Source organism: Apodemus sylvaticus, chromosome 17 (genome assembly GCF_947179515.1).
Source record: "Apodemus sylvaticus chromosome 17, mApoSyl1.1, whole genome shotgun sequence".
NCBI classification, from domain to species: domain Eukaryota; kingdom Metazoa; phylum Chordata; class Mammalia; order Rodentia; family Muridae; genus Apodemus; species Apodemus sylvaticus.
Genome location: NC_067488.1, coordinates 6,765,250 through 6,837,338, shown reverse-complemented (window position 1 = coordinate 6,837,338; position 72,089 = coordinate 6,765,250). Strand labels below are relative to the sequence as shown.

General features: G+C 44.4%; 2 protein-coding genes and 2 pseudogenes across 5 annotated transcripts in view; 1 reads left to right on the top strand and 3 right to left on the bottom strand.

The window, feature by feature from the left end:
- Positions 1 to 3,598, bottom strand: part of Cthrc1 (collagen triple helix repeat containing 1) — a 9,453-nt gene extending 5,855 nt beyond the window's left edge. For all 3 annotated transcript variants that reach the window (XM_052161389.1, XM_052161390.1, XM_052161391.1), the window contains exon 1: positions 3,443 to 3,598. In XM_052161389.1, coding sequence (XP_052017349.1) covers positions 3,443 to 3,598 — 156 coding nt within the window. The remainder of the gene's footprint in view (positions 1 to 3,442) is intronic.
- Positions 3,599 to 3,697: 99 nt separating this feature from the next.
- LOC127668094 (60S ribosomal protein L13a-like) lies at positions 3,698 to 10,928 on the top strand (annotated as a pseudogene).
- A 24,920-nt stretch (positions 10,929 to 35,848) lies between these two features.
- LOC127668268 (uncharacterized) lies at positions 35,849 to 35,943 on the bottom strand (annotated as a pseudogene).
- Positions 35,944 to 38,809: 2,866 nt separating this feature from the next.
- Positions 38,810 to 68,958, bottom strand: Fzd6 (frizzled class receptor 6). 2 transcript variants are annotated; one of them, XM_052161431.1, is made up of 7 exons: positions 68,712 to 68,958; positions 67,678 to 68,006; positions 51,886 to 52,082; positions 45,040 to 46,057; positions 43,060 to 43,208; positions 41,840 to 42,277; positions 38,810 to 40,694 (listed from the first exon to the last, which is right to left on the bottom strand). In XM_052161431.1, the coding sequence occupies exons 2-7, from the start codon at positions 67,852 to 67,854 to the stop codon at positions 40,526 to 40,528; spliced, it is 2,148 nt and encodes a 715-aa protein (XP_052017391.1). In that variant the 5' UTR covers positions 67,855 to 68,006; positions 68,712 to 68,958; the 3' UTR covers positions 38,810 to 40,525. The 2 variants fall into 2 exon arrangements, with proteins under 2 accessions (XP_052017391.1, XP_052017392.1); XM_052161432.1 differs by having other exon boundaries at positions 68,770 to 68,958.
- Positions 68,959 to 72,089: the final 3,131 nt, after the last annotated feature.

Below are 72,089 nucleotides of genomic sequence, written 5' to 3'. Positions count from 1 at the left end.
TAGAAAACATTGTCATGTCTTCATATTTTTTTATCGCATAAACTTATACAAATCAAAGAGAAAAATATTTTCAATTTTCTTTTTCTTTCTATTTCTAATTATACATGTGTATGTGTGTGTGTGTGTGTGTGTGTGTGTGTGTGTGTGTGAGAGAGAGAGAGAGAGAGAGCTCTATTCCAAGGTACACCTCATTCGATCTTTTATTTTTTAATTTAAATTTGTTATTATTTTATGAGTATGGTAGCACGCCTGGCCTGTGGAGATCTAGGGATCAAATTCCTTGGAGCTGGAATGACAGACAGTTATGAGCTGTCATGTCAGGGCTGGCAATTGAATCCAGGTCTTGTAGAAGAACAGTCAGTGCTTTTCACCGATGAGCAATCTCTCCAGACCCTGACAGTCTATGTTAGTTCCTTATAATAATCCCTTTCTTTTTATTTGTTTATTTTTGGGTTTGTTGCTGTTGTTGTTCTTTTGGTTTCTTTTAGAGACAGGGTTTCTCCCTGTAGCCCCGGCTGTCCTGGAACTTGCTCTGCTTCTCAAGTGCTAGGATTAAAGGCATGCGCCACCACTGCCAGGCCCATAATCCCCTATTTTATTAAGGGACTTGGTTCCATAAATGCACTTTTACATTACTATACAAGATTTTTAATGCTCGCTTTTTAGTTGCTTATTTCTCTTTTTTGTTATAAATATTAATATAATGAAAATACTTGCCCATATTTTTCCATTTTGGGTGATTTCCTAAAGATTAATTGCTAGGGAAATAATCGTGAAATAAAACATTAGCAGGCAATAGCTATCTTGTATTGCAGCATCTCTAAGCTGTATGTGCACACCTCTGCTCTTCTCATTTTTATGCAGAGGAAAGTGCAGTGGGCAGAACATTGCCAGCCCATTCTGTGTCCCTAAGGAGGAGTTTCATGTGTCCGCCTGTCCTCAACGGCTGTGCAATAATCTAGCAAACCATCCGTAAGCGCTACTATTCTCTCTTCTGTTGTTTGTTTCTGTCTGTTGTAGAATTTAAAGGCATGGGTTCTAGAATCCTTTTTTTTTTTTTAAATCCTAGCCTCATCCCTTCTTAGATGTGTGAGACCAGGCCTTTTACTCATCATTTCAGTCCTTACGAATAAAATGAGGGTGGTAATAAACACTCTTGCCATGAAGTCAGCGGCTGGTAGCACACGCCTGTAATTCCGGCACTTGGAAAGCAGAGGCAGGAGGATCCAGAGTTCAGGACCTTCCCAACACAGCAAATTTGTGGCTAGCCTGGGATACATGAGACCACATCTCAACACGCGCACACACACAAACACACACACACACAGAGACATACACACACACACACACAGACACACACACAGACACACACGCGCACACACAGATACATACACAGACACACAAGCACACACAGATACACACACACACACACAGATACACACACAGACACCCACGCACGCGCGCGCGCGCGCACACACACACACACACACACACAGAGCACATGTCTACATTACATTAATTGGGCTTGAACTCAGAACCTCATGCGTATCAGGCAAGTGCTCTACTATTGAGCTACAGTGGTAATATTTTGAGCTTCGCTTGTCAATTCCTGCTCCTATCCTGTATTAGTTCACATGGAAACAGGGGTAACATTAATTAGACTTTTCAAAACACTCCAATAAATTCCAATTAAATTGTTTACTTTAACATTTCATTTAATGTTGCAAAATTCCTCTAGTATTATTTGATAATTTTTAAATTCCTCTCAGGAAAGGAGCTACATAGAGTAAGTTTGTCTTTTCTCAGCTTAAAATGCTAGTCCCAATAGGAATTTAGGATCATTAGTGAAAGTCAACAAAATAATACACATGAATGGAAGCTCAAATTCCCTCACCCAACGCCCCGTTTCCTGTATTGGCCACCAGGGGGCAGACTCTGTGGAAGCGTGAAAGGCACGCTTTGAAAGCGCCTATACAAAGTCGCTTTATAGAATCCGTGGAAACCTTCCTAATGACTGTGTGGACTTTTTCTGTCACCAAGACCAAATCCAATCTACAGGATGCACCTGAGCCTGGCTGCACAGTATGCTTTTCCAAGTTGGGTTAGAGTTGTGGGAAACCACAGATACTGTAAAATCTTTAGAGAGGGAAAATATTACCTTCATGGGGAAAGGGCTGTTTTATGTATCTTAACTACACATTCATAAAAGGCAAACTGCATATGAGCCACATTCATGTGGCACATTTTTTTTTAACAACTTAGGCACTTAAAATAGAACTGTAGCTCTAACACAGTATGCTTTTGTGGAGGAAAATTATATAGCAGAGCATAAAACAACAGAAACCCCACTACTGCTGTGTGAACAGCAAGGATTTTCCCCCAGTGCTTTCGAATCCAGTTTAGAACTAGCTTGGTTTAATAGCTCAGCTTAGAATGTCAGTGGAAGAAATTCAAATCTTAAAAAAATAAAATAAATCAGTAAATACCTCCTGACATTTATGTATCGCACTGTCTGACAACCATATGGATGGGTTTAAGGACAGAAGTTTATGGTGTGCCAAAGGCTACAACGCTGTCAATGCCTGCCTCTTGCATGGGACAGAAAAACTCTCTGCCCTTGTTGACTTTTAGAGGGAAAGGTTTTATGCAAACAGACTTTCCCACAGATGAGCCTCTCAGAAAGCTCTTGGGATATTTGCTTTCTTGGAAGCGTTTTCTTTCCCCTTAACTCAAGTACAGTGTTTCTGACTGGTAGTCACAGGTTAGGACCTGACTGTGCATCTGCTTTAAACACATCAGGCAAAATGGGTCCTTGGAAGGGCTCCTTGGAAGAGTTCACCCTCCAGCTTCAAACCCTCTGACCAGTCCTGGCTCAAGCTGTGGTCCTCCAAGGAGTAAATTGCAGCTCATAGTTCCCAGAAAGATGACCCAAAGTGAATCATAATCTTCAAGTTAGCTGGACAAATGCTTTGTGGGGGGTTGTTAGCCTCTCCTCCAGGCAGACGTGGCTACTGGTCCTCACAAAGGACACGTTGCACAGCCTTGGCCCAGGCCCAGGCGACCTAGGGTCTACCTCAGGCTTTATTTTGAAATCAACTGTATAGTTCAGTCTACTCCAGTTGCAGCCACAGCAGGCCCCACTTCTCCCAACGGTGACCTCCCCTGGGACCAGAAATTACTCGGATTACTCAGAAATTACACGGATTTGGGCATCCCACCTGACTCACGTCGCAGGGTACGATGACCTTCTCATTATGATCTCCCGTGGCGTTCCAGGCTTGCCTCAGATCACAAGATAGATACACAAGGCAGGACACTGAGGCACTCAAGATACCTACCACACTGTTCTACACTCACCCCTAGTTAGCACCACCAACAGCTGTATTGATGCCCTCCCCGTGCGATCATGGCTGAGTCCTCTCCTCCGGACTCTCAGACTTACCAGGTCTACCACCTCCCGCTGCCTTATCAGCGCCTTTTGCTTCACCTTGGGATTCTCAGAGGCGCTGGACGGTGCGGACAACTGCAGTAGCAGCAGCAGCACGAGGAAGAGGCCGAGCAGCAGCTGCGGGGAGGCGGCACGGCATTGGGGGTGCATTGTGTGCGGTGGCTGCGAAGCGCCGAGCAGGAGGTGAAGGGGTCTGCGGGAGCCCGACCCTGCTCGGCGTCTGGCCCAGCTCTGCAGCCCGCCGCATCAATGCGCCTTTCACTGAGCGCCGCCCTCCCTTCTTCCCTCCCACCCCTGGACACCCGGAGCTTGCTCGCTGTAATAGGCCTGGGTCCCCGCTCTAACCCGCCCCTCCTCCGCAGCTCCGCCTGCCCAGACCCCCGCGGGTGCTGCCGAGCCAGAGAGGAAAGCGCCTGCAGAGACCAGGCAGGGAGACAGTGGTCAGGAACCACAGGTGGGGGGAATGGAGAAGGCAACTCCTGAGTTTCGTAACTCACCTTCGGGTTCCTTCATTCCTAAAAATCTTCGGCTTATTATTATTATTATGTTTTTGTTTTTTTGGATTTGGTTTTTCGACACAGGGTTTCTCTGTATAGCCCTGGCTGTCCTGGAACTCACTCTGTAGACCAGGCTGGCCTCGAACTCAGAAATCCGCCTGCCTCTGCCTCCCAGAGTGCTGGGAATACAGGTGTGCGCCACCACCGCCCGGCCTCGGCTCATTATTTAAAAACAGAAAAACAGGGACTGGAGAGATGGCTCAGCGGTTAAGAGCACTGACTGCTCTTCCAGAGGTCCTGAGTTCAATTCCCAGCAACCACATGGTGGCTTGCAACCATCAGTAATGAGATCTGACGCCCTCTTCTGGTGTGTCTGAAGTCAACATACAATGTACTCGTATAAATAAATCTTAAAAAATTAAAATAAAAACAGAAAAACAAACAAACAAAAAAAAACAAGAGACGTTTGGGGTATTAAGTGGAGAGAGCCGTATATAACAGCCTATAAGAGTCCCATGACTCAATGATCGACAGTGTTTGAGTGCTACCCCCTTCTAAACTCCAGGATGCAAGCAAAGCTTTGTTTGCGTGGCCTCTTGGCGATCCTGTGGGGGTGATGCAGCCTGGAGTCTCCTCACAGGTAAACTGAGGCTCATGGAGAACAGCCAACATTCATTTCCATGTGCTTAGTCCACAATAGATTGCTAGATTTTTAAAAGTTCTATCCAACTCCAACCAGGAACGCAGCCTCCAACTCCATCAGGCATTCTCTGACAGGGAAGCAAATAGGCCATCGACCTACAGAGGAAGAGGCAACCAATAAAGAGAGAAGTGACCTCCACCTTTCCCTTCATTTCTCCAGGTCCAATCCCTAGTTTCATCCTGAGCTCTGCCCCAGAACACCCGCAGCGACCTCCAGCCAGGCACAGCCTCCTCATCGCTGGTGGTTCTTCCCCTCCTACGCTCCCTTCCCCTACTCATTGCCCTGTCCTACCCTCCACCCCCAGCTCCAGCAGGCACTCCCTGGGAACCCACAGGCCACACCTGGCAGAGACACAGATGGGCTAACTGCAGACCTCTCCCTCTGCTTCTCCGAGTGGAACCCCTCAGTCTCGTCCCTAGGCTACTTCTGCACCCAACTCCAGTGAATCATACAGATTTCCCCCTCCCCCAAGCTTTCCTCCCCCCACTCATTGCTTTGTCCAAGCCTCCAGTTCAGGCACACACTCATTGGGAACCCACAGGCTACTCCTGCACAACCAATAACAACCAGGACAATACGTCTCCTCTAGATCCCACCAATCCTATCACAGCCGGCCCTGGATATGCCAACCTAGCTAGAGCACAAATAAAGACCTTAAAACAGCCTATATGTGTATGATAGAGGTTCTTAAAAAGAAAACATTAAATCTTTTAAAGAAATCTATGAAAGCACAAACAGTAGAAGGAAAAGAATAAGGCCATTCAAGACCTGAAAGAGGAAATGGAATTGTTAAGGCCTAGGTAACTGTTACCTGTCTAACCTACCATTTTGTGCTGCTCCTAATGTCATAAGGAAACCTTCTCATATGCTGTTACTTCAGTTACTAGGATGTTCTGGGCTTTGGTGTTCTTGGAAACCAACACTTCCTGCGCCTGCGTATTAGCCTTTATGGTATTTGCCTTTGTCAGCTGCTCTTGGGATGGACCCCCAACATAAGAGGGACACCTACACCTATTTAGAATAAGACTTCCGTTTTGAGTAGACATAGAGTTACAAAGACCTCCCTGGAGGTCTGCTTGACAGAAAGAGACATGTGTGTGGAAAACTGATATCCTGCTGGGCAAGCTAAGACATGAATATAAGACAAGACAAGTCCTCTGCCTAGTTGAATACCCCAACCAATAGGAGCAAAATAAGTGCACAACAAAGACATGTTCCTACAGAAAACCCCTATCTCTCAATCCTGATTGGACAATAAGCAGAGATGATTATAGATATCAGGTTTCAGAAGCCCTGTAGGATCTTTTGTTTGTTTGTTTGTTTGTTTGTTTGGTTTTGGTTTTTTGGATTTGGTTTTTTCGAGGCAAAGTTTCTCTGTATAGCCCTGGCTGTCCTGGAACTCACTCTGTAGACCAGGCTGGCCTCAAACTCAGAAATCCACCTCCCAGAGTGCTGGGATTACAGGCGTGTGCCACCACCACCTAGCTATTTTCTTTTTTTAAGATTTATTTATTGTTATATGTAAGTACACTGTAGCTATCTTCAGATACATCAGAAGAGGGCGTCAGATCTCATCATGGATGTTTGTGAGCCACCATGTGGTTGCTGTGATTTGAACTCAGGACCTTCAGAAGAGCAGTCAGTACTCTTAACCGCTGAGTCATCTCTCCAGCCCCCAGCCCTGTAGGATCTTGACTCTACATCATAGTTCAGCTCCTGAGTCTGGATGGTGGTCCTGATCAATCAATCCTGGGGAATATGTGATTTGTGAGGTGACTCCCGCCCCCCCCCCCCAGCAGAATTAATGAAGAAAACCCAAACTGAGGAAAACCTGGAAATGAAAATATAGGAACTTGAACAGCACCACAGAGGCAAGCTTCACCAACAGAATTCAAGAGATGAAAAAGAGAATCTCAGACACTGAAGACATGGTAGAAGAAATGAATACATAGGTCAAAGAAAATGTTAAATCTAAAAATAACTCCTGGTTCAAAACATCCAGGAAACCTGCGACACTATGAGGAGACCAAACCTAAAATAAGAATTTAGGAAGGAGAAGAAATACAGGTCAAATGCACAGAAAATATTTTCAACAGAGTGACAGGAGAAAATTTTCTTAACCCAAAGAAGATGCCCATCTGGAGTGGAAATGTAAGGGTTCTTCCGAAAGTCAGTTGTGCCGGATGGTGTTCTGCTGGGGTAAGCGTGTGAAGGAGTGTTTACCTGAAGCAGACAACAGGTAAAAAGGATGGTTTGCTAAAGCAAGCACATGAAAGGACAGGTGCTGAAGGATTCTTCACTGGCGACATACATGAATTGGTCTGCCTTACACTGTGTAGTTGAGCTGCATTTGTCGGGACTCCATAGAGAGAAACGCACCGAGAAACTTGTGGTGGTGTGCTGCATCTTCAAGTGATGTCAGCTGATAGAGATTCACATGGAGTTTTGCTAAGACAGACTCACATGCTGAGGCGAGACCCGAGGAGGACATGTCAGGTTTGGAGGGAGGATAAATAGGACTCAGTGGACTGTGAGAGAGGACTGCTTGTAGGGCTAGCCGTGCAACACTCCTCGGTCTCGAGTCTTGGCCCATCTTTGATTCATCGAGAGAGGCACAGGCAAGAACTTCTCCTGGCATCCCTGTTGGTCTTGGTGCCTCCTGCCAGCTCCTGCTGATTTGGCTGAGGCCTGACTGATTCTGCTGCTTCATGTCACTGCTGCTGTTATCCCAACACTGCTGAGCTGGACTGCTGGGATATCTGTCAAGTGTTTGGGAGTGGATCAAGCTACTGCTGCTAACCTGTGAACTGAACTGCTGATTTCCTGACAACACAGATGGGATTTGCTCCAAAGAGTCAGTTCTAAACAGGTCCACTTCCCTGGTATCCTTTCTTTTCCACTACCTCTGATGGGTGGTGGGCTAGAAAGGAGGTTTATGGAACCTAAATCCTTTGATAAAAGATGGGTTTATGAGCTGGGTGGTGGTGGTGCCTCCCCAGCACTAGGAAGGCAAAGGCAGGCAGATCTCTGTGAGTTCATGGCCAACTTAGCATACAGAGCAAATTTCAAGACAGATCTCTGTGAGTTCATGGCCAACCTAGCATACAGAGCAAATTTCAAGACATCAAGGCTACACAGTGAATCCCTGTCTTGATAAAACAAAACACCCCCCCAAAAGCTGCATGGGAAAAGTACCAACATATATATCAATATCAATATTAATATCAATATCAATGTCAATAGAGACCCTAAAAGCCAGAAAGGACAGGACAGATGTGATTCAGACTCTAAGAGACCACAAATGCCAGCAAAAGCTACAAACTCCTCAAACCAAAGAGTCTCTCCTGTGTACAAAATGGTTCAAGACAGAAATTAAGAAAGAAATCAAAGACTTTCTAGAGTTGAATGGCAATCAATACATAGCATATCTAAACTCACAGGACACAAGGAAAGCAGTTCTAAGAACCAAGTTCTAAGTATTATGTGCCTACATAAAAAAACCAAAACGAAACAAAAACAGAGAGACCTCATCCTAGCAACTTAACAGCACACCTAACAGCTTTAGAACAGAAAGAAGAAATCACACCCAAAAAGAATAGACAACAAGAAATAATTAAACTCAGGGCTGAAATCAATAAATTAGAAACAAAAAGAACAATAGAAAAAAATCAATGAAACAGAGTTGGTTCTTTGAGCAAATCAATAAGATTGACAAATCCTCATTCAAATTAACAGGAGGAGAAAGAAGATCCAAATTAATAAATTTAGAAATTAAATGAGGAACATAATAACAGCTATCAAGAAAATCCTGAGAATCATGATAAGGACATACTTTAAAAATCCATACTCCACCAAACTGGAAAATCTAAAAGAAATAGATAATTTTCTTTTTTTTTTTTTATTTTTTTTTTCAGAAGGAAGCATCATTTTATTGCTTTCATTTCCTTTTAATCACCTCCCATCTTTTTTTTTAATTTTTTTATTCGATATAATTTATTTACATTTCAAATGATTTCCCCTTTTCTAGCCCCCCCACTCCCCGAAAGTCCCGTAAGCCCCCTTCTCTTCCCCTGTCCTCCCACCCACCCCTTCCCACTTCCCCGTTCTGGTTTTGCTGAATACTGTTTCACTGAGTCTTTCCAGAACCAGGGGCCACTCCTCCTTTCTTCTTGTACCTCATTTGATGTGTGGATTATGTTTTGGGTATTCCAGGTTTCTAGGTTAATATCCACTTATTAGTGAGTGCATACCATGATTCACCTTTTGAGTCTGGGTTACCTCACTGAGTATGATATTCTCTAGCTCCATCCATTTGCCTAAGAATTTCATGAATTCGTTGTTTCTAATGGCTGAATAGTACTCCATTGTGTAGATATACCACATTTTTTGCATCCACTCTTCTGTTGAGGGATACCTGGGTTCTTTCCAACATCTGGCAATTATAAATAGGGCTGCTATGAACATAGTAGAACATGTATCCTTATTACATGGTGGGGAGTCTTCTGGGTATATGCCCAGGAGTGGTATAGCAGGATCTTCTGGAAGTGAGGTGCCCAGTTTTCGGAGGAACCGCCAGACTGATTTCCAGAGTGGTTGTACCAATTTGCAACCCCACCAGCAGTGGAGGAGTGTTCCTCTTTCTCCACACCCTCTCCAACACCTGCTGTCTCCTGAATCCACTTACCAAAATTAAAGATCTGATAAACAATTTAAATAGACCAATAACCACTAGTGAAATAGAAGCAGTCATTAAGTATCCCCCCACAATAAAACAAGGAAAACAAAGAATAAACAAATAGAAAGTAGGGCCAGATGGTTTTAGTGCAAAATTCTGCCAGATTTTCAAAGAAGAGTTCACACCAATGCTCCCCAAATTATTCTATAAAATAGAAACAGAAGGGGCATTGTCTAATTCATTGTATAAGGCTGCAATTTACCCTTACATAAAGACACAGCAAAAAAGAATTACAGATCAATTTCCATTATGAACATCGATGCAAAAATACACAATAAAATACTTGCAAACTGAATCCAAGAACACAAAAAATTAGACAATATAATCAAGTAAGCTTCATCCTCAAAATGCAGGGATCATTCAATTTACATAAATTGACAAATATCATCCACCATATAAACAGACTGAAAGACAAAAACCATAAGATCATCTCGTTAGATGCAGAAGAGGACTTTGAAAAAAAATCCAAAACTCCTTCATGATGAAAGTCCTAAAGAGATTAGTGGTACAAGGGACCTACCTCAACAGAAGAAAGGCCATTTTACAGCAAGCCCATAGACAATATCAACTTAAATGGAGAGAAACTCTTAAGTAATTCCACTAAAATCAGGAACAAGACAAGGTTTCCTACTCTCTCCATAGCGATTCACTATGGTACGTGAAGTTTTTAGCTAGAGCAACAAGAGAGCTGACAGAGAGGGCACACAAGTTGGAAAGGAAGAAGTCAAAGTGTCTTTATTTGCAGATGTTATTACATGTGACCGAAAAATTCCATCAAGAAACTCCTACAGACGATAAACACTTCCAGCAAAGAAGTTGGGTACAAAATTCACTCACAGAAATAAGTAGCCCTCCTACATACAAATGACAAACAGTCTGAAAAAGAAATCAGGAAAACAACGCTTTTCACAATAGCATCAAATGATAAAATATCTTGTGGTAACTCTAACCAAACGAGTGAAAGACTTGTGTGAAAAAAACTTTAAGACTCCAGGCAGTTGCCGAAGACTGTGGAGGGGCAGGTTCTAGTATTGGATAGCTAAGGCCATCTATCTTATGGGCCGCCTGCCGGCCATTGTGGCCAAACAGGTACTGCTGGGCCGGAAGGTGGTGCTATACGCTGTGAGAGCATCAGCATTTCTAGAAATTTCTACAGAATCAAGCTAAAGTATCTGGCCTTTCTCCGAAAGCAGATGAATACCAACCCCTCCGAGGCCCCTACCACGTCCGAGAGCCCAGTCACATTTTTTGGCTTACTGTGCGAGGCATGCTGCCCCACAAGACCAAGAGAGGCCAGGCTGCCCTGGAACGCCTCAGGTGTTGGATGGGATCCCTTCACCCTATGACAAGAAAAAGCAGATGGTGGTCCCTGCTGCCCCCAAGGTTGTATGGTTGAAGCCTACCAGAAGGTTTGCTTACCTGGTGCATCTGGCAGTGGCAGCCACTCTAGGGGAGAAATGAAAGGAAATGGCCAAGATCCACTATTGGAAGAAGAAGCAGCTCTTGAGGCTACGGAAACAGGCAGAAAAGAATGTGGAGAATTAAATCTGCACGTTCAAGACCAACTGATGTGAACCCAATAAAGACTGTGAGTCATGTCTGCCTGGCCTGCCCTTCCTCCACTGCTGACCAGGGAAGTGGGGACCAAAGTTTCCTTAGGCACTGCTCCTGTGGGTAGAGGGTACATTTAGACAGCTGAGCGCTCACCACCTGCTTACGTTTTATTAAAGTAAAAGCATGGAATGACTTAAGCTTCAGTGTTGAATGAGCAGCAGGGCTGCCCCACCCACCTGACCCAATACCAAGTTCTGCAGCTGTGAGAACGGGGGCTACACACCTGGGCTGGGATTTAGAAGAGCACACTGAAGCTACTGACCAAGTACAAACCCTGCCTTTGCTCCTTCCCAATAGACCACAAAGCAATATTTTTCTGGAGGATTCTATGTGCTAATAAATTATTTGCCTTAAAGAAACAAACAAACCAAAACCTCTTTAAGACTGAAGAAAGAAATTGAACATGTTATCAGAAGATGGAAAGATCTTCTATGTTCATTGATCAGAAGAATTAATATAGTAAAAATTATCATTTTGAGAGGCCAAACCTACTCCATCTTGGGACTGGCCTCCATTAAAAAAAAAAAAAAAGAGTCTGAGAACTTGACCTGTAGCTGAACCCAACCTGCACCCAGGTTCCAGGACCCACATCTCTGGCACATACCCCAGAGCTACTCCCAAGCCACTCTCTAGCAACAGCCAATCAAGATTAGTCTGATAGTTGTCATGAAAGCTGGGAGTAACTTAACTCTGACTTGCTCTGTCAAATCTTTCTCTGATTCATCACTTTGTCTGCCCCTCACTTAGATGTCACTTTCAAACATGGCTTCTATAAACTAACCTTATTTCCATTCTGGGGGGATTAAAGGGGTGTACTAAGGACATGGCTGAATTCCAGCTAGATCATACTGTAATCCAGGACGTGTCTACATTCTAACTGGATCCAGAGCAGCCATGTTTTTGGATTAAAATTCCTTTACATAATTCTTCACAGGACTTGAAAAAACAGTTCTCAGCTTCATATGGAAACACACACACACACTCACTCACACATACATTCACACACACAAATAGTGTAGCCATAAGCTTATGTGGGTGTTTTAGGGGGACAGACATACAGACCCCGTACCCTACAACACATCTGTTGACTACTGAACCGTGGCTTCTCTTCTTCTGCAAAGGCACATAGAAAATATTTCAACAATAACCATACACACACACACACACACACACACTAGCTAAAACAATCCTGAATAATAAAAGAACTGCTGTAGGTATCACCATCTCCAATATCTACTTGTACCACAAAGCTACAATGATAATACAACACAATATTGCCACAAAAATAGACATATTAATCAATGAAATAAAACCGAATACCCAGAAACATAGCCCACACACCTATAAGAAACTAACAAAGAAGCCAGAAATACGTATACTAGGAAGAAGAGTGTTGAAGCCTGCCCCCAGCGCAGTTGTAGCCATTTTGTTCCATGCCTGCCAGCTATTTGATATTGTTGCTGTAATATGCCTGCTAATCATTGATACATAAAAATAAATTGATGCAGAGCAGGATCATGCTGACCACAAACCCTGTTATGTTCTGTACATTATGAGGTCGCTTCATCCTAAGAAATTCCACAACTATAAGCTTTGGGTAGGACAAATTAAAGATCAATATGAACCATTACGTCTAAAATTACTTGAATCAGGGCTGATATCTAGGCCGCACATCCAGCACATAAACCACTTGCTCATTGTGGTTTATGCGGTTTTAGCCTTTATAAGCTGACATAGAAAAATGCTCAAGGTCATAGCCCCAGCCCCCAAATTCTAAACTATGGTCCTGAATGATCATTCTTAAGGCATGCATTCAATAAACCATCCCTGTGTGACTGAGATAAGTGTTTGTGTGGTTTGTGAGGTGACTCCTGGGTCCCCCAAAAGACAATATCTTCAAAAAATGGTGCTGGCTAACCTGGATAGCTGCATGTAGAAGAATGCAAATAGATCGATACTTATCACCCTGCACAAAACTCAACTAAGAAATGTCTCTAAGACCTCAGTGTGAGGCCGGATAAAATGAATGTTGTAAATGACAAAGTGGGGAATAGTCTTGAACTCACTGGGACAGGAAAGAAACCTTTCAGAGGAGAACAGTAATAGCACAGGTATTGGGCTGATTTGAACAAGAATGCACCCCACAGGCACCTATATCTGGATGCTTACTCATTGGGGAGAAGCACTGTTTGTGGAATAGAAGGATGAAGATGTGCGGCCTTGTGTCTTAGGGTTTCTATTTCTGTAAAGAGACAACATGACTAAGGCAACTCTTATAAAGGACAACATTTAATTGAGACTAGCTTATAGGTTCAGTCCATTATCAGCATGGTGAGAGGCATGGCAGTGTCCAGGCAGGAATGGCGCTAGAGGAGCCAAGAGTTCTACATCTTGATTTGACTGCATCCAGAAGAAACTGACCCTTCTGCACTGGGCCACTCCCACCGTGATGCACTTCCTCCAACAAGGCCACAGCCATTCCCACAAGGCCACACTTCCTAGTAGTGCCATTTCCCACCCACCAAGCATGTTCAAACCATTCCAACTTGACAGAGGAAGTAAGGCCTTATTGGAAGAAGTGTATCACTGGAGTGGCCTTTGAGCTTTCAAAAGCCTAGACCATAGCAGGCGTCTTGCTCTTCCTTTCTTTCCCACAGATAAGGATCTAGCTCCAAGCTACTGCTCCAGCAGCTGCCTACACAACGCCATGATCCCCACCATGGAGACAATGGACTAGACCTCTGAAACTGCAAGCACACCAGCATTAAATACTGTCTTTTGTTAGACTGGCCTTGGTCATGGTGTCTCTTCACAGCAGTAGAACAGAGACAAAGACTAAAACAACAAATGGGATTTCATAAAACTGACAAAGGCATGCATATATAGCAAAGGGTACCACTATTCTGACAAAGCGGCAGGCTACCACAAAAAAAAAAAAAAGATTTTTACCAGCACATTAGATAGAGGGATAATAACCAAAATATATAAAGAACTCAGAAATGGAACATCAAGAAACCAACTTAATTAAGACATGGGGGGTACAGTTCTAAGTAGAGAATTTGCAAAAGAAAAGAAACTCAAATGGTTGAGGAACACTTAAAGAAATGTCCAGCCGAGCGGTGGTGGCGCACCGCTTTAAAGTGGCCTGTAATCCCAGCACTTGGGAGGCAGAGGCAGGTGAAGTTCTGAGTTCGAGGCCAGTGAATTCCAGGACAGCCAAGGCTAGACAGAGAAACCCTGTCTCGGAAAAAAAAAAAAAAAAAAAAAAAAAAAAAAAAAAAAAGAAAAGAAAAGAAAGAAAGAAAATGTTCAACATCCTTAACCACTGGAGAAATGTAAATCAAAACTATCCTGAAATTTCATTTTACACCAGTCATAATCAAAATTAATAAAATAAATGACAGTTCCTGCTAGCAAGGATGAGGAGCAAGGGAAATTTTTATCCATTGCTACTGGAACTGCAAACCCGTGTGGCTTTTATGGAAATCAGTGTGGTGGTTAAGAAGCTGTGAATGATATACCTCAAGACCCAGCTACACTCTTGCGTATGCATCTAAAGCACACTTCATCCTGTCAGAGATACTTGCTCAGCCATGTCCATTACTGTTCTGCTCATAATAGTCAGAATTGGAAACAACATGGCTGTCCTTCAACAGAAGAATGGATAAAGAAAACGCAGTATATGTATACGATGGAGTATTATTCATGTGTTTTTAAAAAAAAAAGACATTCTGAGTGATGTATCCCAGACTCAGAGAGATAAATATGGTATGTATTCACTTATTCGTGAATATTAGCTGTGAAATGAATAATAACCAAGCTACAAACCGTAGATCCATCGAGATTAGGTATAAAGTGAGGGAACAGAAGGAACAGAGAGTCTCATTTGGAAAGGGAAGTAGAATAGCTATGGATAGATACAGGGGGCTGGAATAGGAGGATCAAGTGGGGAGGTGGAGGAGGGGTTTGTGGGAGAGCGTACAGGGAAAGGCAATGAAAATCAAGGACCATTTGAGGAGTAATATGGAAACACAACACAGCAGAACCTTCCTATAACAGACACATATATGATCTAAATGAGATCACCAAATAATGGGGGAGACAGAGTCCCAACCGGCCATTTCTTGTCACTAAACAAAGCTTTCAGCAGTGGGATTGGTGTACATCTAAACCTCTGAAACTGCAAGAACAACCCCATTAAATGCCAAAGGGTTCTAGGCCCCATTGCTGAACACAACATCTGCAAAACTCACCCAACATGGACGTCGAGTCAGAGCCTACACAGAACTCCTTTGTTGGTTCCAGGGTCTTTGGCACAGTAACATACTCTGCATGCTCCCAAAGGAGAAATGTAAACACCAAGCCAATCACAAACCCTTTATCTACAGTATATAGGTATACTGCCTGCAATATTAGGGAAAAGGTGTCACAAAGCCTGAGGGAATAATAACCAATTTGACTTAAGTTCCACTCTGTGATACTGCTTAGGTGACCAAGAATCTCAGAGACTAGACAGCTCAGGGACCTAGGGTAAATCCAAATAGTCCTGGCTTGATAATGAAGTGGCGACTCCTAATGATATTGTGCTATGCTCTCAGATCAATGGCCTGCTCATTCGCCATCAGAGAAGCTTCCTCCCGCAGCAGATGGAGACAAACCCACAGTCAGGCTGAGACTGAGAGACCTTGGGACACACAGCCCTAAATGGGATGTTCCCATCCAACCTCTCCTCTCAGGGCTCAGAGAACCCCATAGAGGAGGCGTCCAAGAGGATGGAGGACAGCAGGAGCACAAGGCCCTCTAAGTCACCAGAGCTCATATGAACTCCCAGAGACGGAAGCGGCATGCTCAGGGCCTGCACAGGGCTGCAGCAGGTCCTCTGTATACACATTATGGGCTCCAGGTAGTGTGTTCATGGGATTCCTGAGTGTGTAAAACAGAGGCTCTCTGACTCTTGTGCCTTCTCTTGGGCTCTTTTTCTTTTGTTGGTTTATCTTGTTCATTTTTTTTTATCTTATACTTTTTTGTTTTTATCTCATTATACTATTTTGTTTTTTCTTGGCCAACTGTTTTATCTTATTATATTTTATTTTGTCATATTTAAAATATGAGTTGATGAATGAAAACCTAGCCTCGCGGGTGAAGGTTAACAACTGAACTGTCATTTATATCTGCTGGGACAGGGAAAATCAGATTTGTCCAGTATAGTGACACTGGGTCTATCAACAACCACTCCAGGACAGACCTCATGTTCAGCTGACCAACATATAATTGGACTACACAATTTTTATTTTTGTGTGCTTTTATTTGGTTATAGTTTGGTGGTGTTTTTGTTGTCGTTGCTTGTTTGGTTGGGTTTTTTATGTTGTTTTATTTTATTATTTTTCTTGGTTGCAGGGGTGGGTGGGTGTTGTTGTACTGGGTTTTATTTGTTTTGAGAAAGAACTTAAAGTTGGGTCATTAGGCATGGGAAGTGGGATCTGGAAGGACCTGGGGGTGAAGGGAAGAATGGGATCAAAATATTTAAATTTAAAAATTATTTTAAATAATAAAAATTACCTAATTAAAAAAACCCAAAAAACTCCATCCATCTGTCCATTGTTCATGCTGGAAAAGAAATTCTCCTCATAGACCAGGGAGCGGGACTCCTGTGGAACATCAGTGGTGGAAGGAAGGTCTTGACACGCCTGTAGCAACACTAGGGTGCTGTTGAAGGGCAACAGGAGTGAAGCCAGACTCAAGTCAGCAGGGTTCCTATTAGAGACACAGCCAGGCAGCCCTCCCCATTAGAGAGAACCACAGCTAAGGAGCAGAGGCAGAGTAGCAGCCTCCCCCCTCAACAAGCGAGACTTTCCCAGATCTAATTTTGAAATCTAGTGTTAGTAATGTCTTATAACAGTTATGATGTCATGATTTAGTTAATTCTGAGTATACGTCATGCTTGAGAAAATGTAACAGTGGATGATAATATTAATTCTAAATGAATAACCACATTTAGTCATCTTTGTAAAGGTTTCATATGTTAAATAAGACCTAGTCACTACATCTATAAGCCTGAAACTTTAGACTTTTTTCCCACTTTGAGTACAAGAAGTTGAGTACAGGGACTGATGACACCGCTACACCCTCTCTGTCTATATGCCACAACTTCAGCTCCTTGGTCTATTGAATTTATAAGAAGTCTTGGGGCAATTGAAATTAAAAAATTCTACATGCTATATTCTTAAGTTTTCCTTGTCAGGAATTTTGCAAATAAGGCAATACTTCAGTGCAATAATGTAAATTTAACTTAAAATGTATAAAATAATTTATTCAGCTTGGTTTCTAATTAGAGCTGACAATTAAATCTTGTAAATGTATAAGCTGATTGAACCTACAGCTTCTATGTTGAGCTTAAAAGCTTAAGAGAAACTTGATTTTTTTTCTGAGACAGGATTACTCTGTATAGCCTGGCTGTCCTGGAACTCACTCTGTATTCCAGGCTGGCCTCGAACTCAGAAATCCACCCACCTCTGCCTCCCAAGTGCTGGGATTACAGGTATTCACTGCCACTACCACTGCCACTGCCCTGCTGGAAACTTGATTTTTCAAGTGAGGCCCTGGGTTCAACCTTCAGCACTGTGGAGGGAAAATAAGAATATTAAAGTTGTTAAAAACTGAAAGTAACTGAAGATTGTATTTTTCCATTCCTTTATAGCACACAGTCTCAAACAAACAACAATCTCTACTGAAATACTAGAAGGGAAATGAGTGGGTTAGGATTATTTAGTACAGTTTATATGTGATTCAAGTTCTAATAAAGCCCCGCTAAACCAAAGAATTGCAATGTTGAATTTTAAAATCACCTAATTCAGTCCATATATCTTATAATCGAAATGCATAGTTGAGAGCAACTCATATCAGACAGTAGTAATTTTAATATATTTAACTTTCATCTACATTTCATAACAGTAGAACAGAATGATTATATTACATAGACATTGTGTATGGGATAGAAGGTAAAAGTTATGTAGACTGAATTCTAATCCAGCCACCTAATCAACAAGGTGCCTAAATGTATTTGAAGCTCAATTTTGCCAGATGAAGATCACGATAGTGTCATCTTCATCGGACCACACGAAGAGAATCTGCCTTAACAGAGTATCTGATTCTTAAAAGGAGTTCATAGCGCGTTTGTGGTGGTTTGAATGAAAATGACCCCCATAGGCAGGGCAGGCTCATGGAGAGGGCACTACTGGGAGGTGCTGCCTTGGAGTGGGCGTGGCATTACTGAAGTATAGAATCTAAATTATTGGTGAAAGATGGGTTTTTAGGTCTCAGGTGTTCAAGCCATGCCTATGGTGGCTTTTTCTCCTGCTGTCTGCTGCTCCACAAGGGGGAACATTCAACTACATCTCTAGCACCATATCTGCTACACTTCCTGCCATGATGACAATGGGCAAAACCTTCGAACCGTACATCCAACCCCCAATTAAATGTTTTCCTTTAGAGTAGTTGCTGTGGTCCTGATGTCTCTTTACAATAGAAACCCTAACTAAGACAATAGTCATTATTTTTATGGGTAAGTCAAAGGGCCATAAGAAAGGAGAGGAAGTCCAACTCTAGGATAGAGTACCTAACCTATACATCAGAAAGACAAGTCCGGCTGAAGCCTGGGAATCAGCCTGTGAAGGTCAGAACCAGCAGGAGAAACCTGAAAATGGTTCTGAGGGAACATAGCACCAACCAGTCTGGGATGAGGCACTAAATTCTGTCATCCACCACTGTGGTAGCTTTTCCTCTAGCCATAAATCCCAAGGTTACCAGCCAGTGTTGAGCAACTCACAGTCTCACCTCATAAATAAGCAAGCATCCTTACCAGTTCACAATGGTTAGCAATTTCAGAAAGTACAAAGTGATGGAAAATTATAGAATCTAAATTATTGGTGAAAGATGACCCAAACTCCCTGACCTGCAATTATGGTAAGTATATTGGACATCATCCCATTTTTATTTCTAGATGTTTGTAGAGCTGGGAGCTGGCATCCACTGCAGGGCTTCAGGAAAACACTGTGAGGCCTGGAGGACTCGGATTTCATTTACCTCCGTATGCTGCAGGCTTTCGACTTGGGCAGTCTTTCATTTCCTGTCAGATTTTCTTCCTTCTTATTAAATTACCCAAGGTTGTGCCCATTTTCCCCTCTCCATTATGCTTCTTATACAGGAGGAATTTTTTTTTTTTTAATCAGCATCCTCTGAACAGTCTGAACAGATGCCGCATTGTAAGAATTCCTCAGAAAATAATTCACTGTGGAGATCTGGGTTTGAAATTGTCAAGATTAAAGGCATTTCTGGGCAGTTCAGATGACTCTTTGCAGCCTGTGTGTCTCTCAGGGTACAAAGAGCTGCCTGTTTTGAGATCAAAAGGAAGCCAAAGATATCAGGATTTTTGGAATTATATCCCTAAACATTTAGTTTTACAAAATATGTCCAGTTCTCCCGTTATAAGATGATGGCTCTCTCTGGTGCCAGCCGAACTGTTTGTTGTGTTTTGTTTTTGTCTCTCTCCTGTCAGCTGAACTGTGTTTGTTTTGTTGTTGTCATTGTTTTTCCTTCAGGTCTCTGAGTTTGGTGGATGGACATTGTGGTGGAAATTGTAAAAACAAAACAAAAATCCCACAATATTAACTGCTACCACCTAGCAAGGTTTTTAGCAAGTGACAGAACAGACTGAATACAGATGCACCTCTTCAAAAAATGAATGCAGGATGCTAAGAAGTGCCAAAATGAGAATTGACTGGTGATGAGGAAAAAAAGAAAGATCAAGAGCTTTGGCTATAAAATAATAAATGTGTGACCATCTGAAGAAAAACAAGTGTAGCAAAGTTTCTTTCGGTCATGCGTGACACAGAAGTTTGTTATATGCCTTACTAACTACTACACAGAAAATCAAGTCTACATAAATTTCCTTCCTATGTTTATTGAAACAATTGGAAAATAATCTCAGCAATATCAGTAGATATTAAACTTGGTATTAGCAAATCATCAGAGAAACTTTACTGACTCTTCCTTCTAATTCTTGATTAAATTAATGATTCATATGTTTATGGACACTGTTGACCCCCTAATTTCTTTACTGATGTCACAGAAAGCATGGTTTGACATGTATAAATAGGCCAGAGCCAGAAGAAAGTTAATCCAGTGCCCAAGCTGCTTGCACCAAAACCAAGAAAAGATGAGGTCGGTCAATGCGTGGCGATGAGGTGATCTTTGGGCTTTGGAGGGAGTTGGCTTTCTCCAAACTCTGGTCTTAATCTATCCCCTCTGTGTCCTCACCTTTACCATTTGTCCACAGCATCGTCCTGATTGTCCCCAAGCATGAAATGACCCTGTTAAATACTCAAGGCTGATAAAATTCTTTCCAGAGTCCTCTTGGTAGATTTCCCTACCGTCTCATTGGTCAAGGCTGTCTCACGAATCTATTGCCAAATTAAGTCACTGAGCAAGAAATTTTCCAAGGACATAGCTACCTGGAACACAAGGAATGTTTAGGTTCTCCTAGCAAAAGAAGGCCCTTCTTTGGTTGGCAGCTGTTGGTGAGACAACTTGGAGTGTCTACCACAGAATGCAGTCTGACTGGGATGGATGACCGAGTATCTTATCAATTCCCTATTCCTGTAACTAGGAAGGTGTGTTGTTGTTTTTGTAATCTCCCCATTCATTTCCATCTAGGTACCTAGTGAAATGGAGACCTCTAGGGGGCAGGCTTAGGATAAACCAGGATAACTAAATCAAAGTTCAAAAGATGTGTCACAAAGTGCCATTCATCCGTGGCATCCAGTTCTATTCTGAAGGGAGTTTCTTAGTTTATTCCTGATTGCAATGGAGAGTTCCAGAGAAGATCTTTTTAGGTGATGTTTTATACAAAATCCCCAAAGCTTACACACACATCTTTGCTTCCTGGAGAGGTAAAATGCTTGTTCCCTAATGTCAATGGAATGTCTGCTTCTCCTTTGGGGATGACATTTGAGGTCCCCATTTACTGAAAAGTCTTGTAGTAAGGCAAGAACATGTCGCCTGCAAGCTGGAGTCTTTCCCCATAGCATCGTGTTCCCCAGATGGAACATGGTCTGACTCACAGCACTCATGCTCTCTGAACTTAGCATGCCTGCTAGAGAGTTAATTATTAGACATTTAATTTTCAAAGTGCTATTGCTGATTCTTCTCCTCTTATTACAGCAACCGTGAACACATTTCAGCTCCATGCGTTTGCCTCCATGCTGGTCCATTTGTATTTCTGCATCCAAAACAAAAACAAAAACAAAAACAAAAAAACCCAAGTCTGAGTCCTTTGCTAAATCTCTGCTAACACAATCTTCCTCTGGTTTTCCTGTTTGAAACAGTGTAAGATCAAGGTTCCAACACCTTCTCTATTCTGTCTGCTGCACACATAAGAGGGAAGTAGGCAAGCAGTTTGTAAGTTTATGTATTTCTCACGAACACCTTAGCATTTTGTCTAATTTTCACAAGATAACTTTCAAATTTATATGTACAGAAAATGTGGGTTTTGATTAGCAGAGAGTTTTGTGATACTTGGAAGGAATATCACAACATGTTTTTAATGCTTTTCAGTGCTGTCTCTTTTATGATTGCCATATCTATTATTCCCAAACACTGCCAAGATGATGACTATTATATCTTTCATGTTGCCTAAAATATTTAAAACAACGAGCTGGCACTTGGATGCTGAAGAATTAGCATCAAATTGGCCTCAATTTGTAGTCCTTGTCTTCATATATGCATCGGAGTATCTAAAACAGATGGGTAGAGTCAGGTTATAGGAAAGAGCCAATCTCTTCAAATCTGTCACTGAAATGAAATTAAATGCTTGACTCGTGCTGCAGCGGCTCCAGTAAACTCTGTAAGGCAAAGTCTTAGAGACTGAGGTAAGAAATGCCTCCTGGGGCTCTCTGGAACACCCCTATTCAGAAGCCGAAAATCTCACTAGGCAATTTTCTAAACTCCCCCCCTTCTTAGTAGCCAGGACTAAGAAAAACCAAGCAAATTAAGATGTAAAAGAATCCATCTTAAAGTAAGTCACTATCCAGAAAATTCTGCAACACTTTGCTCCAGTAGTTTACATAATTATATTTACCTCCCAACAGTGTATAAATGAAGTATGGCTCTGACACTATGGTATGAAAAGCATTAATAGCAGGTAGTAGAACTTTTCCAGGAACCCTAAAATTACAGGTTCCTTTTGTTATTCGACCCTCACACAAAGTCCTTGCAGGATGGGTGGGTTTGGGTCTGGCCTTAGACAGTAGGCTCAGATGAGAAGATATTTACATTTGAGGAACCTTGTCCTTGCCGAACAGGTGGGTGTTGGGCAAATTAGAAAGAATTTACATTTAAGTTGGTGCAGAGCTCAGAGCTGCCTCAATGGAAGCTTGTGAGGAACTGCTTTTGTCTTGCAGACCCCACCTAGGGGGTCTTTGGCCAAAACAACATTCTTAACTTATCCAGGCGTGGTTCAGGATGCAGTTCATACTTATTACTCACAGAGACTCATTTAGACTCAGGGAGTTTGACAAAATGTCCCTTAAAGTCTCTTTAATACCTTATATCAAGAAGATTGATACTGTCTGTGTTCGAGCTTCTAAATTTGTTACACGGGAAAATGTTTTACCTGGTTGATTTTATATTTCCTTGTGCCAAATGGTTATGCTAATTGTTCCTTGGGCCTGCTTTACTGGATACATCTTTTGATATGTAAATGTCAATCCCTCAAGCTCATGCCTCAAAACAAAAAATACACTCAGATCCAAAAACCCCCTTAGTGTCTGTGTGTCGTTTTGTGGAACCTGTGCCTTCCTGGACCAAAAGAATCCTGGTTATCCTGCGGCTGAGTTTGGTCTGTGGTAACTTGACAGCAGGAAAATAACCTAATTTTTAAAAATGGGGGAAAAGAAAGAAAAGAAAGAAAGAAAATACAAAAACCAACCAATCAACCAACCAACCTACCAACCAACCAAACAAACAAACCAAAAAACCCTGAAAAGTTACCTCACCAAAGAACATTGGCAGGCGACAAGGAAGCACATGAGACAGATGCCCAGTGCCATGTGCCATTTTGTGGTCAGAAGCGAGGAGAGCAATGTGATGGCACTGTGTGCCTCTTAGAAGAGCTAAACCCCCAAACATAGCCGCATCATGTTTTGGTGAGGATGAGGAACAGGATGAGCTCTCAGTCACTACCAGTGAAACTGACAAATGGCATAGCCGCATGGGAACAGTCTGGCAGTTGTTATAAAACTAAGCATACTCTTACCATGTGACCCAACAAGTCTACTCTTTGTATTAACTCAAAGGAGTTGAAAAGCTATGTCTACACAAAATTCTGCATGTGTATGCTTACAGAAGATTTATTCATAATCACAAAAACTTGGAAGCAATCATGAAGCATCAACAGGTGAATTATCCTGTGATACAATTAGAAAACAAAACATTACTTACCACTGAAAAAGGATTGAGAAATAAACCATAAAGAGATATAGGTATAAGTGCATGTCTCTAAGTGAAAACAAAGCCAATCTGATAAGGCTACATACAATACTAACCAGATGACCTGGAAAATGCATGTGTAGAGAAGTGTGGAGGAAAGCATCACCTTGGGGGATGCCTTAATGGTAGACACATGGTTGTGACATTTGTGTCTAAACCCTTAGAAGGTGCAATGCAAGGAGTGATCCCTGGTGTCAACTCCGGGTCTTAGATGAGTTATCAGTAGTAATTTCACCTGTGGCCACAAATGCATCACTCTGGTGGGAATTTGATAGCACAACAAGCTTCATGTGCTTGAAGGCAGGGGCACATGAGGAAGCTTTGTAGCTTCCACTGAATTGTTTTTCTATAAAGCTAAAATTGCTCTTATAAAACAAACAAAGAACAGCAACCAAAAACAAAAACAAAACAAATACAAATCCTGGGGCTGGAGAGATGGCTCAGTGGTTAAGAGCACTGATTGCTGTTCCACAGGTCCTGAGTTCAAATCCCAGCAACCACGTGTTGGCACACAACCATCTGTAATGGGATCCAATGTCCTCTTCTGGTGTGTTTGATGACAGCAACAATGTACTCATTAAATAAATAAATAAATAAATAAATAGATAGATAGATAGATAGATAGATAGATAGATAGATAATAAGTAAAGAAATCTTTTAAACAAGGAGGGAGGAAACAAACTCCTTAAAAAACTTATTTGTTTTTAATTTAAAAATAACTTATTTAAAAATAACTGATTTAAAAAATGGTTATGACGGGATAAATAGCTGAGTATTGACCCCATTCATGGCTCTGGGCCATGCTCTGAGGCAGGCCTGAGGATGAATCCCAGAGTTTTATGAATATCAGGAAGCATTTGACTACTAAGCTGACTCCTCAGACCTAGGTCATGTTTCAATAACTCTCCCTAGAATTTCCATTGTTTCATTGCAAAAGTGTCTCCACTTGGAGCGGCCCTTCTCTAAATACCAAAAAGAATGGGAGCTCCAGACACAGGGAACACAAAACAAAACAAGAAAACAAAACAAAACGCCAAAATCCTTTCAGTCCTGTGTTCATCAGCTCAGGACGTTTGGTTGGTCCTCTTGCCAGATATTACACTGAGGAGAGCTGCCAGCTCACCTCCGACTCCATCCTGCCAGTGCTCCCTTATGCTGACAGCAGTGGTCCCATGGTTAAGGCTGATGTCCCTGTATATGTGAAGTACGTTTCCCCAGCCAGATAGTAACTGTTACTTCTCTCCTGCTCCTGCCACCAGTGATTCCCAGGTGACCTTGCCCTACAGAAATCCTGATTCCTCCCTATAATCTTAATTTGTGTGTGTGTGTGTGTGTGTGTGTGTGTGTGTGTTTGCGCATGTGCACATGACACAATGTGTTCACGGAGTTAGTAATCTTCTTGTCCCAGGTGAGTTCAAGGAATCAAACTCAGATTGTTCGGGTGGCAAGTGCTTTGACTGACCCAGAGATCACACCTGTTCTCTAACTTTGGTACTCTGCTTGAAGAATAGAAAAGCTGACATTCAGGCTCACCTAGATGATGCTCCTCTAGATGAACTCTCAGAAGGTTTGATATGTAGTCTTAGAATATTTCAGTAGACATTGCTTGTTTTTCATGTGACCTACCCTTTGTATTGGAGTATTAGAATCACTTCCAAGGAGGTAATTATTAAATTGATAAATATGATTCTAGCAAGAGTAACAGAAACTCAGGGCTGGGGGCAGGGAATGGTTTGGTTGGAATAATGCCATGAAGTCCATGAGGATCTGAGTTCAGATTCCCAGAACCATTGAAAGGCAGGCACGAGCCTGTAACTGCAGAACTGGGGGTGTAGGGAGGTGAGGACTGAGTGCAGATAGATCCTTGGAATTCACTGGCCAGCCAGTGAGAAGAAGTACCAGCTAGCAGAACTGGTGAGCTACAGGTTTAGTAAGAGACCTGTCTTAAAGAAAGAAGGCAATGGAGTGAGATACCCAATATCTACCTCTGGTTTCTACATGCACATGCATACACACAAGCACACATATTTGATGTACACACAAAGAAAATGAACCTAATACAACATATAATGCAATTTACTTTCTCTTAAAAGGGAGTTCAGAAGAAGGGTAAATCTGGAGTTGGGTAAGTAATTCAACAACTCAAACAATTGCTCAGGACCTGGGGCTTTTGTTTTCTCTTGCTCTGTCATTCTTGGGTTCCAGGATGGTCGGTCTTCACACTGTCATCTTCCCTTGGTCACATTTGGTCCAGATGTCTCTGCTGGGTACAACAACAGCTACAACAGCAGCTTTCAACCCATGGGTTGTCGTCTCTTTGGGGTTTGAACCCCTTCCTGGGGGTCTCCTAGAAACATTAGAAAACACAGATGTTTATATTACAATTCATAACAGTAGCAAAATTACAATTATGAGGTAGCACCAAAAATAATTTTAAGGTTGGAGTCACCACAACATGAGGAACTATATTAAAGGGTCGCAGTGTTAGGAAGGATGAACCACTGAGTTAGAGGAAGATTAGTACTTCTGAAGTCACCTGCTTCCCAGATGCTACTTAGCCTTCCTCTCAGTGGCCAGGAATGGGTCACACATCCTACCAACTATACAACTGTAATAGACTAAGGCAAATCAAGAAGCAGCTTGTCGGACCTGTAGTGGTTTGAATAGGCTTGGACCTTATAGACTCATGTGTTTGAATGCTTGGTCCAAAGGGAGTGACACTATTAGAAGGTGTGTCTTTTTTGGAATAGGTGTGGCCTTGTTGGCAGAAGTGTCCTGTTGTGGGGGTGGGCTTTGAGGCCCTATATTCCAGCTCTGCCCAGTGTGGAAAAGGCAGTCTCTCCTGCTTGCCTTTGGATCAAGATGCCAGAACTCTCAGCTCCTTCTCCAGCACCATGTCTGCCTGTGTGCTGCCGTGCTTCCTGCTATCATGATAATGGACTAACCCTCTGAACCTGTAAGCCAGCCCCAATTAAATGTTGACCTTTATAAGAGTTGCATTGGCCATGGTGCCTTTTCATAGCAATGGAAACCCTAACTAAGGCAGGACCATTTCCCCACTCCACAGGATAGAACTGCTCAAGACCAGAGCTCTTCAACAAAGGAATGGTGGGATGGAGGCTGAGTTGTCAACAAAAGCTTTGCTTGAGGACACAGATGTGTTAATATAACTGTTGCTTTTGTCAGAACTTTGGATAGGGCTCAAATAGAAGACATCTACCCAGACATTTGACAGAAGGGTGCTAGACATGCCTATACAATCTTTCGACCCTATCCATCACCCACCTCATTCTATGCCACATACGCTTTGTATATACTGTTGTATCTGGTTTCTTTTATTTGGCATAATGTTTCTGAGGTCAATCAATCATCATATGAGCACTAACCTCTGAATAAAATTCTGTAATCTAATCTGCCATTTATCTGAGATCACATCCTGTGAACATTTACATTTTAGGTGAATATGTGTATCAACTCCTTTCCAGAGGAATTGGTTTGGCCATATGTATAAAAGTCTCTTTTGTTCACCAGATGTAATTGTTGTCTTGGAGGCTTATTCCTGAATAAGCTCACTCTTTTTAGCTCTTTCTGAACTCTGGATGGCCAGTTCAACTCAGTTGTTCTGGCTCAATCTCCTCTCTAAGCTGACTGATTCAACCTGGCTTCTCTTGGCCTCTTACTGAATTGCCCTTTTTGGTTTCAATCTAACTTTGGTAATCTCTTCTAATCTTCTGGCTCCTTCTTATTCTCTGGCTTCAGCTGTCTCTGCTGGCCTGAACTGAACTGCACAAACTGAACAGAATTTACTAATAAACTCAACTGAACTCAACGGCACTGTAGGAACTATACTGGCTGAACTACTGATTCAACTCTCTGTTCTCTCTCTATGCTGCTCATAAGTAGCCTCTTTTCTGTCCTCATGAGAGTTGGGCATGTCCGATCTCTGGCTCATTCTGTCAAAACTTTGTCTCATTTGTCACTTTTTTAAATGTCACTTTCAAACATGGCTGCTTCCTTCTACAAACTAACTTTATCTGCATTGTTTGGGATTAAAGATGTGTACTAGGGGCATGTGTATATTCCAGCCAGAAGGATTAAAGGCATGGGGCATGTCTTCATTCCAGCCAGATCACACAGACCTAGAAGGTCTTTGGATGTGATCCATTGCCAGAACAGCTCTGTTGCTGGATTATAATTCCTGTAGGAATAGTAGCCCAGAAAACCCTAACGTCAGAGCGCCATGGCTCTGTGATGCCCAAGGACAAGAATATACTAAAACAAGCTGATGGTGTACCCAAGACCAGTTCTCTTGCTTTCTGGCTGATGGAGGGAATCCACACATGGTGGAGCTCCCAGGGAGATCCCAAAAGGTTTCTCTTCTTTTACAGATCATCATTAGAACTCCTTTTGTTCTGAGATTGTTAGACATTTCACTAGAAGTAAGTAAGTCACACCCTGGGCTGCCTCAAAAATTTTCTGTCCTCTGTCTGACAGAGACTTGGAACAAAAGCAGCCCAAGAGAGGGAAACAGGGAGGCCCCTGTCATGTCTGAGCCTAGCAGGGTGCATTATTAGCGAATTCTTGTCCTTGAGGTTAGAAATCAGGTCCAGTATAGCTAATCCAATCTCATTTTTTAAAAGGGTTATAATAATTTTAGATCCCGGCACATCCAGAACTATGAGCTAAACACTTAATTCTTCAGTATATTTAACTCATGTGGCCATGAGTCACTGTTAATATGTTCAACAGATATTCTGGTTTCTAAGCTGCTTATCCAAAGTAAGAATTTTAATTATTTTTCTTAGTGATTTTCTCATGTCTGCATACCAAAAGTCAGGCTTGGCTGACCAAAGGCATCTTGAAATATTTAACTTAGAATTCAGTATAGGTGAGACATGCCAAGTATTTCTAAGCTTTCTATCCAAAAGTCTAAAACTTGTCAAAGTTAAGTTTTAAACCAAGCTACAGCAGAAGGAATAATCAAATATGTCAGTTATATATTTCATATATTAGTGTTTATATGCAGAATGAATAGATACAATTTTGTGTGCCATGTCCCAGAAAGAAATATGCAGTTTCTGAAAAATGAGGAATGAAGGGAAAAAAAGAAACTTTTACTAGTAAATACTGAAGATTCTAAGATGACAGTAAAATATTGAAAATCATTAAGTTGATTATCTTCATATACATCTGGATATACACATACAAAAATATATACAAATATATACACTATGCCTTATTTTAATAGCAATGTCAACTCAAATACATAATAGAACCTTACTAAACTTACATATATGTAGAGATAGTGTAGACATATGTAGACCTAATGTATCATTCCCTGGGTGGGGGTGTTCGCACAGCACTGTTATTTACAAGTATAATTTAGCTCCTGGATTTTTTGGGGTTTTGTTTGTTTGTTTGTCCTTGCAGGTTCTCATACAGATACACTTAAACTTCTGTTTATTCCTTGCAACTGCCTTTCTTTATGTATTCTTATCTCTTGCACACTCAAATTCAGTTTTCTCCTCACTGTGTACTTGTGAAGATCAGATGTGTTCTATCTGTCCTTAAAAACCCAGGAGCTCTCTTGTCCCACGCAAAACACATTTGGGGAGCCAGGTTTATACATAGAAAGAGAAATTGTCTAGCATACCTAAAGCACAAGTTCCATCTCTAGTGCCTCAACTACAACAAAAACAAAATATCTTTGGACCATATGATGTTTGGAAAGCCTGCACATGAGCGGGAGGAAGGGCCTATCTCTCTCTAGGGGTATTAGGCTAGGAAACTGGTCCTGTAAAATAGTGTTGAGAGTGTTAATGGTTAAGCACACCTTGAATCCCAGCACTAGAAAGGTAGAAGCAGGCAGATCTCTGTGAGTTGAAGGCCAGCTTGGGGTAGATGGTGAGTTGCTGGTCCACTAAGACTACATCACAAGAAATGGTTTCAAAATAAGAAAATGGTGATGTTTAATACAACACATGTTCATTATCATTTGTCAGTTGATGGGCATCTAGATGGTTCCCACTTCCTAGTTGTTGTGAATAGGGAGGCAGTAAACCCAGATACACAGAAATCTGTGAGCACACTGAAGAGACAGGTAATCATCACTCTGACCCAGCTGTGAACTTTGCAAGTTATAATGACAGCCATGGCAAGACATGACCATGGGTGAAATGGTAACACAAACATCACTTTCTGCTGGATTACATCCCACTCTAAGATGAAACCCATACCTGACACCACCGCCAGGCCAAGAATCTGCTACTATATGTCCTAGGCTCTAGGGGAGAACCTATTACCATTATCCAGCTAATGGACATAGTACTGACTCCTAATGACTTGTGGTTACTCTCATAGATTAATGCATCTATGGCCTTCATTAAAGAAGGTTCTATTCACAGCAGTTGGTGATTAACTGTGAGACCCATATGGTGAGATAAATATATATTACATCCTTTATCCCAAAGCTCAGGAATCCTTGTGTGTGTGTGTGTGTGTGTGTGTGTGTGTGTATGTGAGAAGAGAGACAGACAGACAGACAAAGACAGAGACAGACAGAGACACAGAAACACAGAGATAGACAGAGACACAGAGACAGAGACAGGAAGAGAAAGACAGAGAACAGAAAGATTATAAGAGACAGGGGCAGTAGATTACTGCAAAGAGCAAAGATGTCTTCTGAATGCCACAGGGCAGCTTCACACATGAACTCACAGTGACAGCATGCACAGGATCTGCACAACCTCAAGCCTGCCCAAACTCCAGCATGGAGATGGGTTAGAAGTCCCACCCTTAGCCAAGGAACTATTGGAAACTGTTAGCTGATGGAGAGGAAGAGTCAGTTTTTCTTTGAGAGTGTTGTACTTGGTAAGGCAACCACATTCCAGTGGAAGACCACACAATACAAGAATGTATAGGCAGCACAAATTTGACTTGATGAGTGTGGTGGTTTGAATATGCTTGGCCCAGGGAGTGGCACTATTAGGGGGTGTGGCTTTGTTGGAGGAAGTGTGTCAATGTAAGGATGGGCTTTGAGCCCTTCCGCCTAGCTGCCTGGAAGCCAGTCTTTCTCCTGTTTGCCTTCAGAACAATTGGTAGAACGCTCAGCTCCATCTCCAGCACCATGTCCACCTGGATACTGCAATTATTCCTGCCATGATGATAATGGACTGAACTTCTGAACCTGTTGTCCTTTATAAGAGTTGTCTTGGTCACGGTGTCCCTTCACAGCAATGGAAACCTTAGCTAAGTCAGTGAGTGTCTAAAGAAAAAAGACAGCAAGTTGGGAGGAGTCAGATCAAAATAAATACAATAAAAATATTGCCTGAATCCTCAAAGAAGTAATAACAGTTTTTGAGGAAAAAGAATTCTACTATTACCGATAGGTCCAGGAGAACGAGGACCTAGCAGCTGGTGTAGTGTTTGTCTTGCGTGTGTAAATCACTAGACTGAGTCCCCAGCATGACATACACAGCAAACTGGTCACCTCAGCACTGGGGAGAAGGAAGATGGAGGATCAGAAACTCAAAGTCAGCCTCAGCTACATAACAAATTAGAGGCAAGTCTGGGCTGTATGAGACTCCGTTTCAAGTGATATTACCTATATTATAAGCACATCAATATTTGCTTTTTCTTCAAATAAGTAAACTAAGCTGTTGGAGACCCTGGCAATCGGACTTTTGGATTAATATATCTGACCATTCTCCTGGACCTGATGTTCTACTGTCTTGAGTAGGGAGATGGCACCCAAGAAGTCCCTCTATTGGCCTCTGACTGGCCTGTCAACATGACATCCCTACTGCCTCAATAATTTCAAGGATGAAACCTTCACTGCAGCTGCAAGGAATACTGAAGCTATAGCTGTTGCTAAAACAACAGCAAACTTCTGCTTCAGGAAGATTTACTCTAGCTAGAAGCTTTAGGGACAGAAAACTTCATCTCAGTCATGACCTCGCAATGGCCCAGCCTACAGAATACCCTACTCTTGACTGCTCTAGAACTTGTAATAGCAGTCCTCAACAGTGTCTGACACAAAGAAGGGGCTACTCTAGCACACAGCCTTTGACCGGTGGAACTGGATATGGGCCTGCGGCAGGCTGGGACTCGTAGATCTATTATGGAAGCACAGTGTGCCACACCCTTCTTCTGGCAATACAAACAACCTCTTTGTCCCTTCCTAGAGTTAGTCTGGGAGGCTTCTTTCCTGTGCACTAATGCCTGTCTGCCCCCTCACATCTTGTCAAGTATTTTAACATTAGGCCTTATACAGTCTTCTGTGCCTATTTGCAGTCTTTATTGTGAAGAAGGCAGAGATCACTGCAGGAAGAGAAGACAAAAAACATGGCCTGTCATCCTTAGTGTGGAAGGAGCAACGAGGAAAGAGCTAAGGCCTGCCAGAGAGCCAGGAGGCAGTGGTTCTCAACCTTCCTAACACTGTAACCCTTTGATACGGTTCCTCAAGTCGTGGTGACCCCCAACCATAAAATTATTTCTTTGCTACTTCATAACTACAATTTTGCTACTCTTATGAATTGTAAATATGTAGATATGTGACTCCACCAAAAGGGTTGAGATCCCCTCCTGCCCCCCAGGTTGAGAACCACAGCACTAGAACCCACATAGTTCCAACTCAAGGTTGAAACACTCAAGGGGAGGCTAACAGCCTTGGTCCCAGACTCAGAGCTGTAACTCAGTCACTGAGTGAAGGCGGCAGCTTTGAGCACCCACGGCAGAAACCCCTGGCTTTGAAGGTTTGCAGTCTTAGTTCCCAGGGCTTGAAGCTAAAACCGATGCATTTGGAAGACAAGCTTTGTGAGTGGCTGGCACTGTCAGTGCTGAGCCTGTGCATCTGTGATTTCTGTCCAGATAGAACACAAATTCTCAGCCAGAATCTGTAACCAGGAGTCTGAGGGCCAGGGACCAGGTAGTGACGACTGTCCGATGAGGAGACACAGGCCTGCCAGCTCATCTGTTTTTACTTCACTTTCTATTTGCCCAGAGCCTCCAGGGTGGGGGAGGGGGGAGGTGGCAGTTTTAGGAACAGCATTGTTGTTATTTCCCCAGAGAGCCTGTCCTAACTGTGGGAGTGAGTAAGAGATGTAAAAATGCCAACCAGGGTTTGCCATGAGCAGCTTTGTTTAACAGACCATGGACATTTTCATGCATGAACCTTGAAGGGCAGAAACAACCGGAGGCCGGAGATACCCAGCTGGAGCGCAGTGTCTACTCAGACTTGGGCATTTTGTGAGTCGGAAACAAATTAACCTGTGATCCCAATACTGAAGAGGCAAAGACAGGAGGATTACCCCAAGTTCAAGGCCAGCCAAGTCCACTAGTGAGACTTTATCTCAAAAAACAACAAAATTTAAATAAATACATTATATATAATAGTATAATAATATACTTAGATAAGATGTGTATGCATGGAGTTTAATAGAATCTTCACATAGTTATTTTAAAATTCAGTGTAAGTAAAAAATAAGTAGGGAATACGTAAGTCATGTGCACATCAGTAGTGTATATTTGCAAAATAATTTACTTGGAAAACCTTTAAAAGGACATTTTAATCAAAACTTTAAGTAGGTTTACCATTACCTTCTTTTGTGGTAGAAAATTAGAAATTTTTTCTTTGAAGTATTTTCCAGTCTACTTTTCTTCTGGGGATGGAAAATAAAAACCTCAGATTTGGCTCCAGACTTTAGCCCTCGGAGCAATCTCTTTCCATTCTCACTGAGCGTTTACCAGCACATACCGCAATGCCTTTGCAGTTCCCCCAGCGGGTCTCCCTCCTGCAGCAGTGATTCCCACGAACTTCACTGTGTGCCTCCCACGGCCAACCAGCTCTGGGCCCGCAGTCCAGTCATTTCAATTAGCCTTTAGACCTTTCCTCTTTCGCTTTATGGACACACTGCTATTGAAAGTTGAAAGCAGTTGGATTTCTCTGCACATGAAAGATCACAGTGGCTGTTTGCTAAGGCCTTTGCCATCTGGAATCACAAGTCTTTGACTTCGACTGTGGACCGCGAGCTATTAAAGATTATGCTTTCCAAGCAGAAAGGAAGCACCAGGACTCCGTGTGGTCATCACAAATTACATCCTTCATTTCCTGGTGGGTGTGTCCTCCAACTGTTGCCATGGCGACGCGGAGCTCTCAGGAGGCAGCTAGCGGACACTCCCGCCAGCTGAACTAAGGCACCAGGGAAATCGACTTTGATGATGGCTGGAAATTCCAAACTGGCGTGGTCTGCTTTTACCTGGAAAGTTTAGGCAAGATTTCCTCAGAGCCTTGAGCAGCGTGACAGTCATGGGTTCCCATGGGTGCACTGTCCTTGAGACGTCATTATATTCTGTATAATTCTGTTGAGGATTTCAGAGACGACTTCATCACATATTGGGTGCTTTTGAGTACAGTTGCACATTGTTCATGCAAACTTTATTGCTGCAAATATAAATCCAATGGCCGTATTATTTTAAATCAAATTTCTTTAATTAAAATAACCTTTTTTTTTTTTTTTGGTTTTTTTTTTTCGAGACAGGGTTTCTCTGTGTAGCCCTGGCTATCCTGGAACTCACTCTGTAGACCAGGCTGGCCTCGAATTCAGAAATCCGCCTGCCTCTGCCTCCCGAGTGCTGGGATTAAAGGCGTGCGCCTCTGCGCCTGTTCGCCTGTGCGCCGCCGCCGCCGCCGCCGCCGCCGCCGCCGCTGCCACCACCACCACCCAGCTTGTAATAACCTTTTGATTTAATTTGTTTATGTATTTATTTGTTGCTTATGGGTATTTTGTCTGCATGAATCTCTGTGTATCATTCATATCATCCCTGGTGCCTGTGGAGGCCTAAAGGGTGCCACATTTCCCCTGGGATGGTTGTAAGCCATCATGCGGGTTCTGGGAATCAAGCCTGGGTCCTCTGGAAGACCAGCCAGAACGCTTATGCTATGTAAGTCCTGTAAAAATTAATGTCACTTCTTTCTAAGTTACTGGACTGTTTTTGAGTTAGAATGACTTCAAAAAACACACACCTGTTTTTCTTTCCTTCAAAGTATTCAAAATGAGTATCTTTAAAATTTAAGGTTTCTGAGTACTAAGCCAGGAATAAGGAAAAGTGCATGTAGATATTTTTTTACTTTAAATAAATCGATGATGTTGAAATTCAGTCATATATTAAGTGATATATTGTGATAAAGGGAGGCTATTGAAGAATTGATGGATGTCATCATAGTAATAAGCTTTTTCAAAATTTTTACTGGTTCTTTGTGAATTTCACATCATATACCCCAATCCTAGTTATTTCTCCCTCCCCTCCACCCTTGCAACCTCCCCCAATAGAGAAAAAACATCTCCTGTGGAAGCTGTAGTGTGTTATAGTGTGTCCCACAGTACACCCTTTTGACCACACTTCTTTGCTTGCAAATGTTCATTGCAGTGACTCGTTCTGGTACAAGGCCTCTGGTGATTGCTATTCTGTCAGTGCTGGAACCTTACAGGGACTCCTCTCAGATATTCCGTTATTGCCCTGTGTCATGGAGATGCTGGGCCTTTGGATCTGTAGGACCAGCCCTTCATGCGGTCCAGCAGTCCATCAATGGGGTAGATGCTGGGTTGGGCCAATTCAAAGCCCTCTCTGTACTGGCCAGCTTCCATTCTTCCCCCCCCTCTTTCCTCTCACATCCACGGAGCTGGCTCATCAGCAACTTCACCCCCAACCCCCAATCAGGGCCAGCTCTCCTCAGGATAGGCGTGGGGTCCGTTCTCCTGAGCGTTGCAGCCAATCCGTGAGGGACATGGCCACTTCTCTCACCCTCACGTCCCCAGGGCCAGCTCTCCCACAATGCCTGGGCGAGGAGTGGGGCCAGTTCTGCACAGCCCTCAGATATCGACACGTCTCTGAGCAGCAGCAGCCCGGATCAGAGATGTCTGCTTGGCCTTGGGTGGTAACAGATCTCATCTGCTGCAGACGCACAGACCCAGACCTGGCACTGGGACAGTGCAGGCCAGGGCTCCACCATGGTTCCAGGTGACATCACGGGCTCACATCAAACTGTTCCTCCCTGCCCTTCAGCCCCCATTCCTGTCTCCCTCTGTGTGCCCACATCCTCCTGTTTCTCGTTCTCTTCCATTTCTCCACCGCTTGCTCCTCTTTGTGGCACTGGGGGTCTCCTAATGCCTGGGGTCATCTCAGGAGCACTATGCCCCTCTCTTGCATTATGGACCTGCATGGCCGGGCTGGTGGCTGTCTCAGGTTAGCTCTTGTCTGGGCCCCTGGATACTGGACTGGTGGTCATCTTAGGCTTGTTTTTTGGAGGGCGTGTTAGGCTATTCATCATTCAGACATACACAGGTCAGAGCACTAAGTGCTCTCCTTCTCTCTGCCCCCACACTGGCAATGCCTCTGGGGCAGAACATTAGATTTATCAATCACGTCAGAGGCACATGGAATGCTTGCTGGTGGCTCACCAAACCTGGTACTTCTCCCTGACAAGCATGCATCTTGAACGCATCTCTCAGCCCCTCCTGTGGCGAGGTATGGATTTGTACCCACATTACGGCAAATGGGAGAGTGGTGGTAACGTGTATTGCTTTTGCCTGTGTGGCCTTCCTGCAGGAGAAAGATGATGCAGCCATGACTGGAGCAGTAGAAACCAGAATAATCTCAAGACCACCTATACCTGTCAGGTGAATACATTTGTAATACTTCTAAGATTTGGAGGGTCATTAGCCAGGGCAGGTAGTTTAATGTTCCCTAATATTTATGGAAAACTACATTTAGTAACACTTTATACTCATCACTCGATTTTGGAAAAAAGCCTGTAAGACAGATCATGGTTTTTTGTTTTTGTTTTTAATGGATTAGTTTGGTCAATCATGACTGATTTATTATAGAATATGTTAAGTCCTGGGTAACTGCTGCCTGCCTAGCCAGCCATTTTATGCTGTTACTGCTGTTACTAGGAAACTTTCTCATGTCCGAGTTGATTGCATATTCCATTATGTTTTGTGCTTTGGTGGTGTTCTTGGAATCCAGTCACACTAGAGCTCACTTAGAGCGGCTTTGAATAGCTAGCCACAAGAAGCTTGGACCAGAACCAGCTGTCCGGCAGCTCTTCCTGCACCTGTGCGTGAGCTTTTACGGTGGTTGCTTTCTAAGCTGCCCCTGGGATGGACCCAACATAGGAGAGACACCTGTTCCATAAGGGTCGAGCAAAGTTTTAAGTTCCCAAGACTTCCGGGAACTGACATCCTGCTTGGAAGGAAGAGATGTGTACATAGGTAACTGACTCCTGGTTGGTAAGTTAGGGCACGGAAGCTGAGCAAGGCAAGTCCCCCACCACAGATGAATACCTCAGCCAATAGGAACAGGATAGGTGTACAACAAAGACATGCTCCTAAGGAAGTCCCCTATGCCTAAATTCTGATTGGTGGAATAATGTGGCACAGATGTTTGTGGACTTCAGGTTTAAAAGCTCTGTAGGATCCAGGCTCAGGGTCTGCAGGTCTGCAGCCCTGGTTGATCACTTCTCTCAGGTAAATGCTCAATAAATCTTAGTCCCTGACTAAGATCAGTGTTTGTGTGGTTTGTGGGGGTGGACCCCTGGACCCCACTGACAGACCCTTTTCCCCCCTTTTGAGACAGAGTCTGTGTACATAGCCTTGGCTGTCCTGGAACTCACTATGGTGACTAGACTAGACATAAACTCTCAGAGATCTGCTTACCTCTGCTTCTGACTGTTGTGATAAAAGGCATGTGCTTCCTTCATGCCTGTCCGGATACACTATTTTTTAAAAATTATACATGTATGTATTTTATGTGTATGACTGTTTTGCTTGTATGTATGTCTGTGCACTGCCTGCATATCTGGTGCCCACAGAGGACAGAAGATAGCATCAGACCCCCCTGCGACCGGAGTCAGGGATGATTGTGGATGCTAGGAATTGAACCCAGGTCCCTCTAACAGGTACTCTTAACTACTGAACTATCTCTCCAGCCTCTAGGATCTGTGACAGGCCAAGCATGGTCGTGCGGTCCTGTAATCCCAGAACTCAGGAGGTGTAGGAAGGACAATGATCCAGAGGTTGGCCTGGAGTATGCAGTAAAGGTAGCCATCTTAGGGCATAAACAATAACCCCTTTTCCTCCAGAAGACTTTCGTTTGCTTCCCACTGTGAGGGAGGCTCCTGACCCAGAACTGTTCTAAGCCGGAGCCAGAGTCTGGGCTTTCTCTCTCCCACATGGACAGCATGAAGCACGGTGGTTTTCAGGCAGTTGAGGTCGCGGTTCTAAGTTTATGGCAGGTCCTGGTCCATCTCTCCTACTTACCTAGCGCCACTCTGAGACTCCTTCCATAACACTGTTGACTTCTTTGCCACACTTTGTAGCAAATGGTTGCAGACAAGACAAGCTGCAAACTCTGGGCTTGGTGGCAGGGAATTATTCTGCTTCCGGATCTTATCTGACAGGTCCTCACTTTATTAGCTGTTTAGTATGTGGAAAGCAGTATTGCTCCACTGAGGAGGTTTGTTCAAATGATCTAATCCACTGTTGGGAGCAGACACAGGGTCTGGCTTGCTTCTCCTTACCCAGCAGGCTTCGCATGGGTTCTAACTCATTGTAGATAATATGGCTACAAAACTTACACTTTGGGAAGAAACTGTGACTATATGCAAGTGTCTTCATCGTCTTCATTCACCTAGGCTAAAAGGAAGCTTCTGACTTATGCCTTTACTAATCTAAAAATAATCATAGTATTTCTTGGGTCAGTACTATATAGCTAGCACACAAAACAATCTTTTATACAAAGAAAATTTTATTGATGAAAAGATCACACAAAAAGGTTCTTGTGTCCAAAGTTTACATAGGTGGAAAAGTTAGTATTTACATTTTCCATACAGTACGTGATAATTTTCATTTTAAACTTTAACAGAGGTCCAACAGGCTCAAAGTATCCAAGAAAACCTTGCTTGAGAGATAATACTTAAGGAGGAACAACATTAAGACGATGTCTTAGCACCTTAAGTGTCCTTTCATACTGCATTTGCTACACTGCACTCTCCCTGCCTGACTCTGACTCTCTGTCCGTAGCACATTTTCTTCTGCAGGCTTAGCTGCAGACAGGAATTTTGCATAGCTTCTAAGAAAGCTACAACACAATGTGTTTATAGTATTCTAAAAAATGGTTTTTAAGTTCAAATTTAAAAAAAAAAGATAAAAGCTGAGTGCCCAAGCCTTTAACAGCAGCATGTGGGAAGCTGAGTGAGCTGGGAGGGGAGGGTCTCTGTGCCCTGCCTGGCACACACTGCAGAGGGGAGGGTCTCTGTGCCCTGCCTGGCACACACTGCAGAGGGGAGGGTCTCTGTGCCCTGCCTGGCACACACTGCAGAGGGGAGGATCTCTGTGCCCTGCCTGGCACACACTGCAGAGGGGAGGATCTCTGCGCCCTGCCTGGCACACACTGCAGAGGGGAGGGTCTCTGCGCCCTGCCTGGCACACACTGCAGAGGGGAGGGTCTCTGCGCCCTGCCTGGCACACACTGCAGAGGGGAGGGTCTCTGCGCCCTGCCTGGCACACACTGCAGAGGGGAGGGTCTCTGTGCCCTGCCTGGCACACACTGCAGAGGGGAGGGTCTCTGTGCCCTGCCTGACACACACTGCAGAGGGGAGGATCTCTGTGCCCTGCCTGGCACACACTGCAGAGGGGAGGGTCTCTGTGCCCTGCCTGACACACACTGCAGAGGGGAGGGTCTCTGTGCCCTGCCTGACACACACTGCAGAGGGGAGGGTCTCTGTGCCCTGCCTGGCACACACTGCAGAGGGGAGGGTCTCTGTGCCCTGCCTGGCACACACTGAGCACCAGACGGCTGGGGAGGCTTACACAGTGAGACCCTGTCTCAGAAAATAAAATAATGAAATAAAGACAGGCATGAGCAATTACAAATGGCCACGATTCCATCGCAAACGGGCTGAAACACATAAGAAGGAATCGATAGCTTGGCCTAACTTGTAAAGAGTCACCATCTCACCTGCTGATTTATAAATGTGCCAAAGGAAAGGGAAAGTCTGATCAGGGAGGGAGACTGTCAGCAAGTTCCTCTTTTCAGGGAAGGTAGGAGAGGCTGTGGACGCTCCTTACAAACCTTTCAGTGTGACACCTACTCTTTTTACTGTAAAGAGGCTGCTGTACAAGTTTCATAAAAATCCAGTGTAACACTATCACAGTTGCAAAGTAGCTAAAATATTAGAAAAACATCATAAAAAATTTAATTCAATTTTCTAGGATATTCAAAAAGTTCAACTATATATAAGCATATTTTCAAATATATCTATATATAAAGGTACAATGATAAGTTTTAAATACTTCAGCAAAGAAAAATCTTGGATTTATATCAAAAGAGTGAAAGAGCATATCTTAAAATACTTTAATGAAAGGACCTTCATAAATAGAAGGAGGATTCCTCTAATGCCCTTCTCACCCCCACATTTAAAAAATATTATTAACCTGGACATTCCTGTTTTTTAGGCATAAATGCATTATATTATTTTTGAAATCTGGGCTATTGTTTCTTTCCAGTTTAACAATAGACAACAGGCTGGGCAGTGATGGCCACATTATTATTCCCAGCACTTGGGAGGCAGAAGCAGGCGGATCTCTGTGAGTTTGAGGCCAGCCTGGTCTACAGAGGGAATTTCAGGACAGCCAAGGCAAAGAAACCTTGTCTCAAACAAACAAACAAACAACAACAAAAATGACAGCAACAAAAATACAAGCCAAACCAAAAAATCAGTAGACAAAGCTGGTTTAAGTGCAAGGAAGACTGTAACAGTGACTTCTTTTTGCAGTGCTGGGAGATGAACCCAGGTCCTCAAGTATTCCAGGCGAGCGCTCTACCACCGGGCCGCTTTCCTAGCTCGACAGTGGTCTTCTATAAGACGGGTGCATTGGTCATCTCCAGTGTAGTATACACTTGCTTGCAGGGTGATGCGACAGTTTTCAAGCGTCCGAATGGCCACCAGCACCCGGCTCTTCCCTGGCCCCTGAAGCCGAGAGCATGAGCAGAGGTGTGGAACCTTTGAGGCTGTTTGCTTCTGGAGACCTGGGGACCTGTGCACTGCTGCAGTCCATCAGACCAGTCTCCGGAACGCCGCTCTTTGGACTGACCCTAGAAAACAGGAGTGTTTATGTGCACAGCAGAAGACAGGGTGCTAGTCATCCTTCTAACACTGTGCACTTAACCCCAAGCAGCTCTAGCAGGAGATAGCCCACTACAGCTCCTGGGCTGCACTTCAAAGCTCACCCTTGCTGACTTGACACACTTTATTACCACGTGCTCTTCCTGGATGGCTGAGCACTGTCTCACAGGGAATTACTAAGGCAGGTTCCTGCTCCCAGGTTCCTGAGTCTCATGAGGGGTAAGTGCCAGTAAGAGTTTAGGAATACATTGCTGGGTGTGGTGGCACATGCCTTTAATGCCAGCATTGGGGAGGCAGAGGCAAGTGGATTTCTGAATTTGAGATCAACCTGGTTGGTCTACAGAGCTAGTTCCAGGACAGCCAGGACCAGGGACACAAAGATGACCAAGACCTCGGCTCAAATACAGTGAGGATAAAAGCATCTGGCTAGTTACAACTGGGTGTGTGGAGGCATCGTGGGAACACAGTATATTCAGCCCAGTCTGAAAGGGCTAGGTAAGAAAACCTTGGGAGCTTGCTATAGTTAGCTGTCAACAAACAAACAAACAAACCCCAAGCTTTGGATATGTTTTTGGCCATTGGGAAAAAATTCACCATATTCTTTCATGTTCAGAAACATTTACTTATCCTTGTATAAAATATCACATTTAGACAGACTGATGTAACATACTGTTTCTTTTCCTTGAGTTGTTTCTTTTCTTGCAATTTTTAGAGTCCAGGCTGGCCTTGAACTTGCCTCAAATTCATGAGCCTCATAACTCCAGCGCCCCGGTGCTGGGATTACAGGCATGTACCACCACACTCAGCTAGGTTACGTGACGACAGTTTGTCCTGTATTCCAGACACATTTTAAATACTTACCCAAATGTCAAAGATCATTAACAATTATCATTAAGAAACAAACATCACTTTGCAACTTGTATGTCATATATTAAGATTCTTCTCAAAATTAAGAATTAAACTATTAAGCAGCAAATTATTAGTTGAAACCAAACTTCCTTAGATTAAAGGTATAGGTATCTCATCATAGCACCCTTTTGTTCCAGATAAGGTATGTGCCAGAAAGACGACTAACCTCTACTTCAGACCACGCCCCTCACCAGGCTGCTCTCACCTGCCTTCCCCTGCGGCCCCTTCCGACACACTGCTCTTTGCCTTCACGCTGCTGCCGCTGCCTGCTCGACTTTTCCTGTCGCTCTGTTCCCCAGAGAACTTGGAGTCCGACCCTGCTGCGGAAGCAGGTTCCCCACAGTCCCGGTCTTTGGCTCTGGGCATGTTCGCTTGGTCTGCTCTTCCCTCTTTCACAGATGCTTCCGGGGAGGTCTGGACTTCCGTTGAAGTTTCTTGCCCTAGGTAATCATGGTCGGCGATTGCTACGGCAGAGGTGCCATGGCTTGTGGTGGCTCCTGTGCTGGTTCCCATGGACTTGGAAATGACCTTCAGCTTGTGCGAGGCAGGCGTGCAGTGCTTCTTCTTGTGCTTCACCCTGGAGTTGTGCTTCAGGAAGAACTCACAGGACTCCTGCAGCACTCTTCTGCTTTCGCTGATGGGGCTGCGGGAGACAGGCCAGGGGGACAATTCGCTTAGCACACCTTACGTGTTACAGACAGAGCCTTTGCCACAAATCCTCTTTGATTAGTGAGAAGTTCTGTCTGGTTTGATTATCTATGAGATCTGGGATTCCTCTACAGTGACGTCTTTTGTGCAAGCACCCACTTTGCCTTCCCTAACAGAAGCAGCACACTTGTAAGAAATTAAAAGCCCAAAAATCAAAGCTTTGAAGGCAATGAAGCGCACACCAGCATACTGGGACTGACTACATCTGTATCACAGAAATTGCTAACTATATGGTAAACCAGCTATATGGTAAGCTGTGACCTCTGTTTGTTTTCTTTCTAACATTCAAGTGGACAAGTTATGGTAAAGCTATATGGGAACACAAATATGAGCTACATACAGAGTAAGTGAGGAGTCTAGTTCTGAATTAAAGTATTTTGGAGGCAGGGCCTTGCTATCCAAGTGAGCCTCACATTTGGCATCTTCCTGCCTTGCCCTCTGGTCACCAAATGCGGGGCTAAAAGTAGGCTCTGCTGTCCACGTACAGCTATGAAATTTGTGTTCAGTAATCAGATCAATTGAAAATTAATATGTATGAACATATATACACCGCACATTATACACACAATATATAAATAACCAAAACGAACTATTTACTCATAAATGTGAATTGATACTACAGAACATTTCATTGGTCTGAACTGTTACATTCTACGTAAAGCACCAGCATTTGGTCAGTGCGTTAAGACAATCGTAAGATAAGCAGCCAGTTCTTACTCTCGCTTGCGGCTCCGCTTAAAGAACCCGGCCCACTCTGTGCACGTCTTTCTGCTTCCAACCCAGAAGACCGCAGAGATACCAACAATTAATGTCATCAGATATTTTATCATAAATAAAGCCAATTCTGGTCGAGCTTTTGGGTTTGCCTACAAAAACAAAACAAATACTAATATACTTAAAATATAAAGAGAATCTGCATTGTCAAAGCAAAGCTTGAAGAAACGATAAATTTTCAGTCTGTCTTATTGCAAAAGGTTTGAAATAAGTAACATGAACAAAGATTTTAAGTCCAATACAGTTTTATGAAGTTCTGAACATGAAACTTTCATGTGCATTAAAATACGGCTCTGAACAGAAGAAAATGCTTCCGAGTGATTTTCAGAATCTGAGCGCGCATTGTTGGTCTTTCCTCTCCTATTGGTAGACTGGCCTCTCAGAATTGCTAAAATATTTGTCTCTAAGTATCTGTTTTTCTTCACTATAGTCTATGTTTAAACATGTTTAGGGGCTGCAAAGATGGCTCAGCAGTTAGGAGTAGTTGCTGCTCTTGCAGAGACCCCAGGTCAGTTCCTAGAACCTACACGGTGGATCACGACTGTCTGCCCTCAGTGGCACAAAGCACACACATGATGCATGTACACACATGCTGCAAACACCCACATGCATGAAAAGTAAAAATTAAAACATAAAACAGTTGAACTCATATTTTATAATCTTTCTGCATTAATGCACATGATATTAAATTTTGTTTGGCTACCACAAAATAAGCATTAGTAAGATGTGAAAGTTTACAAATTTTACAAAAAGTAAAATTATACTTTTGTTTAAAGCATACTAGTCTTAAAATATTTATTAAATAACTATTTTCAAACATTATTGCAAGTGCTCAAGTGTAAAAGTATCACACACATTGCACAGTATCTTGCTTTTGCTAACTGCTCCTCCTGGGAGCCCCCCCCCCTCCCCTTCAGCACAGTGCGAGCTTTGCCTGAAGGCTTGCTTCTCTGTGAGTTCTGACTACTCAACCAGCCCCCATAGAAACATGTTTACGTTAGTTCCCACCTAGTGCCAACTGCTAATAATGTTCAGTGTTCATCTTTATATCACTTAAAATGATTCTTCAGGAGGAGCTAAAAAGAAGAAATAGAGGGGAGGGGGGAGCCAAGAGGTAGGGGGAGAGGGCGAGGGAGAGGTAGGGAAAGAGGGAGGGGGAGCCAAGAGGGAAGCTGTCAGGTACATGCCTCACAACTGTCCTGCCTCTCAGCTGCATCTCCAGCCAGATAAAATCTGTTTCACTTTAATTAATTAACTTACTTGAGACAGAGACTTGCTACATTCCCAGGCTGACTTTAAACTCACCCTCCTCCCCTGGCCTCCTAAGTATATAGGCACAATGCGTACTGCTAAAATGTATTTTTTTTAATTCCCCAATTTTTATTTAAATATTCAACTGAAATTCTGTAAGAAATTATATATTTTCAGGAATTTATAATTTTTAATTTAAAGAACAGAACCTTATACTAATCCTAAGCATCAGACACATGAAATGTATTTTCTATTGTGTGTTCTTTCTCAGTTAAGAATGGCAGGATGGGCTGGGCAAAAGTCAAATTCTATTTTTAGATGCATACACTGCACAAAAGGTTAAGCCCAAACAGGGTTTTCCTACTAATCAAAGAGGTGGGGGGAAAAAAACCAATTTAGTAGATCAACTTTTTCTTTGCTCCTTATAACCTGACTTAATTGTTGCTTTCAATTTAATGTTTGGAATAATTACAGGAGACTTGTTGCGCTGTAACAGAGCTCCTGCTTGAAGAATGACCTCCTGGGACAGTCTCCCAGCCTGGCTACTACACAGGGGATTACTCCCTATGTCTGATAGCTCTCCTCAAACTCAAGACTAACTTTATGACCGTGACAAGGGCACTCCCAGGAGCATCAAAGGTAAGAGCGGAACATTCCAAGGCCAGCACCTACCTGATAAGGACACGGGATGCGGTACTGGTGACAATGATCAGAGAACCACGTCATCTCCCAGGTGATCCTGTTCACTAGCTCATAGACATAGCAACCAAGAAGTGTCACTAAGGGCACAAGATACAGGCCACTGAAGACTCCAATTCGAATCATGAATTTCTTTAGCTTCTCTTGGTTCCGGCCATCATGCTGTATAACTTGACGAACATGATTTAAGGAGATGATGCCAGCTAGGAGGAGAGACAGCCCAACAAATACGCAGAGGCACAGAGGCAGAAGGACGAAGTAGCGAGAGGCGTCCAGGTCATAGAGGCCGACGAAGCAGACACCGCTAATGTTGTCTCCCTCCACCTTGTTCATCGCCAGCAGCAAGACGGTCAGGAGCCCGGGCATTCCCCAGGCAACGGCGTGGAACCACACAGCTTTCTGTTCAATAGCTTCGCAACTCCATTTCCTCCCAGCAGCCAGGAACCATGTGATGGTGAGAATCACCCACCACACCGTGCCAGCCATTGTGAAGAAATACAGAAACATAAACACCACGCTGCAAGCCTTATTCTTTGACCCTAGAACGACTGTGTCCCCGAGCTCCAGCTTCTCGTCTGCCTTACTACAAGCCGTGCTGTTGCCCAGCAAAAACCCAATGAAGTACATGAGAGAGACAATGCTGTAGCAGACAGAGTAATAGATAATCGGTCTCTCTGGGTATCGGAATCTTCTAACGTCAATTAAAAACGTAAGGAACGTGAATAGAGTTGCACAAAGACAAAATATTGAAACTATTCCTATGAAACTTTTGGCAAAGTCTAGTTCATCACTTTTAAAATACATATTGGGGCACGGAGGGGCACACTGGTCAATTCCCAGAAACCTATAGCCTTGGTCCCCGGAAGTCCTAAGGTGCTTTGGACACCAAAATCCAATGTCTCTTGGGACTTGATCTGATTTCTTCTGTGGGCCAAAAGGTTCTGTGTGTGGATCAGAAGTTACAGGAACAGTGTCATCACAGTATGGCAATCTGTAAAGTTTACAAAAATTCAATATGTGAAGTCATCATGTTTTAAATTTTTAAAAAATATATTCATTAATTCTTCAAGGATCTTACACATGCATACAATGCATTTTGACAACATCCCCTTCCCCTCACTCCTCTCAGATCCACTCCCCACTTTATTTTATCCTGTGTTTCCAAGTATAAACCATGACCTTGCTGGTTTACATTCACAGCTGATGGGAGACACATGCGAGGCTGAGTAGACCTCTCTGGGCTGGGTGGGCATCAGGGACTGACTGAAACCTGTGCTGCTCATGACGCCTCAGCTCATGGGAGGGAGAGACAGGGAGGGAAGGGGGGAAGAGAGGAAGGGAGGGAAGGGGAGGGAGTGGGGAGGGAGAGAGGAAGGGAGGAAAGAATGGAGGGGGGAGGGAGGGGAAGGGACAGTGAGAGGGAGACTGAGTAAGAGCTGACTATAGTACCACATACCTTGATCCCAGCACAGGCAGACTGATCTCTGTGAGATAGAGACCAGCCTTGTCTACATAGTGAGTTCAAGGTTAGCCAGAGCCAAATAGAAAGATCCTGTCTCCAAAGACAGAGAAATAGAAATCTATTCCTGTAAAATGAAAACTCAGGATCTCTTAGCTTTGGTTAAATCTTTAACATCCATTTCCGCTTCGAACCTTTAAATACAGCCGTGCAGCAGTAAGGCGGCCAGGGCTCTGTCCTCTCTTCTCAGAAGCAGTAATTGCCAGAAATGTGGTTTTTATTCTCCTCAGGCATTGAAAGGTATTTTACTATATTATTTACTAGTCATAACCATATGTAGTAGTTTCACAGGTTCTTAACTTTATATAAATGACATCATGCCGTCATTTCTTTCTCCATGTAACACTAGCTTTTCAGTTTGCTATTGACAGGGGTCAGTCAGCTGCATGTGTGGTAGCAGCTCAGTGTATAGGTGCATCACAGCTTGCTAGCAGTTCTTCTGAGAAGGATGTTCACATATTTTCCTACTTTAGAACACAAGGGGCCAGTGATGGTTCAGCAGTAAAGGTGCTTGCTGCAAACCTAAGGTCTGCGTTTGCTCTCTAGGACCTGCATGGTGGAAGGCCGAGCTGATGCCCACAGCTGTCCCCTGACCTCCACACACGCGCTGTAGCATGCACACACTACCTGCCATAAATGCATTTTTAAAAAGGAATAACTAGTAATCTTGTTGATGGCTCAGGATCTATTAGGAGTTCCTATAGATTTCCCAGATTTAGGAGAGGGGTATTTTCAATTTTCCACACAGTATTACATTGTTTTGGAAGATAGTTATACATCTACTGGAATGTGTGAATTCCACAGAGAATACTTTCTTCAGCCTAGAAATAAAATACAAAAAACAAAACCAAAGAACTAGTCTTCCCCAAGTTACTGTGTGAGGTTTCACTATATAAGAAAAATACTTAAAATTCTAAATCCCTAATGTCTAGAGAATAGGAAACAAAATAATTAATCAACATTAAAGTGCAAAGCTCAATGAATTGATGAAGGCCATTTATAAGTTTACTGTGCTTAAGACCCTCTCTGGTGTGTCAGTAATGTAGACCAGGCTGGCCTAAACCTGATGCATACCTCAGGCAGTCCTCCAACTTGGGATCCTCCCACCTTAGCATCCTTAGTGCTAAGATTACACGTGTGCACCACATGTCTGCTTTCACAGTCCTATTTTCTTACTATGAACTATAGCTACAATTGTTCAAACCTACAAAATATTAATAATATGTGAATATTAATTAATTGCATTTATTCACGGTCATAGAAAGGGCCAGACAGAATAACTGAGGTGAAACAACCTGTGAAACTACTATATACAGTTATGACTAGTAAATAATATAGTAATAATATAGTAACTGAGATTCTTATATCTAATAAGCACAATTTTACCCTGCCCAAATATTACAGTAATACTGGTGTGGATTACAGGCAGTTGTGAGCCACCCGATGCGGGTGCTGGGAACCAAATCCCAGTCCTCTGTAAGAGTAATACACGCTCTTAACCACCGAGCCATCACTCCAGCCCCAAAGTGTGTTTTCTTGAAAACAGCAGGCACACAGAGAGAAAGAGTGGCTACGAAAATAAGAGAACGAAAGAGCAAGTCAGATCCCAGGACTCCTGCACTGTGGTGGGTAGGCTGTGCTGGGGAAGGGCAGGCTGTGGTGTAGGCTGTGCTGAGGAAGGGCAGGCTATGGTGTAGGCTGTGCTGGGGGAAGGGCAGGCTGTGGTATAGGCTGTGCTGGGGAAGGGCAGGCTATGGTGTAGGCTGTGCTGTAGGGAAGGGCAGGTTGTGGTGTAGGCTGTGCTGTGGGGAAGGGCAGGCTGTGGTGTAGGATGTGCTGGGGAATGGCAGGCTATGGTGTAGGCTGTGCTGGGGAAGGGCAGGCTATGGTGTAGGCTGTGCTGTGGGGAAGGGCAGGCTGTGGTGTAGGCTGTGCTGTGGGGAAAGGCAGGCTGTGGTGTAGGCTGTGCTGTGGGGAAAGGCAGGCTGTGGTGTAGGCTGTGCTATGGTGTAGGCTGTGCTGTGGGGAAGGGGAGGCTGTGCTGGGGAAGGGCAGGCTGCAGTGGGTAAGCTGTGCTGTGGGGGAAGGGCAGGCTATGGTGTAGGCTGTGCTGTGGGGAAGGGCAGGCTATGGTGTAGGCTGTGCTGTGGGGAAGGGCAGGCTATGGTGTAGGCTGTGCTGTGGGGAAGGGCAGGCTGTGGTGTAGGCTGTGCTGGGGGAAGGGCAGGAGAGAACGAAAGGACAGGGAGAGAGCTATGGAGTGAGAAGACGCACTGCCCTCAAACTCTCAAGAGAACGCCTGGAGCTACATCTTTGCTGTACAGTCCTGGCATAAAATTTGTGCTTCCACCCAGAATTGGGTTGCTTTTCTGCCTGTTCCAAAGCAAAGGCACTTGGAAGGGCAGAGGCCCGTCCTGGGAACTAAGAACCCAGGTGTGCCATTGTCCCAGAGCCCCAGAGTCACACAGAAGCTGCCTGTGTAGCCATCAAACCCTTCAGCAGGCCAGAGTTTCTCTTGCTTTTGTATTCACAAAATAAGATGCCATCAAACACTGAAGACTGTTTTTACATCTAGGAAGAAGTTATAATATCTCTAGTAATCAAAGTTTAAAAAGAGGTGTTTGTCTGCATTACAGAAATGAGATATGGTTTGATATTGGGTTTACACCATTTCTTTAAAATGGAGATCCCACTCCTATGACAATGTATCAAGTAGTCACAACACAAAACAAATTTGACTTGGTGTAAGAAAATAATGTTTGTTCTAAAAAAGATCCAACTTTACAGAGTATGACTCCAAAAGGGGGATGTCAGCTTGGGGACAGTGCATGTTTCTGTGAGTCATGACCCCTCCTGCTCTGACACAATCCCATCAGGAGCAAACACCTTGCCCATAAACATTACCTTCAAGAACACCCAGAATTTACTGATTTCATTTTCCTGCCACGAAGATGTAAGATCCTTGACGATGGGACGTCTTTTCTGTGGCATTTTTGGTGTGTGTGACAGGAGAGACACACAGTAAGAGCACAGCGAAGAGTGGGCAGAGACTCATGTGGTCCCTCAGCTGCCATCCCCAGTGACCTGACCATGCTGTGGACATATCATTAAACGCTGGCTGCTTAACTCTGTTCCCCAGTTATAATCCCCAACCACTTTGGCTGTCTGTAGTTATGACACAGGAGTCAACTGAGTGTCCTGCTCCTGGTCTGTAAGCTCCGCTCTTACAGTGAATTTATCAGAAACTGTCTACAATGCTTTTTTACACCTCACTGGGACATTCCATTTCCACACGACAATTCTTTTATTTTCCCACCCAGTCTTCATCCATTTAAAACAGCGGCAGACTAAATCACTGCTGAGAGAACTCTGTGCTCTTTCATCTTACTCGTCTTTTTATTATTTCTTTCATGAGCATGAGTATTTTGTCTCCATGTCTGTATGTGTACCCTGTGCGTGCCTGGTGACATCGCAGGCTAAGAGAGCATCGGATTCCCCGGAACTGGACTAATGGGTGGTTGGGAGCTGACATGGGATGCTGGGAATTGAACCTGGGTCAACTGCAAGCCATCTCTCCAGCCCCTCATACTATCTTTGCACTGTGTCCATCTGATAAACCCAAATATCTGCTTCCCAAATACACGGGCCCAAGCATACCATCACTGCTGCCAAATGTTTCATCAGCCCAGAGTATCCACCGCAACCTCAGGGTCTCCCACGTCACCTGAAGGGATGCAGCGCCTCTACAGCCGACTGGCTCATTCACTCTACACACCTGTCACTTCGCAAATGCACAGACGATGCAGACGCCAGCTATTCCCAATAGACACTAGCATGGAGGATTCCTTCAGGAACCTTGGCAACCATGAGACCCTCCTCCACAGAGCCATCCTGATCTCCATCCTCTGTTACAGTGGAGGGCCCTCCTGTTTATACCTGCGCTTGGGATCCTGTGTCCTCCTCAGACAACTTCTAGGGACTGTCTCCTCTACCTTCTATACACCCGCCTTTCCCTCCATCCTGGAAGTTCTTAGTCAGTTCTTGCTCCTTCTCTCTTACTAAGCCTGTCCAGTACAACCCCAACCACAGACAAGCCCCACTGTCTGTCTGTGCTCTCTGTCCCCACCACTCCTCTCGGTACAGTCAGTCTTCAGAGCGACCCTCCGGCCACCACACCGCTCGCTTTGTTTAACACCAAGTTCCCTGAAGACCGTTCATGTGTCATTCATGTGTCTGACTTCATTTCCACTCCCACCATTTGTCCCCAGAAGCCTGCGCTTCGCCCCACCCCTTCAGTGAGAGTGACCACGCCCTGTGCTTCCTCATCCCTCCATCCCTCCCTCCTTTCTGGACACACCTTCTTTCCCCACTTTCCTCATTAGTTCAGTTGTGACTAAATGACTGACATCTTGACAAACAAACAAACTCTCAGAGGCTGTTGAGGTGAGTTCTGTATCTTCACTCACTCTCTCCTCAGCAAAGCTGGAAAATGGAGGTGGCCTAGCGTCCCGAGACAAACTGCCATGGGAGGCTTCCCAACAATGCTCATGAGACGGTGGCGTGAGTGCCCTGTTCCACAGCGGCCATGCCCACCCTCACACACCTGTGACCTCACCGCTCTGAGCAGGAAGTCATGCTAGAAGGAGCTGAGAGGCCTGATCGCTGCTTGCACCACAGCTTTTCTTACGTGTGCAGCTACAGGCACACTGCCTTGTGTTTTGTTCTGTTTGCTTTTTGAGGAGAGGCCTCACACTACAGCCTAGACTGGCCTTGAGTTCTTGCCCTGCCTGGCACAGCCTCCTGAGCACTGAGATGTAGGCATGTGCCGCCTTGCTCTGCCTCTCCAGGCCGTGCTGGCTCCTGTCACAGGTATCTGGACAAGCTGCTCTGGCTGCCTGCAGTGTTCGTCCCCTCTCCATCACTGAAGTAACTTAGCCTCATCCTTCATCCTTTAGCTCAGCAGTCAATCCTCCTGACCGCCCCCAGCCCCAGGGAGGTGAGCGGCACCAGTATGTTCTCAGATCATCAGGAAGTCTCCTTGCTGTGTGACTCAGTCATTGCGTTCACGAGCACAACTACTTATTTATCTGCCCTTCACCCTCCTGGAAGGCCCTGACAGCAAGAACTAAGCACGCGTATGGCTGACCAGTAGTCTACGGTGCTCACCCACCGTGCCTACCTTTCAGGGTGCAGCAAATATTGTCAAACAATGTCAGTCGTACCGCAAGGCGCTAACAATACTAAAAGGCCATTGTCTTTAGTACTTGCAGTTTTCATTTTCACTGAAAAGTATCACTCACCTGTTACATTCAAGTTCTTCAGGCCATCGGATGCCAAACGTGTCCATCAGTTTTTTGCAATCAGAAACTATTTTCTCACACAATTTCCGACAAGGTGGAGCTACATGAACTTGTTCTGTGCAAGCTGGTACAAAAGCTTGACAAAGGAACATTTCAATGCTTGGTGAACATTCTAGATTTGCAAGAGGCAGAAAGTGCTATTAAAAAAAAAATAGAGAGATCCAGTTAGGAAAATGTTAATCATAAATACTTAAAGAGAATACTTTTTCACCTGCCCTCCAAATGAGTCTCTTTCAATGTGTTTAAGTCTGAGATAGTAACTTTTTGTGTTAAATGTATGTATGAGCCCTTCATACAAGATGGAAATTATGATTTTATAGGTTGTACCTTTTACAAGAAGTCATGCTTTGTCATTATTCATTTATCCTGTCTGCACAGGCATTCATTATTCAGTTATAGTTAATATTTATAAGAGACATCATGGAGTAGCAGCCACTATTCTAGGCTCTGGGGATACAGCAGTGAATGGAATAGTCAGAGATCCTTCTTCCTTTAATTTAATCCTAGTGGGAAGGGTAAACATTAAGAAACACATGGTATCTAATGACTTTGTAGATACAGATAAGGACAAACTACGGTAAGGGTAGAACATGACCGAATCCTCAAAACACACACACATACACAGCATATATACATAGACACATGCACATACATGAATAAATAATAAAGTATAGCTTTAAAAAGAATATACATTCTTATAGTCATCAGCATAAAGTTGATATCACACATAGAGAATGTGAAATATGAGAGGATTGCAATTCTGATTTGAGAGGAATGTACTGAACCTGTGTATTAGCATTATTTCCCCACAGAAAAGAGAGGCTGTCATTTAAACATAAAAAAAAAAACCTCCTAAAGTCATAGCCATATTACCAAGCATGCAAAGAAACCTAGGAAAAGCTCTTGTTGATGAGTTATAAGATTTGAGAAACTTCTGAAAGATAAAAAGGAACAGGGATTGTACTTTCTTCAGTAACCAACTAAAATAGGTCCTGATGTAAACCACTTAGATTTTGAATATCCTGCAACAAATACACTTTAAAATATGCTGAGTACAGATTATACCTAATAAAATTTTCTTAAAATATAAAGACATTAAAAATAGTACAAACAAGGAGAGATGGACAATTTCATGGTCACAATGAGGCAGAGACAAAAGGCTAGGCTACCCTCCACAGAAAGAACTCATTTCAAATTTTACAGAAGCCACACCCAACAATCACCTGACAACAGCTTTAGAGAAAGTTCACCTGCCCTGATGTGGCAAAGTGACTGCACAAAAACAGGGCCACACAGTCAGCATTCTGACATTCTGGATGTCCGCCAAGCACTTGAGAATGGCCATCTCTCCAGCCCACAGCTGGTATTCTGTAAAGCTCTGAGTCTTTGTCATTAAAAGGGGCACTTAGTGATCGGCCTCGGCGTGGGAAACATCCAGGCATAGAGATCATCTTCTGGGGCTGAGGCAAGGCTGAGGCATGAACACTGGCACACTGAGGCCTGTGTTACGCTGTCCTCAAGAAGCCTAGAGTCACATTGCTGGGGCCTGATAACCACTCCGGCCAGGGGAACAGGGAGACCAACTACAGACCTTCACTTCACCTTCTGCTCCTCCAAATCAAATCCCCCAGTCTCATCCCCAGCTCAGCAACACAGCAACATAGCAGCCTCCCTTCCCCCATGTGCCCACTCCCTGCCCCCACCTCCAGTGTAGCCAACAGATCTTCTCCTCCTGACTTCCCAGGCCCCAACTCCAGCAGGCACTCTCTGGGACACAGGCCACACTGGGCAGGATGCAGATGGGCTAGCTGCAGACCCTCACTTCTCCCTCTGCCACCCCAAGTCCAATCCCCCTCCCCCGGCACACCCCCCAGGACTCCCCCGTGTCTCAGCCCCAGGTCTGCAGCAGCCTACCACGGCCTCCCTTCCTCCTGGACATCTCCAGTGGATCACACAGAGGGTCACAACATCCTCTGCAAAATTCTTCCCCCAACTCTTTGCTCTGCCCCACCCTATCCCACAAATCCAGCAGGCATTGCCTGGAAACCTACAGGCCTCTCCTGCCAAAGAAGCAAGTAAGCTAATTGAGACCGTCACCTCTCCTTCTAGTCCTCAAAGTCCAGTCTCCAGTCTCATCCCCGGCTCCTTAGCAAGCATCTGCTTTGGCCTCTCCTCACTCTGCTCCCATATCCAGGGGACTGAGTTAGCAGATCCTGGTCTAACACACTTTCCTCCCTCTTTTGAAAGCCCTTGACCCTTCCTCACCTGGCCCTTCTCCATCCTAAGCCTCAGTTCCTAATGGCCAGAGCCCCCAGGGGCCGGTCACACTTCAGAAGAATGTCCCATCAAGCAACAAATGCCCACCACAGAGTGGAAACAGAGACCAAGGAACAAAACGCCCGCCAACAAAGAGACACCCGCACCGAGGGTTAGTCTGCCCAGCCCAGAAGCCTAGGCACTAGTGTAAACCACAATAATGCCCAGGACAGTCTCCACCAGAGCCCAGAAACCCTACAGCAGCAGGCCTGAGGATTCCAACATGGCTGAGCATAAGTAAAAGACCTTAACCAGCTTTATGAATGTGGTAGGGGTCCCTAAAGTGCCCGCTAGCCAGACTCTTCAGCAGAAAGAATGCAAGCATACGGTATTGAGTCTCACAGAGAAATCCCTTGACAACTGCCACAGTGAGCAGACAGCCAACATGTAAACCTGAGGTCCAGTTGATGGCAGATGAAAGTCACACCTGTACTCACACACATGCTTTCATCTACAAGTTCTTACAGGGCGAACATGGCAAGTTACGGTAGACGCAGCTGCTACTACAGGATGAACATGGCAAGTTACGGTAGACGCAGCTGCTACTGGGTTCCCAGCCACTCCAGCCTCCAGCTACCCACTGTTGGGACTGCCCAGTCCATATACAAGGCACACTAATAAATCTACTTTCAATACATATTTTCTAAGGGTTCTATTCCTGTTGCCTACTATAGAAACACTGATATTTGCATACAGAAAAGAGAGTAAATCACATATTGGAAATTGAAGCCATGTCTGAGGCCAGGCTCATCAGCTGAGGGTCTTCAGACAGGGAAGTGCGTGCAGCAGCTGCCGCCTAGAGCCAGCAGACTGGGCTCAGAGGTGTGAGCAGAGTTGTCAGACACACCCATTTTGCATACACAAAAAGAGAACCTCAACTTTTAGGTAAGAAATCCCCCCCACAAACCTTGAATCTTGGCACGTTATTTAAAATACTTATTTAAAATACTGTGCATGACAAAGAAATCATGTCTTTGGGTCAGATCCAACAGAGTCACCAAGTTTCAACTGTTTCAGACTAACAGACAAGGGACTTAGCCTTGGGGCCTGGGAGCACCCTTCAGTCGGTTATTCTCAAAGCTTCTGCGTACACCTCATCTAGCCAAGAGACAGTTAAGTGGGAAGTTACAAAAGAAGCCTGATCCAGCAAACAAACAAAGGCACAGCTGCTCTGGCCCCGAAGGAGCCCTCCCTCCCTACGGAGCTGCCTTTCCTGGCTTCCCTCATTACAGTGACCTCACAGCACCTCGACATCACAGACCTCACAACCCAACCGGGCAACCTTCAGATCACTAGGAGAAAGTGTGCCAACTTCTTACTGGAAATTAATTTGGAAGTTCTAAATCTATGCTGAATTAGAATCTAAATGTTCTTATTCCAGACTCACTACTACTGTTACAATTCCTGAGCTGTGAATTATAAATCTTATAATACTATTAATACTTATTATAATATTATAAAGCATTCCCTATTATCAATACTTATAACAAGCTTATCAGATATCAGGATGCCAATAACCCTGTGAGACAATCTTGCAGATAAGGAGTCAAGTTCGAAGAGGTTGTTGCATAGTGACAAGAGACATAAGGAGACTCTAGTCCACGTGACCTCAGTCTATGTAGTAAGACATAGTAAGTCTTGTCTCCTTACCCAGTTCTTGCTGAAAATAGTCACTTCCTCCAACCAGAAGACAAGCAAAACAGCCTCATCCAACAAGGATGGAGGCCGGATGTATCAGAAGAGGACTGGGAATCTACATGAAATTGCTCTTCAAGTTGTAAACAACAGAAATTCACAGGTCAGACATCAAAGCCTCAGCTGTGTTTACTCTTCTAACAGTGTGCAGACCTCCGCAGCACCGATAAGCTGGGGACAAATACTTCAAAACCAAGAACTACTTCAAGCCATGGTGCAGGCACTGTTGAACCAACGCAGCAGTCATGTGACAGAACCAACAGGATGCCAATGTTGTCCCAACCTTTTGAAGTGCAATCTTGTTAGGAATCAACATTTTCCCACAGAATGTTCAAACTCCACATTTGGAAACCAAACCTTTAGATGCAAAGACTACAAACCTTGCCTGTGACATTTCTTCAGTTTTATACTCTGAACTCCATGCTATGAGTATTTGCACAGAACACATCATGTAAGCTGAGGAAATGCTCCACGGTTGTTAGTCTTTTGTTCTTCCTCCTCTCCCTCAGTGGCGTCTTCAGGGCACACTCAGTACTTTTCATTTCTCTATTGAAGTCTCAATAGAGACTTTGTTACATGGTAACAAAGAAGGACCAACAACACTTCAGGGCGACTACAACAATCTACCTGCTGTGTTAATCTCAGAGAAATGGAAAGCAGTTCCTTCAAGGTCAGTCCTCCTCAGACACCCTGGACAGAGCTGCCACTGTCAGGACTGGCAGAAGCCTGGAAGAGGACTCCACCCTCTGTTCTGTCCAGATGAACGAAAGCAAAAGCAGCTGCCGCAGGACAGACGGCTGCTGAGAACAAGACCGTGGCGGCTGTTTCACAGTCTTAGCCGATGTGCTGCCTGTGCTTTAATTCTCAGTCCTAAATACTGGTTAACCACCTGTGTCACTTTGCACAGATGACTTTCTGTCTCTGGATCTCGGTATTCAGTGAAATGCGAGAAGATTCCTAGATGACCTCTAAGGACACTCACAATAGCTCAAGTTTATGAACTTAACAGAGATGCAGGCAGCAGAGCTAAACTCCAACATAACGAAACAATCATGGTAGCAACTGTCTCACTCTGAGCCCTAGCCTGACCCTTACGGTCTGTCTCTTCCAGTTCCACCAGAGGAAATTGTTGGAGAACCTCAGGAAGGGGCAGGGGGCACGTGGGCAGCAGACGAAGGGGCGGGGGGGGGGGCGGGGGTATATGGGCAGCAGATGAAGGGGCGGGGGCACGTAGGCAGCAGATGAATGGGCAGGAGGCACGTGGGCAGCAGACGAAGGGGCGGGGAGGGGGGATGTGGGCAGCAGACAAAGGGGCGGGGGGCACGTGGGCAGCAGACGAAGGGGCAGGAGGCACGTGGGCAGCAGACGAAGGGGCAGGAGGCACGTGGGCAGCAGACAAAGGGGCGGGGGGGGGGAGCACGTGGGCAGCAGACGAAGGGGCAGGGGGGGAGCACGTGGGCAGCAGACGAAGGGGCAGGAGGCACGTGGGCAGCAGACGAAGGGGCGGGGGGGGGGGGAGCACGTGGGCAGCAGACGAAGGGGCAGGAGGCACGTGGGCAGCAGACGAAGGGGCGGGGGGCACGTGGGCAGCAGACGAAGGGGGGGCACGTGGGCAGCAGACGAAGGGGCGGGGGGGGGAGCACGTGGGCAGCAGACGAAGGGGCAGGAGGCACGTGGGCAGCAGACGAAGGGGCGGGGGGGGGGAGCACGTGGGCAGCAGACGAAGGGGCAGGAGGCACGTGGGCAGCAGACGAAGGGGCGGGGGGCACGTGGGCAGCAGACGAAGGGGGGGCACGTGGGCAGCAGACGAAGGGGCGGGAGGCACGTGGGCAGCAAACGAAGGGGGGGGGAGCACGTGGGCAGCAGACGAAGGGGCAGGAGGCACGTGGGCAGCAAACGAAGGGGGGGCACGTGGGCAGCGGACTCACAGGTCTGACCATATGGATGCCTTAGGTATCGTTTTAGGGAAGAAAGTGGGCAAAACACAGATAAACACAGATTAGGTGAGACGGTTGCAGGCATCAACCACCTCTGCAGTGCCAGACAGAGGGTGCAGTGGCAAGGCCGACATGGGTGACAACCGTCTGCCGGCACCATCTTATCTGTATTCCGGCTCCTTTGCTCCAAATAGTCTGAATCTGACTCGCAGCCTTGTCATGGAGTCTACTAGCTGTTCAAGCTTCATCTGGTGGTTGTGTTGTGTTGTTTGTTTCTTTTTAGCTTAAAATAAGCCAAACATGACTAGTATGCAAATTCCATAAAGAATGGATTGTAAGTGATCTCAGTAAATGGAAAAAAATCTAGAATTGAGTTTTGGGCCTAAATGGAAGCCAAAGCGGTAAGCATCATTTCATTTAGAGATGAAATGTGGCGACATTTGATGGGTAATGGCAAACTGAGTTGGCCTTGCAGCCTCTCGGATCCTCGGCACCTGACAGTGAAGAGCACAGGAGACAACCCAGTAGCTGCCAGCAGAGGACTGAAGAGCGGGATGAAGGCACAAGGATGGTGGTGAAGCGAGGGTTCTAAGTGACTGCTTAGTCAGAGAGCAGAACGATTCCTACGGAGTGAGGCACAGACTTACAAAGAGCTGAGCGTGTGAGCAAGGGGAAACCAGAGGTGCAGTGTTGCTGCAGGTGTCAAGTTCTATCAGTGTGACCTGCTTCTCGCTCACAGAAATCATTGGTGACGGCGGGAGGGAGGCAGAGGGACCCAGGGTTCTGCAGTGAGGCTCTCAGCCCACAGGCCTGGAGAAGAGCTCATCCTCCTTGGGAAGTCTGGCTTTGTAAGAAGAAAGAAGACAGCTTTTGGTTCAGTCCTTGAGATTTACTTCCAAGGGTCCAGAGAAAGAAAAAAAGAGAAGGAACACAATTTTACACACTGATATGGGCTTGTGTCTCAGGGATTCTAGACTTGATGTTAGCTTCAGAAACAAGGTTTCTGGAGCGCAGACAGTGAATGAGCTTTTGACAAGGGACCTCCAAACCCAGCCCACTGTCATCTATCAGATCTCTTCATGACTGCCTTAAGTAGCCATATCTAGCAAACATATGGATGTTAGACCATATTGGCTTTCTACAAACATTATCATGGGAAGAAAACCCAAATACAAACTTTTTTTTTCAAGACAGGGTTTCTCTGTATAGCCCTGGCTGCCCTGGAACTCACTCTGTAGACCAGGCTGGCCTCAGAACTCAGAAATCTGCCTGCCTCTGCCTCCCAAGTGCTGGGATTACAGGCGTGCGCCACCACACCCGGGCTCCCAAATACAAACTATTAAGACTATTTCTCATAAACACCAGAAGAAGCAATCAAATCCCATTACAGAAGGTTGTGAGCTACCATGTATGCTCTTCTCCAGAAGAGCAGTCAGTGCTCTTTAGCAGTTGAGCTAGCTCTTCAGAAAGAGGTCTTTTCTCTATCATGATAGAAAATTTAAAAACAAGTCAATAATGTAGCTCAATAGGGCTTTCTGAGATTAGCAACACCATCAAAATAGTAATCACCACTCCTTGCCCATGTTAACGTTCTAGGTGTGTTAAGCAGCTCTAGCGGCATGGTTAAGGCTCCTTTTCAGACATAGTTTTCTCAGTGCAGCGAACCAGTGCACATGCCACTCTAGCCTGACAGGGTTCTCTCGAGCACACAGAAGGGCCGGTGCACACCTGGGTTAACTCGCCATAGAAAGGAATTCCCAAAGAGTAGTCCCTAGATCAATAGCACCAGCGACTGGACTGCGAGGACTTCGTAGAAATGCAGACTCCCCATCCTATCACAGACCTGCTGATTTGAGAACTGGGGCTGGAGCCAGAGATCTACTTGATCACCCCTTCAGATGAGAACCACTGCCTTAAAGAAGGTCAGCTCTTCAGCTCTGCAGCTCCAGTTCCCTGCCAGGGACCCTGAACCACACCCCACATCACAGAAGTCAGACCAGTCCATCGTACTGAGGATGTAAAACTGATAAGGCCATAGACCTATCCTTCCACTCCATGGTAAGGCTAAGAACAAATAAACGGGCTTAATTCCACTGAGTTGAAGGGAATTTTCACCTTAACTTTGTTACTGGTTCCTGAACAAAACAATGGGATATCTAGAGGATCTAAGTAACATCTAGATCACCAACCTACATCACCTCTCAGCCACCTACTCATGACGTCGGGTGTCCCCACAGCTTTCCATCTTCAAGTGACATGGGACAGGAGCATGAGCAAACTGTGCATATTCCCAGAGTGCCTCCTTCTGCCATATTACGGCTTTTTCCACTAAAGTCATTGGTGAGTGTCACTTTTGGGAAGCTAGCCTGGCCCTGCATTCAAGCACCAGCAGCCGCACTGATGGCTCCGTGGAGACGCCCCTCAGACTAAAGGACAAGAGGGTCAAGAACAAGCAGGCTCACACAAGCTGGCCCAGCCGTGAGGGAACTGCTACATGTCGTTAGCTTTGTTCAGATCGCCCTAAGACACAGGACTTTAACTCTTAGGTCGTATCCACACCATCAGCGGCAGGATGGTGACGTAAGGAGTCACACCGGCAGACACGGCTAATGGCATAACCAGTATGCGACATAAGCAGTACATGCCTACTTTTTTTCCAAAATGAGTCTGTAATAGCCAATGTTTTTGCTGTGTGTGAATACAAGCCAAAAGGTTTCAACACAGAGGAAGACCTTAACCATGGAGACTAAATCTCCACTATGTGGATGTCAATCAGGCGTTTTTCCTCAAGCTATTTCAAGATTTGATTGCTTGGCTCTGTAACAAAGGGGTCATGGTGACAGAAGGGACACTTAAATTCAGTAATATGACTTCCCTTTGAGGCTGACCTGGCTATTGCCAAGTGGTCAAGATGCCAAAGCAGGGCAGCAAACACTCTGACTGAAGCTCCTACTGTGCCACGACATCGGCGTGGACTGCGCAGTTGCATACTTTCAGGTTCAGCCTGCAGATCACTTCCAGTCAGGATCCGCCCTCCGTGAGACCCTCCATGTAGTTCTCCTAAGCAGACCCCTCACCCTCCGTCAGGGCCTTAGGTGGACCCTGTTTCCTGGGAGCCTGGGCTGTGATTCTCCTCTGCCTCGTGTCAGTCTGTGAGTTGCTCACTGCTGTAATAGTCGTTCCCTTTCTGCCTAACCAGTCCAGGTGCCCTATCCTAGAAGAAAATAAAAACCTATGGAGGCTCCTCTTACAGAGAACAAATAATCAAAAAGCATATAAAAGAAATGAAGCAATGATCAGAGCAAGAATAACATTAAAGTGGGTCTAAATGTGTGCTTGGTTTTGTTTAACAAGAAGCTGAGGGCAAAAGGAAATCTAAGAATATAAACTTTGCCGAAAACTATAATGAAAAATTGTAAGACAAAACAGATTGTTTTATATTTCTCCACTGAGACTATAAATTCCACAAGAGCACAGAGGTCTACTGATTGATTATTGTATGCCCAATAATTGAATGGTATCTCTGGTATTTACTCATATATGCACTTGAATATTTTGTTCAATGGATGGATACCAGTTAGTCTCAGTGAAAGATACAGAAAGAGGGCCTGTAGCTCCCCATATCACAGTGACAACGGGAAACCAGAACGTGGGCCTGGGGTCGGTGGTATTAGAGGTAATGACAAGTGTGGGCTACAGTTTCTACTGAGGTACTGAGAGAAAGAGGTGTGTGACGGGGCAGAGATGGCTCAGCAGTGTAGAGCAGGCTCTTCTAGAGGACTCAAGTCTAACTCCCAGCACCACATGTTGGGTGTGGTGAGTCTGTGACTCTGAAGAGCCAGGAGTGTCGGACATTCATGTGGCATGCAAACGCACATGCAGACAAAGCACCCATACCATAAAACAAACTTAAATATAATAAAGTAAATCTTTAAAAAAAGCAAGGTGTTCAACTTTTTTTCCTTTGAGAAAAACATAAAGGATTGGCCTAAGCAGGGGGTCCTCAGCCCTGTTTTGGATGGGCCTGGTCTCCATTAGCACTGAAGAGCATTTATCCTGTGACTGGAGCATGGGGCAGACCCTGCTGGTACTTGGCAAGCAGCTGCAGATTCTAATTTTCAGTTTAGCACATATGCACTCTACTCCTGTTTAAGACAGGGGTTCTCAACCTTCCTAATGCTTCGATCCTTCACCACACTTCCTCAGGTTGTGGTGACACCCCCACCATAAAATTATTTTTATTACTATTTCATAACTACAATTTTAATACTGTTATGTATGAATTATAATATAATCTCTGTGTTTTTCATGGTTTCATGCAACCCCTATGAAAGAGTCTTTTGACCCCCCCCCCCTGCAAAGGGGTCACAACCTACAGGCCCAGAACCACTGTTTAAAACAATCAATCCGTTACTGCGTTACTGTGTTACAAATGTGTTCAATCTCAGGCTACTCGGCTTTTTTTTTTTTTAACAAATATAAAATGAAATTTGAAACAATAAAATTAGAAGTGCACACTATTTCTATATGTGAGGCTTGTTATTTTTGGAAAATATTTTTTTGGCAGGGAGCATTATAACATTTCATTTATTTCCCTTGGAAAACTGAAAAAACATACACACTACTGGTTGGTATGGTAGTATGTCATATTTTATATGGCAACTGTCCAACATGGAAAGCTATAATTCTGAGAAAACATTCAGGTTCAATGAATATTAATGGATACAATACAAATACACAAAAGGAAGAAGTAAAAGCACTACTGCATTCCACGTTCTCCAGGAGAGAAAAGAATGACCCCAGTCTTCCCACAGCCCCTCATGGACAAACTCTTCAGAGGGTGTGACTGACGGCACCCCAGACCGCAGGATACCAAAACCAGGAGAGGAGCGCTGAGCCCTTTCTCTTCACATGCAGTCTCCTATACTCTGTAGACCCAGAAGCAGTCAAGTGCTTTCCCTGCATCTACAACACTTAAAAGGCAGCAGCAGCCACCCTCGGCCTGCTTCCCACTGAGAACAACACTTTGAAGCATTTCCCTCACCTCTGGGACTCCTGTATTACGTGTGGAACAGCTACAGCCATTTTACACCATATACCTTAGAACACCAAATAGCTGCAGCAAACTAAACATCCACGCTATTTTAGTGCCCTGTGTATGAGCACAGAAGAGGAGGTGGTAAATGACAGGACAAAGTCCTCTGCGTTCTTCTAAAGGCATAAAACCCGCAAATGTCTAAAACAGTCACTCTACCACAGAAACATTTTCTCTTAGACATCCGTAGATCCACTCCCTTTCCATTCCTTTTATTTTAAATCGAATATTGACACTTTAATGGTACATATGAACATGGGGAAAGGAAAGGGTTTTATGACTTACTTCCTTTAAACTGTTTAAAGATAAATGGCCACACGCTGGTCCAAACACAATACAGGACTCTGGCCCTCAACAAAGAATAATACAACATTCCTGCTTCCATTTCCCCTAGATCAACCTCAGCCCTACGGTATGAAGTCAGCCTCACAGGATGTCGCCTCCTAAGCTCTGGGATGAAGCTCTGGACAGAAAACAAGGGTCACACAGTGGAAGCCAGCTGCTGTTTGCATTCCCAGGGACAGTTCACCTGGGCAGCATCCTTTTCATAAAGCCAAGTTCCACTGAGAATCAGAACTTAACTCTCTAATACAGATGGCGTTATGGAGAGAGATACAAAATGGAGGGGGACTGAAATCTCTTATTTAAAGCAATTTCTGAATCAAAATTGAAGAGCCATGATATTGCTGTCAGATACTTTTGACTTGTGATAACTTTGACTTTAAAATTTTATCTGGAGTAGGGTGTGGTGGTCCATACCTTTAATCCCAGCACTCCAGAGACAGAGGTGGGTGGATCTTTATGAGTTGAAGGCTATCTTGGTCTACATAGGCAAGTTCTAAGCCAGATAAAACCATATAATGAGATCTTTTTATTGCTGTGATAAAACACCATCACCAAGGAAACTTACAGAAGAAAGAATTTATTTGGAGCTTATGGTTTCAGAGAGTTAGAGTCCATGACCGTCATGGAGGGGAGCGTGGGAGCGTGGGAGCAGGCAGGCAAGATGCTGGAGCAGTAGCGGAGAGCTCACATACTGATCCACACGTAGGTGGTGGTGGTGGGGAGAAAGGTGCCATTAAAACTTCAAAGCCCACCCACAACCAAGACCATGCCCCCTAATCCTTTCCAAATATTTTTATCAACAGGGGACCAAGTATTCACACACATTAGCCTATGGGGCCTTTCTCTTTCAAACCACCACAAGCAGCAAAGATTGCAAGCATGGGAATCTGAGTTCAAATCCCCAGCACGTGCATAACAATCTGAGTGAGGCTATGTGTGCCTGTAACCCCAGCAGCAGGGCAGACAGGCAGATCCCAAGGGTTTGCTGGCTAGACGGTCTCGCTGAGTAAGATCCAGCCCAATGGGAGACACCGTCTCAAGACAAGAAGGTAGAAAGCAATGGAGAAGACAGCCAACACATTCCCCGGCCTGGCCTCTGTGCCCCACACTCAACACAAATAAATAACAATAAAACCACATTAGAGCCCAGGTAACATATTACTAAGGATGCACAATAATGCTCATTCATTCCATGATACGGATAGTATTATCTGTAAAACACTTTCAAGTACTTAAAGGTTTAGTGAAGTACAAGCCTGCCCATGGCCCATGTTTACAAAAGTTTTCCTGAAACACAGCCATATTAATTCACTCATATGCTGTCTACGACTGCTTTCCTGGCACAATCGCAAAGGTGAGTAGCTGTGACAGAAACTGTAAGGCCTATAGAACTGGATGTAGTCCTGCACAGAAAAGGTCTACTTAGTGGGTTGTAAACTCTGACAATCACATCTGCTGGGACGGCTAGTTACTATGGCTGTGTATTGTTCTCAGAAATCAGTCTTTAAGAAGCTGCAGTCTACGAACTAAACTTTGAGAGCCATTGCCCTATCTTATCTAATCACAGATTAGCAACAGAACTCAATAAAAGAGGCCAGGCTAGCACAAAATGAATGCCAAGGCCCAAAAAGAGGAAGAGGAGGACTGGATGAGACCCTCAGAGGGTAAAGGCATTTGCCTGACAACCTGAGTTAGAGCCTCAGGACTCATGGGGGGGGAGGGGAGAGAAAAAGCCAGTTCCCACACACGGCCTCCACACTGGTGCTGTGCGCGGCTCATCTGTACACACACACACACACACACACACACACACACCAAGCATATGCACACATACAATAATAAATTAAATTTTAAAAGAGAGAAATAAGATAAGTCTCTTGACTTACATGGAATTCTTGGTAGCTAAAAAAGTACATTTAAAAGGTAGTCATGGTGGTGAGTGCCTATAATCTCAGAGCATGGAGGCAGGAGGATGATGAACTCAAAACCAGCCCAGGCTATATAGCAAGCTCCAGGCCACGCAAGTTCTGGGAAACACAAGACGAGCCTGTTAATTAAAATAGAAAGCAAAGCCTGCCCTAGTGGCACAGACTTCCGACCCTGCCACTGGGAAGGAAATAAGGGAGAATCTGAAGTTCACAGCCAACCTGGTCTGCGAGACTCTTCAAAACCACACTGGGCAAATAAGGAAGATCCTGTCTCAAAACAAAAACTCTCTTTGCAAAAAGATCAGAAAAGGAGGAAGGAACAAATGGTTACCAAACCCGCCATGTGATTCTTCAGCCTTTATCTTAAAACTAATTCCCTGGAAATATAACAGGAAACCTGGACAGCCCCGAAGAGTGGTGGCATGTGAAGATCATATACCAGTAAGAGACTGGCGGTGTCAGCACTTAGAACCAAAACCCTTCTTGGTGGTGTCAGACATGAAACTACCTGGGACGCTAAGTAGGTAAGTTTAAACAAACAAATAAACAAACAAACAAAACAACAAGAAAAACTTTAAAAAAAGTAGAACAGAAACACCTGTAATAAAAAAAATAACGCATGTAACACAAACTAGTTGCTGCATCCTTCAAAGCCCTTTAGAACAGCTGATGTACGTCTGCTCCTCTGCTGTTACAAGGACAGGGTGTAAATGTTAGGAATTTCTAAGGTCACTGCGAGCATTCAAACCTAAAACGTACATAGTTACTACATTGTACATTTAGAGAGGGAACCTGGTTAAAATAAAATGCTTTGCGATCCCGTACTGAAGCATGTATTACTAACATTATCATCAGAGGCGGCCAGACTGAACGCTGTAATTACTGCTTGATGGTATCCACTATACACTTATGGGTCTCATTAATCAATGGAAGTCTCCCTGTATCCTTTGGTGAGTGTTCTAAAGAATGCCTAGCAGGGCAGTGGAGGGAGCTGAGTGGGCGGGACCTTGCAGTCCAGGCTCTGTGGGTCCTCAGTGCCCCGCCCAACTGGTAAAAAGAAGGGGATTTTGCATTAGTTTGGAGAAACTACTGAAAGATTAAAACACTGTAACTTGTAAATCTTTTAAAATTATATCTTAGCACTTAAAAACTGCCCTACCCACAGGAGTCTACAAAGTGGTAGTCAGACAACTATTCAAGCACACAAAGGAAGACCTTCAAAGCTACAAGATCAAAAGTGGTCAGTTGAAACAATCCTATCTAGATTATATTTCTAAGTTTCATCTCTCAGAGACCACCAGAGGAAAAACCTTTACTGGCTTCTGCTTTTCTAGGGAAAGATTACAAAACTTACACCCTAGTCTTTTTTTTCTTCAGGAAACTTATCAACCTAGCAGATCTGTGTGGCGGGGCAGGTTCCTGTCTCTACAGGCTGCTCTTTCTTCCCACACCACCCTGGGACATTTGCATATCTCTAAACCAGAGACAGGTAACTGAGGTACCTGAGGCAATCTTTAATGTCACACTGCCCTTCACCCCACAAGTGGGCTTTCTTTTATCAAGTATAAAGAAAACACACTTACGTGCTATGCCTGAAAGTCAGCTTTTAAGAAAACGTTCTCTTTAGCACCAAACATTTCAATAATTTATTAGCTTTGGGAAAACTACGCCAAATGAATTTGACAAGTAGATTTTATTTATTTATTTGTTTGTTTGTTTGTTTGTTTATGTTTTTTTCAAGACAGGGTTTCTCTGTGTAGCCCTGGCTGACCTGGGACTCACTGTGTAGACCAGGCTGGCCTCGAACTCAGAAATTCGCCTGTCTCTGCCTCCCAAGTGCTGGGATTAAAGGTGTATGCCACCGCTGCCCAACAAGTAGTTTTAAAAAACATGTAAGTTTCTTCCATTTTAGCTCAAGCAATACAGATTATATGTTCAGTCAACCATTAAAAAATTCAGAATTTGGGGCCGAGTGTGGTAGTGCAACCCCTCTGAGAAGCAGAGGCAGGTGAATCTCTGAGTTTGAGGCCAGCCTGGTCTATAGAGTGAGTTCCAGGACAGCCAAGACTACACCGAGAAACCTTATCTTGAAAGCCCAACCAAACATAAATATTAAAAATTTAAAAATTCAGAAATCACAGTCTTGGAGAAGCAATGACACAGATTCAGAAAAGCAAAATATTTTTATTTTCTGTAAGCACCCTTCATTATGAACTCAACCTTTTAAGAAAATGAGCTAGCAGCCCAATTGTAGACAATGTATGTCAGCGGGAGGAGGGGAACTTTACTAATTTTCAAAAGTACTTTAAAAAATATTATTGGAAAAAAAAACACTGCTTAAAGATTAAAAAGTAACAGTTAAGAGAAAACACTACGTTGAAACCAATTTTCAATATAGGCATGAAAAACCACTTACCTCCATTTCGACAGCAGCAATCCCCTGGTCATAATGACCCATCAGGTTGGGGAAAAACGTCATGTTGTAGTCCATTTTCATACATCTGGGAACAGTGATGGGCTCACAGGTGAAGAGGCTGTGCCCTCTTACGAGGGGCAGAAGGACGCACGCCAAGAGCAATGGGGCCATTTCCATCTTCTCCAGACCCCGATTTCACCACATGGCTCCGATGCTCTTTTCCGCACCAAAGATTCTCAAATCAGAGATAAAATGTAAAAATTCCTCATTTCATTCTTTTTACCATTTTGAAAGAAGCTGTTTCCTGAAAACGAGTTCTGAGGCAACTGCTGTAAAAACAAACCCAAAGTGTGTTATCAGCAACATTCATCACAAAATCAAATCCATGTCCAATTTCATGCTAGGTAACTGAAGCTAGAATAAAAAGTGGAAAATTCCTTCCTAGCAAGAGCCATTTCCACCTGCCCGGGCGCGGAATGTATCATTTTGCTAAGGAGCCTTAATGCTAGGGAAGTGCTGATGAAGGATTGTGCTGTCTGAGACACTGGGTAAGGGAAATGTGGCATAAGCAAGTTGGAGCGGGGAAAGGGGTGCGGGTGGTTAGAAGAAAGGGGGTTGGGGCCCTCTGGTCATCTCACTATGGGAAAAATGAGAACAAGTGACCCAGACAGAGTTCTTCAACTTTAGCTCTCTCTACAATGGCAGTCTCCTGCGGATGTGCCTTTCCGGTTTTCGCAAAGGCGAAAACCGGGTCTGTCGGGGTTGACCGGGGTCCCCCAGGAAGGGTGGCCTGGGTGGCACTTCTTGTCCATCATTCTTCACCTCCAGCACCTCCCTTCAACGCGCTCATCCAGTCAGTGCCCCTGTACCCCGAATTCCACCCAGCGCGAACCTTCCACGGCCAGCTCCTGAGGACTGCGGGGGACTCCCCTGAACCCCCGGGGTCCCAGCCTGCAGCCGAGCAGCTCCGTCCCGAGCCCGCGGGGACCCGGAGTCACTTCCCAGGAGTTGCGTGGGACTCGGAGGCGACGCACCTGCGGCTCTGCTCCCGGCCCGCTGTCCGCCCGCCCCGTCGAGCCGGGGACGCCTCACCTCGGGCGGCAGGGGAAGACGGCTGTCCCTCGGCGTCGCGCGGCCCCGCCACCCCAGACAGCCAGCCGGGGCGTGCGTGCGGTGGGTGGGGGGCAGCGTCCGGGCCTCGACCGCCTCCGGGGCCGCGCGGGGAGCGAGAGCTGGGCGATCCCGCGAGACTGCGCCGCCAGGTCGGGCGGGCAGGTTGGGGCTCGCGGCGGCGGGAGCGGCCCTGCGCCCCGCCCAGCCCAGCCAGCAGCGGTGCGGGGGCCGCCGAGCCGTCGCCTCCGCTGGCTCGCACAGCGGACCCAGGCGTCCGACCCGGGCAGCAGGGAGAGCGCCCTGCCGAGCGCACCTTCCGTCTGGAAGCAGCGGGGACCTGCTCTGCAGTGACTTGTCGCCCGGAGTTTGCTTCTTGGCTGAAAAGCCTATTAACTCGGGAGTCTGGCCACCACCTTGAAAGGCAGGTGCCAGTGGAATTCCAGCTTCGGCCGGTTCTACAGCTTTACTGCTGCAAAAGCCCCACAGAAAGTTAACTGCTTTCGTCAACGTGGGTTTGAGAACCAGCTCTGCCACCATCACTTCAGATAAATTACCTAAAAGGGGTGTGGGGATGCTTAGAGTCCTCACTATGTAGACGTGATAAATGGATACAATAATGGTTACTAATTTTTGTGTCCTTTACATTCAGTAATGCCTAATCTGGTATGAGGTACAGACGATTTGTAGAAACGCATTGGCAAATGGGAAGTAACCTTTCTTCTTCTTGTTCCTAATGGATAACCCAGGGCCTTGTGCGTACTGGAAATAGCAGGCCTGCAATGTTAAGCTACAGTTCCAGCCTGTAAAATAACTTTTAAATGTAGACTGCTGTTAGCTGCCAAAATAAATAAATAGATAGATAGATAAATAAATAAATAAATAAATGTCACATTTCAGTACTTGGGATGCCACCGAATAAGCGGACAAGATTTGAGATCTGCAAACATCAAAACAGAGAGGAATTTTGGAGAAGAATTCGTTCCCAGCTTTATCAAAATGCTTAGGACAAGCTGGACGTGATTGCACACACCTGCTGTCCCAGCACTCAGGAGGCAGAAGCAGGCAGATCTCCGAGTTCCCAGACAGCCAGGCTATACAGAAAAACCCTGCCTTGAAAACTAAACAAAAACTAAACAAAAAAAGCTTAGGACAACTGTAAAGGACAGGGCCTTGCTAAAGTAATTTTAATGTTAATTGTCTTAATATCATTAAAAGCCAGCCAGTTTATGAATTGAAACATGGATTTCTATTGTAGAATGATTCTATGTAGGAAATTAACCTTCTATGTGGGAAGAATATTTCTCAGAAAAATGTTAAGTTTCTATATAAGGAATATTACTCAGCTGAATGTGGTGGCACAGACCTAGAATTGCAATATTTGGAAGGCCAAGACAAAAGGATCTCAAATTCAAGACCAACTGAGGTTTCAGAGCAAATTGAAGGTCAGCCTGAAATACAAAGTGAGAGCCCTTGGTTGAAATACGGAAGAAAAAAAAAGTATTTGTATCTCCCTTACTCTCACAAACTTTGTGAACCTTTCTCTGATCAGGCTAGAATACCAGAACCAGGTAGCAGCATTTTAATGTAATAAATTTGAGATCAGTAAATAAAGTGGAAACCTCTGGTTTCTTTGGAGACTCAGTTGGGTCATGTGAGAGGATGTTTCGCTGGGAACAGACACTGGTGTTTTCGCGCGATGTTTTGCCGGAGCGGATGCGTAAGGGTACGTGTGATGCTTGGGACTCTAAGCATAACCCAACAGACCCAACAGACCGTGGACGCTGCTGTGGCGTTGGCTCGCCTTGCCTTCTTCACTGATTATCGTTCGTCACGACTCCCTAGAGACAAACACACCACAGAACGTTTCGTGATATTCAGGGGGCTTCTTGCCGCTTCTGCTGACTCCACAGATTGGCAGAGCGGAGGTTTCTTCTGGATGAAACTGCCGTTGCTGATTCGTGAAGGGTGTGTGTGCGTGGGCTGAGCTACTCTGCTGGTTTGTGTGAACTGAACGACTGATACCCTGACAATAAAGACTGGAATCGCCCCAAAAACTATTTCCAAACAGATCCACCCCCCGCCCCCGTGCCCTATTAAAACTTCCTTTCTACTACCTCTGGTGGGTGGTGGGCTAGAAGGGAGGTTAAAGGGTTTAATAACCCTTATTAAAGTGGGTTTTGAAAAATTGAAGACTACACTTAAACACCTCGTGATTTGGAGGGAAAATGCCATAAGTTTATTTATACAGAAGTGCAGTCTATTTTTATCCTTAATTGCTTTTAATTATAGTGAGTACTGATGATGATTTGGGGACACTGGAGAGTGGATGTGGGGGCTTCCACGCAACTATCTGTATCATCCTTATCTTTCAATATAAAGTTTATTTCAATGGCATGAGATCAAAGCGTGAACCGGAGAGGTCAGAGTTGCTGTTTCCGAAGCACAGCTCCGGGACCCGCCTGCTGTGCGAACCTGGGCAGGGTTCAGCTCGTCTATATAACTTTCATCATCCGTAATACAGAATTTCTTCCAATTCTGGTGGTTTTGCTCATCTTTTTCCTTTTCCGTTCCTTCACGTTTCTCTAATTGGGTGCTGAGGATGTGGTCACTGAAAGTTAGGACAGACTTTCGCTGTTAAATTGAAGCATACTTTTTCAAGGTATAGATCTTGAGATGGGAAGGTGCTTTTCTCTCTTAACATGTAAAATATTCCACTCTGCTCCTCTCTTTGCACTGTTTCTGATCTCTTCTTCTACAGTGAGTTTTCTCATCATCTCATATGTTGACTGTATGTTTTTTACAGATACTCTTTAGCAATTTGATGAAGTCGCCTTCTAGGCCTAGTTTGCTAAAAGTTAGATTTTGTCAAATGCTTTGACGGTATCCATTGAAGTGATCATGTGACTTTTCTTCTTTAGCCTATTCATGTGATGAACTATATACATTGATTCTAAAATGTTGAACCACAGGTTAAATCGTTGTTGTAATGCACAATTTTTAAATAGTTTAATCTTCTATTTATTTTTTAATTTAATATTGTGTCTATGTGTACATGCGTGTGTGTCTGCTTGTTTTATGTGCATCACATGCATGCAGTGCGCAGAGAGGCCAGAAGAGGGTGCTAGATCTCATGGAACTAGAGTTGCAGACAGTTGTGAGCTGCTTGGTGTGAATGGTAGGAACCAAAATAAATTCTCTGAAGCAAGTGCTCTTAACCTCTGAGCAACCTCTCTATGCACTTATTTTATTTTTAATTATGTGTATGTATGTGTCTTAGTTAGGGTTTTATTGCTGTGAAG

Excerpts from the sequence above, each read along its gene's own strand:
- Fzd6 (XM_052161431.1), bottom strand. The coding sequence starts at position 67,854 with ATGGAAATGGCCCCATTGCTCTTGGCGTGCGTCCTTCTGCCCCTCGTA. Across the intron at positions 42,278-43,059 it reads AAGCGGAGCCGCAAGCGAGA|CCCCATCAGCGAAAGCAGAA; the intron begins GTAAGAACTGGC and ends TGTCTCCCGCAG. Across the intron at positions 40,695-41,839 it reads GGGGCCGCAGGGGAAGGCAG|GGTCAGTCCAAAGAGCGGCG; the intron begins GTGAGAGCAGCC and ends CCTGTTTTCTAG.